This window comes from Amia ocellicauda, chromosome 1 (genome assembly GCF_036373705.1).
Source record: "Amia ocellicauda isolate fAmiCal2 chromosome 1, fAmiCal2.hap1, whole genome shotgun sequence".
Lineage (NCBI taxonomy): Eukaryota > Metazoa > Chordata > Actinopteri > Amiiformes > Amiidae > Amia > Amia ocellicauda.
The window spans coordinates 53,067,947-53,127,077 of record NC_089850.1 but is presented as its reverse complement, the minus strand read 5'-3'; the positions used below and the strand labels follow the sequence as shown (position 1 = coordinate 53,127,077).

Below are 59,131 nucleotides of genomic sequence, written 5' to 3'. Positions count from 1 at the left end.
TGCAAGAGTCACATTTCTGACAGCCCGACAGACAGCCTTGGAAATATGCTCAGCGTCGCCCATGTTTTATAGAAAACTCCCGATGGCAAAAAACCAAAGGGCAACACAATGAATCTGTCCCGAACTGAGAGAATGTCCGCGATGTGTCATATGAACGATATGAGGGCTGAGGATATTGTTCAGATAAATTGTCGATTGTGCAGAAAAACGGTAACGCTCAAACAGATCATCATCAGGGCATGATAAAACATCCAGGCGGGGTCTGATCACCCTCTCCCGATGGAGATTTCTCCAGAGTATTTGTGCTTCAATATCAACTGGCTCTTGAAGAAAAGGACACGACATGTCTGACACCTCCTTCAGTCTGCAGGCTTCAGCTAAAGAGGAGGAGAAACTCCGGGTTAGTTGAAGAAAACCTGCCAGCGAGCAGGTCAGCTTCACGGAGTATATTGCCATAGTAAGAGACTCAGAGTTGAGCTGGCCTGGCTGTGAAACCGACAACCCAGAGTTTCCTTCAACTCTGAGTCAACTAACTCTGAGTTTTCACTAAACCCACTTTCTGAAACAGGGCCCCCATGTACCTTCTGAGCATTACGTTTACCCATATTTTCACAATAACAACAGCATTCTGCTATTGTCCACAATGCTCAGTCCAAAGTTAAAGATGTGGCTCATCACAATAACAATACTCACGGCATGTATAGGCTAATTATTTGTCCAAGATACAATTGTAGCATATTGGATTTGTTGTGTTGAAAACCTCCAGTTTCACCTTGTCCAGTGCACACTTTTTTTCTCCAAAGCTGAAGAATATAATACCATTGTACGTTTAAGAAAATAATCGTAATAATAAAGGTTTTGTTTTTTTCAATGCATTTTTGTATCCCTTTTATAAACGGGATAACCAACTAGGAGCCGGTTGCATACTTAACTCCCAAGCAGGAATTGAAATCCACTCACTTCAAAACTACATTCTAGTTAAAGGATGTGGGGGAAACATAGTTTTGAAGTCGATTTTTGGTCCTGCTTGGGAGTTAAGTCTAGATTATGGCTTTAATGCAACTGGCTCCAGGTCTTGTTGTGTTATATTAATTAAGTTGCGACAAGAATATTGAATCTTGAATAGGTCAGCTGGTGTTTAAAATGTGTTTATTGCTTATCATATTCAGGTTGCAATCAAAAATGAACATGACCAGATTCCCACCCCCCCCAAATAAAACTGAAAAATGGCATATATGAAACGAGGAAGTTGGAGCGCTTGTTGAAGTCGGTAGCAGCAATGAGGAACAAGACAACACAGAAACAGAAGTGATCTTAATGAACAAGCAGACACTGATGTGGAGAAAGTATCAGGACATGATAGTAATAATGATAATGATTTTGTGTATATTGTTTCTTCAGATTCAGAATTCTGAATTCACTTTAATTGGAGTAATAATTTACATTAAATGTGACTTTTAAAATTGTATACGCCTATATCTTATAAAATGTTCCACTTCATGTTTTGTATAACATTCTTAACTTGCTTAAACATATTTATTATGCTTAAACCCCCTGTTAAAAATTATTGAAAGGCTCAGATTAGGCATATTAGTTTAAATAATTGGGAGCTCAATTGCAATAAGAAACAGAATGGGTAGGGGGTCTGCCGGGATCAGGGCTGAGAACCACTGGCTTAGCTAAATGGCATGTTTTTATTTTGTTTTATTATTAATTTTACGGTTAATGCAAAATTGTATTAAAATATGACTTGAATTCAGTTTCTTTCTACAAAAGCCTTGTGTTATTTCAATTATATACTGCAAGTGGTGTACTAATAGCATTGTTTAATTTAGGAACATAAGGTCAGACTTGTAACATTGATTTGATTAATATAATAATGTTATACAGAAGTCAGAATCCGACATCAGATTTTGGTCATATACTTGTTGTAGGTGAAAGTTGGAATTACGTCAGATTCTGACGTTGTAACAACAACATTATTCTAACGTCAATCCAACTTTCATATCATATTACTAAAATCTGACGTTCGATTATGTTTTATTAAATACCAGGACATATCTGAGAATATAGTGAAAGCTGTACATTAATTATATTACCCGGCTACAACTGTAATGCAATATTGTATTAATAATATATTTGAAGTTATAGATAATAATGGGCCTATAGCTGACTTTTGCCAAAATTGTGGTTCAGTAGAGAGGTGTTGGGCTGCGGTGCCAGGGCCTAACCTCGGGCTTCTGCATTAAGTTTGTTATTTTCTGTAAAATAATTAAGACCAACGTTGTATTCAGTGTTTAGTACAGTTATGTCTGAAGTCTCATTAGGGGGAAAAAACGTCAATGGGAAATGCAATTGTGCAGCGGCGCTAAGGGGGCTTGTAGGGGTATAGATACCTTGGCATGTGACGTATATACGATTATGCTAATTTTACAATTTGCATTATCTTATACATCACAAGACAAATTTGAAGTTCAACAACGTGATAGATATATTTTTAGATTAAGTCGGTGTACACCAACAAGGAGGAGGACGCAGTACACACCGCCACCCCAGTCGGGGACATTGAAATCGTTTGGTTAAGACTGGCAGATTGTATTTTTATCAGGTTTAATTATATTATAATGGAATTACCGGCTCGATTGTCTAGGGGGAAAAGGTATTTAGTTTTAGTGTGTTTATTGGCTTTAGTGTGTGTTTAGTTTTTTTGCGTGTGCAAATCTTTTTTTTTTATAAAAACATAATCCCCCGATTTAAAGTAATTAGCTATTAGCCATTTGTTTTGGTATTAGTAATTTTTGTTTAGATGTTGCATCAATGACCTGCAATCGGTAGGCAAAAGCTTAAAAACAAAATCATTCCCAATGTTTTTATTCTCCTTTTGAGGACAACACACAGATAAACATACACGTTTCAATGCGTATTTAAATACATACATATGTGTGCCCACAAGGTGCATAGAGTACCCCCCCTCCAATATTATGTCAAGCCCACCTCAGCCCTCCATTGGGAAAGGGCTCGTATCGGCACCGGACGTAGATATGTATTTTTGTGCCATACATATTTTCGTCGACAATTGTCTGGAGTTTAAAGTTAACGCAAATCTGAAGATAAAATCGTAGCAACTATGCCACTAAAACAAAAAGGCTGCAAATGATGGTTCCTAGTTGAGGAGAGGCCCATCCTCTTCGGTGACTTGTTTGGTAGCATAACAACGCAATTGGTGATGAAACTTTTCGTTAAGCAACATGTACGCAATCCCAGGTGGGGGAGATGCCCGTTGTACGCTTGAGCAAGGTACGCTAGTAAAAACCCAGCTGTGAAAATGGTTCATTGTGTGTAAACAATAATGTGATACATTGTAACAATAAGTCGCCATGGGTGGTGGCGTCTGCTAAGAAAATGTTCTTGTTACATCGATATACAGTACAATTATCACTGTCAATATGTGTTACAATACCACAAACTTTCACGTTTTCCCACTTTGAATGTTTCCTTTAATGGAATGCTATTAGGAAATGATCTCTAAATGTACCATGCTACTAGATAACAGGGTTATTTCGTACATTGTTATGTAATGGCTGCAGTTTGTGGAATGATTACCAATTGTCTTCCTTTTGTTTCGTTTCTGGGGGGGGGGTTCTTACTGCAATACACCCAATCTCGATTTCAAAAGTGTCCGTTGTACTGTTGCTGGATGGATTGCACAATAACTGATCCTATAAATGTATCTAAGAAAGAAACAATCAAAAACAGGTAATGTAGAGCTACTCTTGGGTCTATTAAACCGGCCTGTATGTTTAATAACTATGCTTAATTTGAGTGTATGGCTGGACTAAACTTACTTGGTCCATAACCTGTTCATCAGTAATCCTTATATCCCTTTCTTTCACAATTACATTAATATGTATATACATACACACACACACACACACACACATTATATATTATGTATAATAATACAATAATGCAATACATTTAATCTTCTTGCCTGATCTTGGACATTTTCTTGGGAGGGGGGGGGGTGTGGATATTAATAATTATATATATATATATAATTTGAGCAATGTGTGCAGTGGCTACATTTAAAATTAGAGGAGGAGTTTGCAACCATGATCTATACTTTGAGCTGTAAATACAGTAGTTTGCAAGGTATAGCTTTGGTCTTTATACGTTTCTAAATCCAAGAACTACAATTTGTGTAGAATTTAAGTCTGGTTCAGATTTGAACAGTAGGCCTCAATTAATATCTGAATTAATATACCTCACAAACTGATTAAATTGTAACTCTGATCCCATCAAAATGAACAGAACATCTTCAATGTTTCATCACCATAGATGGATATATGGTAAGAATTCATTCAAACCACTGTAGAATCAGTATTTGCTGTCGTATTGCTTTCACCTTCACTGAAGGAGATTTTAGACTAATGTTTTCCAAAGACAAAGCACTCTTGTCCTTGCTAAGTGTATTTTGGATATTTGTGATGTGCCAGAACTTTCATTAACTGTATATACATTTATAGTTACTTTCAGATTGATTCATATTGGTGATGAAGTGTCATTCAAATTTGATCTAGCAAAAAAGTGCAGGTGTAAACTATACAAATCAGTGAAATCAATTGCATGACTGTCTATATTGTATCTATCAATAGCATACCTGGTCTCTGGTTTCAATAGCATAACAATGGGTTGTTGAGGAGATGATCTGTCTACCAATCTTGTATCAATAGCGTAACAAAATGGTGAGAAGATGGTCTGTCTACAAGTCTTGTCAATTACTTAACAAAAGCTATTGATAAAGATGTGAAAGGAGACAGTCTGCCTGATATGTTTTAGCGAGGGATGAGGTATGGGTGTGGAGAGGCAGAGTTGATACCCTGAATTGGCTACTCTGGTAGGTGGATTGGTCACTCTGGAAGGTGGAGCTGGACAAAGGCTCAATGCATAAAAGACTGACTTGTTGCAATGTTGATGTTACATGCTTCTGTCTCCTCCTCACAAGTTCCAACCCCACCGGTTTCATTTGCATTCGATTGTGAAGTTTGCCATCGCCTCTTACCTGATCAACTACGCAGATCTTCAGCAGTGCAGGTGACTGTGATCCACAGACAACAACGATGGATGGAAGTGGAACCCACGCTCGCTCCAATGTCTCGTCCTACCTGACTTGCTCAATTTTGAACCTGTTATGCTGCTGTTTACCTCTTGGAATTGTCGCTGTGATCTTTTCAGTAAAGGTAAGCAAAGCCAAGTGACAATACAGACTTGAGTATATATACTAAAAGTGATGACATCTGAAGCTGAAAATTATGTAAAATTGAGGTTTTTCAAAAGCTATCATACAATGTTGCTTTGGACACTGAGTCATAGTAACAGTAGTAGAACATTAAGCAGAAGAATCTGTATTCCAATTAATTTAATAAGATGTTGTCATTTAAATATTTGTACTAATATTATAATGGTTGTGTTTGTTGCTGTTATGTGTTTTCTGTGGTCAAGAAGGATGCAGTTCATTAAATGGTTGTATTTTCTCATTCAGGCTGACACTGCCAACAACCAGGGAGATGTGTTGGAAGCACGGAAATCAGCCCAAATAGCCAAGATTCTCAACATAGTGGGACTTGTGTGTGGCCTCATTCTCATCATCCTTGTTATTGTTCTCAATTCTGTGGCACTTTACTTGAAGACTACCTAACATGATTTTGGGGGGGATGATTTAATCACCAACTTGGAACAGACTTGTCTTGCTGTACTTGTATACTGTGCTCTGTATTATTAGCTGTAATAAATCACATTTAACCTGAATTGTCCTAGTTCAAGTCGCTTTTACAAATTCCATTTATTACACCTTGTAATCAGCACTTTGTGAATCACCTTAAGATCTAGCATGAGGAGGTACTTCCTCTTGCCTTTTAATCTGCTCAGCTGCTCAGGAATGATTCTCAACCCCTCCTCCAAGCAGGACCTCTACTGATGCCAAACAGCAAAACTAATCCCCTAATGCTTATGCTTCACAGTGGCTATGACTTTCCTCTTCACACTAGCATTCATCATTTAGACTGGACTTTAAAATATATACGCTGGGGAAAGAAATGCTGTTGCGGTAAGTCTTCGATGAAGTGTGGCTGTGTGGAGCAGTAGGAGTGTTGTACTGGGGTCGCCTCAATCAACACAGGAGTGTGTGAGGAGGGCATCACTAAGACCTAGCTGCTCTCATCTCAGGATGACCTCATGAAATATTGTTAACATTTTCAAGCTTTGATTAAAATATAAACAAGTGCGCTGCAGTCTTAATTTAAAAAATGCTTTCATTTCTGCATTGTATATACATATAGGATTCTTCTATGGTTTTATCAACCCCTAATATATATGCATTACCGATCACAAAGAAATAGCTGCAGTAAAACAAATATGTTGATGTTTTACAATGAAACGATCAGATGATGGTAAAGCCTGAGAAAAGCTATGTTTCTGCAGCTCGGAGCAGTGAGAGATGGGTCGGTCTCTCTGTAACTGGCAGCGGTCCAGACTGGGGGCCAAGAAGTGCCCTGAAAAAATAAATGTCAACTGAAACATACTATTTATATAGACAGAAAAGTATGTGACTAATGTTTACTACCAGTTCTCACCTATGGCTCCTAAACCTGCTTATTACACTTCCAAAACGACACACAAACTCCAAACAACACAAAAAAGCAAGAAAAGAATGAACTAATCACATGTCTGAGAAAGTCAACAGCAGCACAGCACAGGGATAATTATTATTGTCAAAAGTGTAGAATTGAGAACAAGGGCAGTGATGTTCAGACTGTACAATGCACTAGTTAGAGCTCATCTGGATACTGTGGACAGTTCTGGGCTCCACACTTCAAGAAAGATATCGCTGCTCTAGAGGCAGTTCAGAGGAGAGCAACCAGACGTATTCCAGGTCTGAAGGGAATGTCCTACTGAGAGACTGAGGAACTGAACCTTTTCACCCTGGAACAGAGGAGACTATGTGGGGACTCGATTCAAGTCTTCAAAATCATGAAAGGCATTGACCAGATCAGCAGGGACACACGCACCCAGGGACACAAATGGAAATTGGGCTTCATGGCATTCAAGATGGAAAACAGGAGACACTTCTTCACACAGAGAGTCGTCACAATCTGGAACAAACTCCCCAGTGATGCGGTTGAAGCTGAATATTTGGGAACATTTAAAAATACTGGATAGGATACTTGGATCACTTAGATATTAATGGACACCAAACGAGCATGATGGGTCGAATGCAGTAGCACCAGGAGAATTCCCGGTGGGCTGGTCGTACTGTGGGCCGGTGGTGATTTTTCATTTTGTTTCAATATCTGTAGGCAGGCCCACTCAATGGATCGTAGTGGGTCGGCAACACCTATCCCACCCCTGGCCCCCACTTCACCAGCACCCCCACCCCCAGGACCACAAAGTGATGCAAAGTCCAGGGCCGTTCTTAAGTCGCAGTCCGTCTCTGGTCGAAAGTAAACTTTCTGAGGTTCTGTTCCTAAAGTCATGTATATTTATTTTCTTAATGGTATGGGATTTATCGTTTTGTTCCATAACCAACTGTAAATTACTCTTAGACTCAGACACAGATTCAAAATCCTTTCTCCATTTTAGAAATATTCCCAAAGCAAGGCCTCATCTTTCATGCATAGCATGGCATGACATGGCATCAAGAAATAAATACACATTTTAACATATGGTAGAAGTGATTGATGCTTATATTTTGTATATAAAAAATAAATATGATATATTTGAAATATATTTTAATCTGTGATCTGTATATTTAATTTAAAATTTAGAAAATGTATGGTGAGGTTAATTTCTATAATATATTTGCACATGTATAAATGCACACGTGATATTTGACACTGGTTGCTATTTGTATCCGAGCTACTCACATGTGACTCAAATCTCTTTCAGCTAAACTCAGTACAGTTAAGTCCCAGGTATGTATGAATGTGTGGGGCAGGGAAAGGAGAAACTACAGTAAAATTATAGAAGTGCTAACAATTATGGACACTACAGTAAACATGAAAGCAACATATACAACATATAATATGCAACAGCCCATGCTTAACCCATATTGAATATGGCAAATAATATTATATGTGAAATGTGTAATGCGAACCTGCTTACTTCATGTATATTTAATATGAAATCAATGGGAAACCCTGTGTTATTTAAAATATTCATTTTAATTTTCATTACTGAATTGTGTTTATTTGCATTTTAAAGATCTTGCGAGGAGACACTCAGAATGTTTAATGACAGTGAAAGCAAGGTCTTAAATTTCATCTTGCATCTGGTTAGACTTGTTTACAAGTCAGATGTTCTGTGTGAATCATTAAAGCCTGTAAGACAATAAACCATGATTGTGTAAACTTTGGAAAATCATGTTTTTTTGTTTTTTTTTCAACACAGATGTTCACTTTGTGATAGATGCATGCTGGGAGAATGAGAAAGAGACTGTTTAAATGTATGCTGTCTGATGCAAAACTGTACTACACATGGTTTAAAAGTTTCACAGACACACAAACAAACAAACAAACAAACAAACAAACAAACAGAAAAAATACACAAAACTTTGACTCACTTAAAACCACATGTATTTTCATGAAAATGGTGATAAAAAAAGAAAGAAGAAAAACAGGTCTTCACCATAATTATACATTCCAGTGTTATTTGTACCTTTTTTCTCTAGTAAATTGATCAGACTTTCACATCCTGTTGTAGTTTAGAACCCCATGGGGCCTGGTTATATTGGAGAAAATTACAACCAGATGCTTTGTCTCTTGTTAAGGAATATCCTTTTGCAATACTGCAATAGTACTAAGCAGCACTTTGTTTGCATCTAAAAACAAAATGAAAAGCTTTAGGAATTTTAGGCATTCTTACATGTAAATAAAACATGTGGGATCTGTCTCCCCCTTTCTCTCTTTCATTTGCTCTCTCTCTCTCTCTCTCTCTCTCTCTCTCTCTCTCTCTCTGTATGTGTGTGTGTATAAACATATAATTATTGTGTAGATCATCAAGTTAGTTGCTGACTTCCCAGCACAATAACAATCTACAGCACACATCCAAGTCTAAGACAACATCATTGTTCTTGATTAGCCATCACAACCTCCAGACCTGCAGCCCACATGCACAAGTCAAACAGCCTTGAGGTGCTGGAGAGGTTCAACTTGGAGGAACTTATTAAAGCTACAGGAAGCACCTCCTCCATGTTAAAGCCCAAACGGATTTATAAAATACAGAGTGCCGGGTTTGAATACCTTTGTACATTGTGTATTTAGAAATACATACAAACCGTTTGTTATGGAGACTATTACAATTGTTTACTTTTTGGTTTATTAGTATAGAAAAATACAGAGTTAATCAAGGTTATGAATATGCTTGGAGGCTACAGTATATACAGCTCTGGAAAAAATTAAGAGACCACTTTTGAATTCTGAACTTGGAGTGGTCTCTTAATTTTTTCCAGAGCTGTATATACATGCCTTCTGGCAAACTCTTGCCAAGATTTGATGTGAGCTTATTCTCTCCCATAAAGGCCACTTTTGTGAAGCACCCAGGCTATTGTTGCAGTGTGCAGTGTGTCCCAGCTCAGCTGTGGAAGACTGTAACTCCCCAGACTAGCACCCTTCTTGCCCGGATATGGTTTTTGAGGATGGCCTGATCTAGGCAGATTCACAGTTGTGCCATATTCTCTCTATTTCTTAATAAAGGACTTTACTGTGCTCGGGGGGATATTCAATGCCTTGGAAATGTTCTTATATCCTACCCCTGAATGGTGCTTTTGAAGAACCTTATTCCGGATTTGCTTTGAATGTTCATCTTCATGATGTCGTTTTAGTTAGGAATTGTAGTAACCAACTGTGAGACCTCCCAGAGACAGGTGTATTTAACCTGAAAACATGTGAAACACCTTAATTGAACTAATTACATGACATCTAAAAACAATTGGTTTCACCACAGCTCAATCAGTTGTGTCATAGCAAAGGGGGTGGTTATTTATGCATTCAATTATTTTCAGTTTTGTATTTGTAATTAATTATTTACACACCAAGGAGGCAGTCGTTAAATGTCCAAAAAATTACGTATTGTAGAAAGAAGCTGTGTGCTGGGGAGAGCCGCACTATGCAACGAACAAGAACAAAAGGGGAAAAAACTAAACAAATACAAAGGCTGGCTCTAACCAGAACCCCCCTCTGCTGGGTCTCACCCGGATTGAGGCTGATACAACCTATCACTACTTCTGCAATGCCATGCAATGAAAAATAAACCAGGCATTTATTATTATTATTATTATTATTATTATTATTATTATTATTATTATTATTATTATTATTATTATTATTATCAGTACTTGCTAATTTCTTTATCAATATCCTACTTACATATCTGACAAAAACTTCAAGACATTCTAGATTGGTGGTTCCTATCGAGCACTAAATATCTTTATGAAACATGTTTTTCTGAAGGTTAAGGTTCAATGGCATTGTTAATTCAGTGTGGTATAAAACTATACACTGCAATCTCTGACAGTACATTACCAACACGCATTACCAACAACTTGATTTGGATTCCTTTTGAAACAAGCATGGGAGTTGTTTGAAATGACATTTCCTTAGTGAAACCCCATGTCAGCCCCCTCCCCCCATGTCTTCTTGGAGGTCTGGTTGTTGTTAAAAGATTGTTGAAGCACCACATGGCTTTCCCTTCCCCCAACAACGTCTAGTGTTTCAAAGCCAATTCAATGCTTTGGTAGTAATCAGATTTGCAGAGAGTTAAGGAGTGCCCATACATTTACATTTTTTAAACGACAAGTTCATCTTATAAGGCAAGAATGACAAATTTGCAGTTTCACAATGGAACTTCAATGCAACCAATCTCAGTAAGGTGTGGCTGTAATCACATGTATGTGTACAACTTACACAAACATTGTAGAAAGCAAAGTTAAAAAATATCCTGCATTATACATCCGTTGGAAGCTATCATTTTCCTGTTTACTACAAATGGAGGGATTTTCACAATTAGTGTGTCTGTGTTAACCATGTAAGAGCGAGCTCATTTGTGTTTTAAATTGATTTACGGTTAGAAAATAAAGGCAGTCCCTTGGTCTAGTGGACTTGCTTATCTCATGAGAGTATTCCAAACCAATGCAAGTGATAATGAACACAAATGCAGGAAGGACAGAAGGCACAAAATGCATCCACTTGAGAATATACATGTCTTTAGTCGATTTAAAAGAAAAAAGAAGAAGAAGAAGAACACGAGAAATTAACCCAAGGTATATTTTTTGTTGCCTTTTTCCAAGCGAGGGTAAAAATTGATCAATTGGCTTAAGATTTAAATGACGTATTGCTTAGACAGAAAAATAAAAATACAATCTGACTAATGAGCAGCTCTTTGAAAGGTTCCACATGCTGTGCTGTCTAAACCGCACTATACATTACAATCAGAGCTGCTTCGGACACGTTCTCTGACATCATTTGTATTTAAGGGTATATATAATAAATATATCACATTTTAGATTCGGGCTGTTATGGATTCATACATTATTTTGGTTTTGGACTATCCACTCTCATTTTCAAAATGTATGTATAATTGCGAGTAAAATCAAGGGGCCGGCTTCAGGGAGGTCAGACAGACTGTTATCTTGGGCACAGAGCCATTTTGAAAGGCAATGTTGTGCAACTCTAACTTAACTTTAACTTTCATTAAAGCATTTGCCAGAGAGCACAAACATTTATTTTGTATTATTATTCAATGCATTTTTTAAAACCCCATAAATAAAACTGGTGATGAATATTGAAATAGGTTGTTGTTGTTTATTGCAGCTTTATTAAGGAAGAGTTCGGAAAGAGATTTATTTTTATTGTTTCAGTAAGAAACATTCACAAGACAATTTATATAAATTATATCTCTTTCTTTTTACAATTTGGAAAGCTAATAAAAACACCACAGTTCATCTCCTCTCCTGGTTAATCTACCCAAGCACTGCATTTTAAAATAGCATTTACAAAAATTCAAAATGTAAGAGTTTCAAAATCTTTGACTTCCTCTCTTACAAAGTATAATTTTCCATTTAAAGGAATACACATTCGAGACCCTGAATTTGACACTCTGCTTTTTATCACTTACACTATCTCAGGCAATGTCAGTGGGCAATATTATTATTATTATTATTATTATTATTATTATTATTATTATTTATTTATTTATTTATTTATTTATTTATTTATTTATTTATTATTTTTTAATGTTTTATTTTTTTTTTATTATTATTTTTTTAATATTATTTCTTGGCAGACATCCTTATCCAGGACATAAGTGCAAAACAAAGTGCAAAAATACAGTTAAGTAACTAAGATGAAATACATCAGATTAGCATTATCTTTAACCGTAAATGTATCAACAATCAGTTTCAATTGGTGTCAGTTCAATGGAAAGCAGTTTAAAGCATCTCTGCAGCCGATTTGTTTTTTTCTTTTGCCATTTAAAATCGGAAAATTTGAATCAAGCTCATTTAGAAGGAGAAAGGGGACTTCTTGTTCATTCATTTTGTAACACAAGGGCCCCTTTGTTTTATGGGAGCCCCACATTAACCTCTATGTTCAAATAAGACTTGTTGTGCAGACTCGTATTTGATTCTGTAGGTCAATATACAAATCACTTTAGGAATTGCGTGACACCCAGAAATATTGTGGGCTTGAACGGATACTCCCAGTTACAGGAAAAGAAAGACAACTAAATTAATAACATACAAAGAACTGAACATAAGTTGTATACCCAACCCAGTCTCACAAGGGAAATGTTAACAGGCTAACATTTAGCCATTTCTGTGCTCTGGAGTACTAGAGTTTTGTGTACTAGGGTTTACTGTATCATGTGCATTGTTAAGTTGGAGCTAGAAAATAATGTTCTTCTTGTTTCTAATGTATGTTATATGTATGTATGTATATGTATATGTATATATGTATGTATGTATGTTGGTAAATGTTTAAGGGCACAAGAGGCTGCAGAAAAGAACGTGGACAACTCTGACTCACCAGAACCCATGCAACCTCCAGACAACACCCACCCACCAGACAACACCCACTCACTTATTGTTAATAATAATTAATGCACTACACATCCCCTCCTTCCTTCTACACCCCCTACACCCTCCCCCATCCATTACCCATCTGCCCCGTCCCCATCCACGTCCGCGAGACCCCCACTCCATTTCGCCCCCACGTCAGTCCCCTAGCTGTGCACTTACCTTCCATAACCTAAACATGCCAAATCACACAGAGAACCAATAATAATTATATAGCCAGAAATTATTAAATGTTAGCCTGTTGACGTTTCTCTCATGAGACAGGGTTGGTATACCAGTTTCTAACTACACTTGTGGCAGTAAATAACATGGTTACCTGTATATCCTAATGCAACACGATATCACAGTGAAGTATTAAATCTCTGTAGTTTTTTAAGATATTTTTCAAATTAGAAAACAAAGCCCTTTCCTTGATACTTCCCTTCCAGAGAGTAAGATATCATGATGAAAGTTAGATCCTATTTGGTTTTCTGACAGCTCAAATCACTGAAGTCTAGGATAAAGGAAAATCTAGAGGGACTTTTTTTTCGAGCATGGATTGCTTTTCCAATATGGAAAATATAATGGAAACTCTAATACTTTCACTGACGGAAGACTGTACCACTATCAACTATCAACAAGTCGGAAATAAAGACACTAGGATTGATGCAAAGTTCTGTCCTGAATAAAATGAGAGGATCTCAAAACAAGCCCTAGGGTGAGGTCCTCTCACATCAGTCAAGAAAACATAATGTTGCAGTAATGTCAAGTCACTCCAGAATCAGTGTAAAGATTGTTTTTGTGATATTACAAACAACACTGAATTATTTTAAACAGCCACAAAGGGAGAGGTATAGAAACCTTCAGAATATACTAAACTTACACAACTGCAGAGCACAGCATCACCTTTCCCAAAAATGGCAATGTTTATTTCAGTTATTGCTATATCCTGGAGCCCATAAACTACCTTCATGGTGGCTGCATGGTTTGAATTTCTCCCTGGTGCTTTGGTTGTAACATGCCCGACAGCCCTTTCCCAGCCCCATCTTGTCTCCTGCCCATACCCCAACCCACACCCGCCCCTTTTCCAGCTTCAATCATCGCTGTTTCATACTTGCTTTGTTTATAAAAGGTCAGCCATTTATTCTTACATACAAAATATTTGGCAGGAAGAATGTACATTTACTGGAAACCAATGCATGCAAGATGTGTTACATATCACTTCTGTTTTCCTGAAACACAATGCATTCAGGATTTGTTATTTTCCACTGGGAATATTACATGATATAAAAAAGAAAATTATGATAATGTTATGTTATGTTAAACTAATTTGATAAACTAACTTATTATTATTATTATTATTATTATTATTATTATTATTATTATTATTATTATTATTGTTACAAATTACACTGACAGTGAGGTTTTACACTAAATAACAGCAAATAAATGTGCCAGCCTTTCTTGCAGATAAAATAATAAACTTGATCCGTATGTAGGTTTTATTTTCTTAATATACATTTACATTTTTTAAACGACAAGTTAATCTTATAAGGCAAGAATGACAAATTTGCAGTTTCGTCAACACGTTTGAATGTTTAATAAAAACATATCTAAACACAAAGCATGTATGAAGGTCACAAAACTTGTTTAATTTCCATCAGTTTCACATTTGTGTTCCTGCCAAGTAATCCACTTTTCTTATTCATTTCCAATTTTAACACTTATAAAATATTTGTTTGGCAGAAGATGCAACTTACTTCAAATATTTGAAAACGCTCATTATTATGACAAGGGGGAAAGCTTGAATAGTTTCTAATGGTCTCCGGCATAATACCATATTACAAAAAGTCAATTCTTAAAACTTTAATTTGTAAACCATTGTGAAATGTTTTGCGATAGTAGCCGCCATGGATAAATGCTCAATACACGTATTACTATCTGATAAAGTATAGATTTGTACAGTACTGCTTTTAAATGTTTTTAACAACAGGTACGCTGTAATGTATCGTGATTGCACGTATTGCCTAGTTGCACCACCCTGTGGTTGATCATTGCAACACTATTACCAAAGAGCCTCTATGTAATGATCTCTGCTGTCACCTTAGTCCAGTAAGCTAACCCAAATAACGGACCTGTTTATTCAAACACATACCCTCTAAAAATGCATGAATTAAGAACGTAGTGCATAAAGGTTAAAATAAAAAAGATACAAGCACATATACAAATATACTTAATATTTATTTCAAAACTTGAATGCTCAAGTAGATGACTTTTAAGGCTAAGATACATTATTACAGATATTACAGCTGCAAGACCTTAGTCTACCCACTTTGCACAGCCTGATTTTGCGGGGTGTGGGTGGTGCAATGCACCCACCAAAGGGTTTAAATAATTATACAATCGTGACTTTTTTATTTGTATTTCATGTGAATTGTCTGTTTATTTCTTTCTTCTTGTTTTCGCTCTGAATGTGTGTAGTGGGTTGTACATATAAAACATCTGAATTCATGACTGCGTGCACCGCAGGAGGGGGCTGCAACAGTCTATGTAGCTCCAGTATAAACCATACGTTACAGATTAAACCTGTAATTTAATATATACATTCAATGTATATAGTTGGAGGGGTCACTCATTTTTTCCAAGGGAGGGGCGATTCTTGCACGCTCAACGGTAATGACCCATGATCCTCCGCGGAGGGAGGTGGAAACCGTTCAACACATCTGAAATAATAATAAATAATGACCAAGAGCTAAAATATGTAATGAAATACATGAACAAAACTATATATATATATATATATATATATATATATATATATATATATATATATATATATATATATATATATATATATATATATATATATATACACACACACACACACGTATTTATTTATCAATCAATAAATCAACCCAGTTGGAGAGTCCTGGCTGGGTGGTACAGGGTGGAGGGCTGTCGGAGACGCGTCAGTTACACAACAGAAGATATATATTATTATTATTATTATTATTATTACTTGATTTCTTAGCAGACACCCTTATCCAGCGTGAATTACAATTGTTATATCACATTCTTTTTTACATTTACTCATTAACACAGCTGGGCATATACAGTTTGTTAAGAGGATTCCCTCACCGACCTAGGGTTGCCACCTTCAATGTGGAAAAATAAGGGACACCTTGCAAGTGGCCCCATGCCCGGGGGACACGAACCAAGCGGGGGTCTGGGGGTCCTCCCCCGGGAGATGCTGAGTGTCACACACATTTGCTGCCTTCTGGTGAATTTTTATGCACCAATTTGTGCTTTTTATGCATCAATTTCAAAGTCCTCTGTTACTCTCAACATGAATGTAAAGGAAATAAAGAGTCAATAAGAGTAAAGCACAGCTGCGTCAGTGATATTAAGGATTACAACATCAGATCATAGACATGGGCAAAATGTTTGGTCTGTCAAAATAAACTATTTGGAAGAAGCAAGAACCCATTGATGAAGTCGGAAATAGCAAACGGCCTGGCAGACCACAGAGACCACTATGGTGGATGGCTGAACAATACATTTATTTGTGACAGTAAATGTCGGCACTGAAATAAAGATCAAGCTATTCCAGAGTGAGGGGTGGGAGGAGCGGAGTCATTGCTAACGTGTCTTATTCTAGTGCTGTGAGCGGTGATTGAATGGTCTCTGTCCACCCAGCCGGCCTGTCTATGGACTCGTGTTGCTGCGCTGCCTGGAGCGCTGCTGTCTGCAGGAGCTGAGCGACTCCACTGCGCCCTCTGCCGCTCGGACGTGGTGTCCTGTGAAAACGCAGTGCGTGCTGTAGAGCAGGGGTGCACGACACTACGGGACAAATCGCGTCCTGGATTGATTCAGTAAGGGACTGTGAATGTTATTTTTCTATGTGGCAACCATACACCTCCCTCCCTCCCTGGCATTTTATAATATATTGAAGTTAAACTCAGCCGTTTATATTGAGCCACTCTTTCCGACATTACGGTAAGTTTACCCAACAGCTGAAAACATCTGGCATGTACGTGTCATCTTTGCGCCAGCACTGGAGACTCACAATGGCGTTCACCGAGGGAGAGCACTATCACAGCCACTTCAACCCCAGAGTCTATATCGACTCTTTCTATGTCTGTCCATCAGGCCACCCAGATGAAAACTGCCTGTCTTTCGTCTTACGCAACCTTAGTGAAACCTTTTCGTCAGGTAACAGTCGCTTTCTTTTTCAAAACTGTATGTATGCATATGTCAACTTACAACTTGCATTCAACATCAGTAGACACCAGCCTCCTGAAAAGTAATCCAGACCCCCTGATTTCATGAATGCATGCTCTTGCACATTAGGTAGGTACAAGGGACAGACACTCATTGAAGTAGGAAGTGGCCCCACAGTCCACAGCGTTGTGAGCGCCTGCGACCATTTCCAAGACATTGTCCTGTCCGACTTCACTGAGACCAATCGCCTGGAAGTCCAGAAATGGCTGAGAGGAGATGAGGGGTGTTTTGACTGGAGCCCAGTTATACAGTTCGTCAGTGAACTGGAAGGGAAAAGGTACTGTATGCATCTACTGTCTCAGTAAAGGCTTCTTTGTGGGCTACCTAGTGGGCAGCAAGCAACATGCTGAATCCTTATTAAAAGAGCTCTGCTTAAATGTTAGCTTCAACACCAACCTAAAGAAAGTTAATCTGTAACCTAATCCATTTGAGATACAGCAGAAATGCCACCCTTAGTTGGAAGGGTAAATCCTTTAATTTAATCCAGGTCATAAACCTGAATTGAGCCCACCTTGAGGTTTATCTCAAGTTTTAGATGCATTAAAATAATAATAATAATAATAATAATAATAATAATAATAATAATAATAATAATAATAATAATGTCTTGTTCGTGTACAGTCAGTGTGAAGAGGGTTCAAATTACTGGGTTTGTCTTTGCATTATAAGCCTATTAGAGGAAAGATTAGCATTTTAAATAACTTTTGCCTTTGGCTTATGTTCAAAGATGTTTTAAGTGTTAGTATTAGAAAGCTTCCAAATGAATGCCTTCACCAGTTACAGTATGTGGTTATACATACATTGGAGGGTAGATAAGAATGGAATATATATGAATAGGCAAGGGTTACTAGGTAACAATGAACATAAGAAAGTGTCCAATCGAGAGGAGGCCATTCGACCCATCGTGCTCATTTGGTGTCCATTAATAACTAAGTGATCCAAGGATCCTATTTTAAATGTTCCCAAATTATCGCTTCAACCACATCGCTGGGGAGTTTGTTCCAGATTGTGACGACTCTCTGTGTGAGAGTGTTAAATCTATGGCTTGTACCAAAAAAAGAAAATCATACCACAAAACTGAAAATTTTAAATCTGAAATTGTTTTTTGAGGTGGGCAGGACATAGGAAACAAACTTCACAGCTGGATGTTTGGGGCAATAAGGAAACTGCATTTTAGACTAAATACAGTCCTCTGCCTTCTCAGTTCAAAACTAACTCACGATCATTTTTTTTTCTATTACTGATTCAAATGTGGTGGCCAAGCAGAACACCCAAGGAAATGGAAGAGAGGCTGAGACGAACAGTGAAGCAGGTGCTGCCGTGTGACGTCAGGCACGAGAATCCCTTCCACCCCCTCGTCCTGGAGCCCGCGGACTGTGTGCTGACCTCCCTGTGCCTCGAAGCGGCCTGTAAGGACCATCCTACCTACCAGCAAGCTCTGAAAAATGTCACGGCGCTTCTGAGACCTGGTGGGGTGTTGATAATGATTGGGGTTTTAAATGAAACCTTTTATGTTGTAGGGGAACACAGGCTGTCCTGCCTGCCTTTGAGCCAGACCTTTGTTGAAAATGCACTAAAGGATCTGGGCTTCAGCATCCAAAAAAACGATATCCTCCCCATGCCAGACAGAGACAAAAATAAAGTTTCAGATTGTGAGGCATTTTTTTTTCTCATTGCTGAAAAAATGAAAAATGTGTAATATTTCACCCCCCTCCCCCTTTTGTTCTCTAAAAAAGATGAATAAAATCTGAATTGTTGAACAAAACGAAACGTGTGTGTTTGGGGGGGTTGTCCACAGATAAATGAGATTGAAAAGTAATAAGAGTAATAACCTGTGCTATGTTTGTTTACTGAAAAAAATTATCTGAAATAAAGTAACTATTGTATCTTTTAAAGCAAAGTCCAACAGACGTTGTCAACAGCCACGGTGTGCAGTGTAAAGGTTTCAGTCACCTGACCATATTCAGTGTTTGCACTGCTCATAGCACTTCCCCACACTTTCTTAACTGATTATACTTTTACCAATAAATGACAAAGAGCCAAATAATTCAGAAAAAGACATGTAGGGTAAATGAAAATAAATGTATTAGGAGTAGCTGCAACAAAGACCATTCATAGGGTAGTCCCATAGACTCATAGACATAGTTCTTCTGGTTTGAATTACGGCGCTAGGGCCTTGTGCTAGTTTTAGAGACACTATTTGACTTCCAGTATGCCAATCTTGTTTAACATTTAGAGTCTATTGGATTGATTGTTATAATGCATCTCTACCATGCTGTGCTGCTATATTTCATTGATGGTAGCTGTAAGGGTGTCTGCAAAGAAAAAAACAAACTATGTTGTAGTCCATTTTCACGTGTTAAAGCTTTCATTTTGAATGGCTTCACCTTTCACAAACATGTGCTCTGGGCTTGCTCTAAATTAAATCTACTTGGTACTTTTGGAAAGCTTTTTGTTTTACATATCGGCATGGTCTGTACCTGTGCTATTATTATTATTTCAGATATATCTATAGAGTTGCAAGTGTATGACACAATTTCAGATTAAGGGGTCCATTTATCGTCAATGCACCTGCTCAGAGGAGTCATTTTTATGAAGCAGAACCTCTCTTTCTGACATTAGGATGCTAATGATGTCAATTGGTAAAATCGTGGATGTGTTTAAAATGATTACATCTACAATAAAGTAATGATTCAATACCATAGCCACACATTATGATATCAATCTACTTTCTTTTCAGTGTGATCAACCACATTTGGAAAAACACTTTATATATCTTATATCTTCAAATCTGAGACCTAGAATGGTTATTTATGGACTTATTTTTATTCACTTTTTTTCTTTTCTTGATAAAACAGTAGCCTCATATTTTTGTACATCCAATACAATTACATACACAAAACTAATTATCTGCACGGGGCATTGTTGTATTTCTTTCAAAAACATTTATTGGGGAATTTAACTTATTGTCTTTTTATTCCCCAACCCTGAGAGAGAGAGAGAGAGAGAGAGAGAGAGAGAGAGAGAGAGAGAGAGATACTAATAGTCATATAACTAATTTACAAGTGCAGTGGTTTTGGAGAGGACAGGGCACAGTGCAACTGTATTGGTACATCCCCTGGGTGTTGTACAGTGCATTTACAGCCAAACATACAATTAAGAGCAACACAGGTGTGCAGTGAAGACATTCTGTAGTTACATCAGACTGCAATTTTACAAAAACAGTAAGAGTTACATGTGCTTTGTCTAGGCTTATATGAATTGGACTAAATGCATGTATTTAATACTGACTATATTTGAGAAACACAGGTTTTCTCGTCACATATCTCCGGCAGTTGAGTGTTTCTGACGCTCATCCCCTCAGTGCTTTGCAGGCCAAACTATTTATTTACTCGTTTCCATGGCTACATGGGGTTCTGGCTACAGCCAAGTGTGCGATTGGCTGAGAGATACTTCCTGCTGGTGTGCGATTGGCTGAGAGATACTTCCTGCTGGTGTGCGATTGGCTGAGAGATACTTCCTGCTGGTGTGCGATTGGCTGACGGGTAATTCTTGCTTTTTCATGCAAGTGTGCACAGAACGTAAATCCGGTCATTTTCAAGCTTTTTAAAATTACTGTCTTTAGCTGTGTAGTTTTATATTTGAGAACACTTGATCACACTCTGGAAACAGTATGGAAAATGAAAAACAAGATCTTGAAAGGTTTCTGAAGAATGTTGATGAGATAAGTACGTGTATATCGCCTTCTCCCTCTCCTACATGCTTCGTTAAATGATTTCATAGTCGTTAAAGCATTTTAGGATCTTGCTGAATATTTTGAAGATGTGTGTTTGTATTTGGAGTTGGATTTACTCTTAATTTAGGACCTATGTTTTATTCTAAATTACTTAGTAGCTTCAGATGTATGCAGCGAAATAACTACAAAATACTTCACCCTCCTGTCATGTTCAACTGTTAGGAACAGCAATAATGTTCCCGGGTCAAATTGACCCGGTGCATGTTTAACCATCCGAAAGTAGATAAAAACAATATTTTTCTCCGTATACATTATCTTTAGCTCAATTAATTTAAATGTAATCAATATTTAGTGTAATCAAGTTTTCATCCCTTACAGATCATGGTTTACTTATGATAAGTCACTCGTTTTTCATTAAAAAAACATTTTCAAACAGTTTTTTTCTGTATATTGGCAAAAACTAGACATTCAACACATTTGTTTTATTTATTCTTATTTTATTTTGACTTGGACATGGCTTTGAAGGCATGTATTGCCTAAAGGGGCAGCAACCTGTGAATGCCACCAGCCTTTCATCCACGGTGACATTAGGACCTGGTTGTACAGTAGTGGCAGCCGCTCTACCCACTTGTCCACACTGTCCTAATAGCTGCCAGCTTATCTCTCTCCTTTCTGCCAGCTCTTGTCTCCCGATTATCAAACCCGATGACCCTTGAGAAAATATGAAAGGTCTCCAAAGACATGGTGGCTCGGAATATGGCCCTGCCTGTCTCTGCATCCCACAGGCTGGCTGTCGATTCGTCTTTGGACTTATAAACCCCAGCCAAGATAAATGGGTTTTGTCCAGTTCTCAACACTCCTGCCCCAAAATACGCCTCCCTTCTAAATTAGTAATTTCTAGAACAATTTTTTTAAATGAATCAGGAATGAGCAGCTCAAAATCACACTTTATATCTGTGACAGGAGTCACTGGCATTCTAGTGGGCCCTGGCACTGCCTTTATTATGTTTGCAGCTGATATTGTTCCCGATGCATGTTCGGGGATGAGGACCATTCTATTTGGCCATTTTTTGATATGAATGTCTCTCTTGGAGTTGATGGCTGTGGGACAATACCCTCATCATCTGACAATTTATCATCATGATCAGAATTGATCTCAAGATCGTCATCAATTTCAGACACTTCCTCCTCTACTTCACTATCTTGATCAAGGATGTGTTCCAGAGCATCCTGGACCGTCATTATTCTGCTCATATTGCTCATCTTTTCAACCTCTGAGAGAGTACAGATGCATACTGTTCATAGGACTTAATCCAAGGACCCTTTTATATTTGTTGCCCATCCTCCCTGAGTGTGGGCAGAGTTTTCCCGTGCAAAATAAAAGGTTCCTGGCTTAGGTAGAATGATATTTGATACTTCTCTGTTTTTTCTCACAGAAAGTGCAGGAAGGGTTGTAGTTGGGGACCAGGAACAAATTCTCTGCGTGTGTGTGTGTGGGGTTGGGGTTGGGAGGCATTAGGCAATCACATTGTGTCTCATATTTGGAAAGAAAACAAATCAATTTTGGTCTGAATTTGATATTTTTACCCTTTGTAGGCTCCATTCTCACTGCTGGGTCAAATTGACCCCAACAGTCTGTGTGTAATATAAAAATCCACGGGGGGTTGCAAACACATTTAAATTAGTCGTTTTCCATTTACATGTTCATTTCACTAATTAAGCCCAGCAGAAAAGGTTTCATGCTCCAAAAATTATTAAAAATATTTTTAATGTATTTTTAAACTTTGAAATGGGTCAATTTGACCTGCAACATAACAGGAGGGTTAATATTAACGATTTATATTATGTGCAATAATGTATTAATTAATAAAACAATGTTTGCAGTTTGTGTGAGTGGATATAAACATTGTCCAACTGAGCAACTGTGGACAAAAGTCTTCTTAGAAATATAATATAATTGAACATAGTGTAATGCAAGAAAAATGTATGTATGTGTATATATATATATACACAGACGGGTGACAAATTAAAGGAAAAACTTGACAAATGCAGATGTCTCCAAAGAGGTGTACTGCATGATACAAAGTGTTCTCGACAAGTGCATGTGTGGAGACATCAAGAGAACGATACAGGCCTGACTGTTTGACCCCTATAGTGAGGGGTTATGCTGTGGGGGGTATTTTCCTGGCATGGTTTGGGTCCACTTGTCCCCTTAGAGGGAAGGGTCACTACAAATCATTACAAAGTTATTCTGAGTGATCACCTTTATCATATGGTGAAACATTTCTATCCTTTTGGGAGTGGCCTCTTCCAGGATGACAATGCCCCCGTCCACAGGGCACGAGGGTCACTGAATGGTTTGATGAGTATGAAAATGATGTGAATCTTATGCTATGGCCTTCACAGTCACCAGATCTCAACCCAATTGAACGTGTTAGACAGCGCTCTCCACCACCATCATCAAAACACCAAATTAGGGAATATCTCAGTAGAATAACTTGTATGTGTGTATTTCATGGAATCACATAATTTAAATAATAATGTTAAAATATATAAAGAGTTTTATGAAGAGAATAGGAATTACAGTACATCAGAAAGTGGCAAATCTTTTTTGGCATACACAACTTTTCAGAAGTAAATAGAAATTAATGTATTATAAGATAATTCTTGTACTGCTGCTGACACACACACACACACACACACACACACACACACACACACAAACATTTAAAAGCTAAAAAAACAAAACAAATGCTCTGTCTCTAATGGTTTGTTTTTCTTCTAAAAGGTGAGCTGGTTAAAGAGCTGAACTCTTCTGACCCTGAGTGTCAAAAGAAGGCTTCTGAAAAAGCAGACCAACTCATCTGTTGTTTGAAGGAGAATGAGGAAAGCGATGAATCGTGCAACACCAGACTCAACCGGACAGTGATTAACACCAATCCACCACAGGCTGTGACAGGCCCTCAAGTGAGAATCCAGAAATGATGTCCCAGCAGCCTTAATGCAGCCTTTATTACTGACAATTATCTGAAATATATAGTCTAATATAGGCCATCTGACCTTTCTGTACAACATGCAATATCTACAATAACCTCACTAGATCATTATGGATATTTGACTGTGGCAACAGGCTGTTATACAGAGCTGTACATATCTACATAAGATCCCATCTTAGATTAAATTATATGATTTAATTATGGAGTATCCTTTTCTCTCTTCTCCACAGTACAGGCTCTACTAATGCTGGGTCACCTAAGCCAGTGCTCTCAATTTTCGAGTAAGCTAAGCTACGGCTTTCTGGGCTTAGTTATTCAGCAGTTATTCAGTTATAATATTTGTATGTGCAAAAAACATGTAAGTATCATAATAAAGAGCATCTTGGGAAATTAGAAACTATTATTGAAGACAGAACAAATTTTCACAAGACTTTAAAACAAGCAATCATATGTCATTTCTTTAAAATGTGGATTTATAGTTTTCACCAAACTCTTACATTTGCCTTTTTCTTCTTTTCTTTTTCAGGGAAGACAGAATGACTCCGAGATTAGCACAGGTATCATTGAAACATTATTTTACATATCTAATCAACATTGCCTCACACATAAACCTGATCTGTAACTTAGACCTTATGATAAACACTACAACTATCAGACAAATTATGCAAATTTTGTGTACAGCCGCGTGTATTTATTTACATACGCGACTCTTGTAACATTCTTATTTCAAATTAATTGTCAGTGAATTGAACTAAAATAGCTTTTATTCTTTTTAGACCACTACTTGCCAGCATGCCGAATTGCAGTGACCGTGACATAAGTCATATCTATGAATTTGAATGTGAGATAGTTTACCCTCGTTTACTCTTTGCATCCTTGCTGGCCGCTGACAGTATACTCTACAGAAAGCCTCATTGGTTATAAATCATAGCTTGTTATCAGCCCTGAAAGCAAATTGGTTTAAAATTGGTCAGGCAGGAAACACACATGACAGCACTACTAATGTTGCATGTCTCAGATGACCACTCGCAGAAATTGGTTGTGCTGTACAGCCAGGGGATTTTGCAGGGGCAGAATAGATTGCCTTTCAAAGGCTTTTCGCACCTACTTTACTTGGACAAGTTAATTTGCATCAAAGTCCACTTTCATGCTTAATTCGTTTCATATGGACAAGTGTAATCTGTACAAAAAAATTAGTTTCGCACCAGAATGCAGACCAAGCTCCCCCTCAAGGTGGCGCAGTGTGAAAACAATTGAGATCGATTTCACAGGGTCTTGCAGGGATTTCACCAGGAAACACTCCTCAATAATTCCAATGCAGCGAGAGGTAATAATCATACATTGTGATGCTTAATAAAATGTAAATAAAACTATACTGTGCCAATGTGGCAAATATATTAAATGTAACAATTCCAAATAATTATTAATTAAATATGCACATTGCATGAAACTGTAAAGATCCACATTTTTCTCTAGTATGGGGATGTAAGCCTGAAATATACCCACTCCTCCATGCTTATGCATTGTGGTTGTCACAAAATATATCCCCAGTAAACTACACAGGTATTAAACACACATTTTTTATATAATTCTCTGTAATCAATGTGTTTATTTGAACTAAAATGGTTACATCAAATTAAGCATGTACAAATATACCCTGAAGGGTGGAATACAGGCACTGCCATTTTCAAAGACTGTGATATATGGCTAAAAAATTCATGCTATATCCTGAGTAGTTTGTATACAAACTTCAAACAAATTCTGGTGTGAAGGGACCAGTCAAAGTGGACTTGAATACAATTGGAGTTCAGCTGTAGTGCATTTGCAATTTGTATAGTTTGCCACCAATTGAAGCAAAATTGCATTATTTTAGTTTGTTTTCAGGTTATCTTGGAATGAATTCTGCCTACTCAAACTACACATGAAACGGCCTTTAAACGATTTCCCTGTATTTTTAGAAAATTTCATGAAGATTTTAGAAAAGGATGCGGAAGACAGAAGGAAGAGGAGAAAGGAAAATGAGAAATTAGCAAATGGTGTGTACATCGATAAATACATTTTCCCTCCATAACTGTACAGCGTATGAGACGACATCAATGACATTCTAAACCTGCCATTGTTTGGAACCTGTAATTGCATTGTGCAGCTTTCGGTTTCTGAAAAGATCACAATCAATATATTGCATATTTGTAACCTTTAGCAGCTTCACAGTGAATACCTTTGTTGCTAGCATAAAGTATGTTTTTGATAAATTCATATTTTAGGTGGTTTAACTATAGCATTAGGTTTAAATGTTGTATATAATATGTAACAAACTAGCTCTCAGCTGTATATTCTGGGAATGCAAGTGTTGATACATTTAAAGCTATCTACACAGATTTATTTATTTTTGATTATCCAGTAATGGCGGATTACAGTATATTTCTTTCTCCAGCCCTCAAAGAAATGGGGAATGAGGCATTTGCAAAAGGTGACTATGAGACGGCCGTTCTACGGTACAGTGAAGGGCTCGAGAAAGTGCGTGACATGCAGGTCCTCTACACCAACAGGGCACAGGTGTGTTTAATTTACACTGACAAATCTCTGTTGCTCCACTCATTTTTCTCAGCCATTCTTTCACAACCACAAATGAGAGGCAGGTCAAAGGGACTTAACATCTGCAACTTCACGTTGTGCATTTTGGCAGCAGCACAGCAAAGATTAAACTGAAATGCTGTTCAATATTAAATTACTTAAAATCCATACCTTGGTAAATACATTGCCAGCTGTAATTCTGTCTCCCTTGTGTTTGGAGTTTTATAAAGGCAATTCAAGCCTGCACAGGAAAATATTTATATTAACCTATGACAGCTAAGTCTCAGAAACCCCTGCTTCCGTGTTGTCATCAGTCAGAGCAGATTTCACTCCCTTTATACAACAGTTCACTTACAATATGCTATTATAGTGTTATTAAGTATTTCATTTAGTTGATAAATATTGTTCTTTTATATATACCTACATATCAATTACATTACAAGGGGTGTGTAACCTTTCATTTGCAACTCCATAGATTTTGATTTCTTTTTCAGGGATACATATAGAGTAACTGATCCTTCGCTAGATACTTTGGTCACTTGATCTGTAGATAGAGAGATCGTAACAGAGACAGAGATGATTTGGGAGAACTACACAAGTGGCTGGTGTTACTCGGCTGATGTGTTGGGTCCTGCTTTGTCAAGAGACACATTATTGATGATTAATACTTATGCAAGTATTCCTTTTCTTGTAGGCCTATATTAAGCTGATGAAATATCAAGAGGCTATCGGTGACTGTGACTGGGCACTAAGGGTATGTCTCCAGTATACCAATTAACATTTATACATTAAACTGCGCATAAGGGTGAAGATACTGATTGGTAACAGAACATGTCTGAAATACATTTAATATTTCTGGGGGAAAAACAAAAAGCCTGGTAATATTATATTAATCTTAGAAGTTACGAATTATGTGTTGTTTTCTTTTGTCACCGATGCACACTATGTACCATGAAAAATGTGGAAGTGAAAATGAAAAGGAAAAAAGTCCTTTCAATACTGTGTCAGGTCAATTGCAGTAGAAAATAGTGTACAATCCAGTTGAAGGCAAAGTGGTCATGTGCTTTAGGCTTAAGGTACTTCACACACAGCCTAATTTTCACTTCACAGGCACTGTGTGTTTTCTTGCTTCGGTGTGCTACTCGTTATTTTGATAAATAAAACGCTGATTTCACAGAAATGTTCAGCTCCCTGATCTACCTTATCCTGTATTTTTCTGGCTGAAGTGCAATGAGAAATGCATAAAGGCGTACATTCACATGGGACGGGCTCACCTGGCACTGCACAATTACAAGGAGGTAAGAATGTTAAAACACCATTAAGTTGTAAAAACAGAATTTTTCAGAAACCTTTAAAACCACTCTTCCAAAGCAAAGCTAATCAAAGACCCTAAATCTGAAATCTTTTCTGTGTCATAGAAAGCAGTATATATTTCTGAACTTTTAAAAGAATGACAACACAGAGCCTGTGGATAATTGACCACACAGAAAAACCTCACAGTTTAGATTTAATTTCTTAATCGTGTAATCAGCTGGAGTACTTAACATTTGCATTTCCATTTAAATGCAGCAGTGATATTGTTATATAATTAACTCATATAATCCTTTAATTACATAATTTAATCAGTGGAACTGGTGGTTTCTTTAAAACATGATGATAATATTTTGTGTTCTTCTTACTTTAAGGAAATAGTGGTAAATATGATTGACCCTTTGAAAACTATTGCAGAGTAGCAGGATTTTTCTTACAAATACTGTTAATGATCTTGCTTGCACACTTCACATATTCTGTTAATCTTCCCAGTTGCAGTTCTGCCAAATCTATGCCTCTGAGTTCATTCACTGCAGCAGAAGTATTTATTTCCACCCAGAGAAGATATTAAATGTAAAACTAATTTAATTTTTAAATTTAAAAAAGAGAGAGAGGAAAAAAAGTTTCCAGATTGCATTCCCCCTAGCACTTTATCCCTATGGTGGAAATAAAGGCAATCATTTTATAATTTTACTATAACGTGTGCTGTTGCTGAAAAGATGGAGTATGTATTGAATTTGGCATCCTTGAGTACTGCACATTAACTCACAATAAGGAGATTAAACTTTTTTGTTTGTTTGTTATCACAGATGTGCTGCTACAATTGCTTCTGTATCATTGTGTCAGTTTTGTAATTGCAGGACTCTTACAGTTAAAATCGCCATTAACATCCGAGAAACATCCGAGACCAATAAAACCCAGATGATAATCACAAAAAGCCGAATACCTCACATTCAAAACATTTCTTAAGAAAGTTTACAAACAAGAGGAGGCCATACGACCCATTGTGCTTGTTTGGTGTCCATTAATAACGAAGTGATCAAGGATCCGATCCAGTCTATTTTTGAATGTTCCCAAATTTCCAGCTTCAACCACATTGCTGGGGAGTTTGTTCCAGATTGTGACGACCTGTTTTCTTGTATGATTGTGCCACCCTGTTCATGATTAAAATCAAACCTGTGCAAACATGTAGCTCAGGCATACAATTTTGAACAAACATTTGTTCAAGCTGCAGGTGACCAAACAACTCTTTCAACCTTTGCATCCAAACCACCTTACCCCAAGTAAACCTCTCTCTGTCCAAGAATGCTGTGCCATTTTCTGTCTGTTAATACAATCACCTGGTTATGTTTATGTATCTCATTTTCAGGCTCGAAATTGTTATCATAGGATACTGGACATCGAGCCAAAAAGGGAAAACATAGTGCACGGTAAGAGCTATTTAAATCAGGTCTTTAAAACAGGGTTACACAATTCAAGCACACAGGTTTTTTTTTTTTTTTTTTTTATTCCACATGGGGACCTAATTACTTAATTGAAGTTAATTAGTATTGTCAGTAATTGAAGTACATATTTTGTTTTTCTTTCTGGTCTTATTATATTCTTTCTGGGCCCTATTATTCTTATTATTTCTTTAAAACGTTTTGATATATGTTTAGTTTTACTCCGTTTGAAAGAAATAATAAGAGTAATAGGGACCAGAAAGAAAATAATAAGACCAGATAGAAAAACAAAATATGTACTTCAATTACTGACAATACTAATTAACTTCAACCTTATCTGTAGTCAAGGTAGCACCATGTTGGGGGTAGGCAGTATTAACATGTGGGAAGTAATTAACTGAATTGTAAGACAGATGTACGGTTGGTCTTCCATTGGATTTCTAAGGGGGTGATCTGAAAAGGTGCTGTTTTATTTTTAGAGTCGACAGCCACAGACGGTAAAACCTCAGATCTCACCACATAAACCAAAATCCAACCAGCAACTGATTCATAGTCAGAGAATGGTAGCTTGCCTGCCGTTTCTCCACCAAATGTGAATAATGGTATTTTTTTTATTTTCCACAATCAATTGTATTTTATTGGCATCGTCTGTGGAGTAATGGTTAGGGCTATAGAGTCATAACTGAAAGGTTGTGGGTGCAAATCCTGGGTGGGGCTGTTGTACCCTTGAGCAAGGTACTTCACTTAGATTGCTCCAGTAAATGGGTACAAATGTAAGTTGCCCTGGATAAGTGCGTCTGCTAAATGACAAATAACGTAATGTCTTTTCTCTTTTAGTAAAGGTAAATGTAATCCTGTTAATTGCTTATTTCCAAAACAGACGTTAACATTTTATATATCAAATAAATAAATAATAGTCAAAGTATTGTTTTGAAGAGAGGTAATGCTGTATGTGGGATTTCATGTAACCATTACTAGATGTATCCCTTTGGGAGCAGATTTTCCCAGCACAATATATTTGTTTTTCATAACTTAGGCTTCTTTTTAAATTAAAGATCATTTATACTTTGAACAGGCTCCCACTGTAAAGCTGGTGCATTCTTCTCGATATGCAGACATTGATGGATATTCAAGTAGGATTACATTTCAGGGTATGTGGCTCAAAGGATTTAAGAAGTACAGGTTTAATTCTGCAGTTGTTTACTTGCAGCTGCTTGTTATTCAGAAGACAGAAATAAATTCAAAACAAAACAATGTGCAGATTTGACAGTAAGGCAGAGTATTATGGACTATTATGGACAGGTTTTTGACAACGTGTTTTTCTTCAGATAATATCCATAATCAATCAGTACTGTCCTTGATTTATCAAGCCATGGTGATATCTGGGGAGAAATAAAATTCAAAACTTCAAAACCTAAACTTTTTAAAAATTTGTGGAAATGAATGAGTTATACAGGGCTGTGACATATTTAAATGTGTAAGTGAGTGTGTGTGTGTGTGTGTGTGTGTGTGCGTGCATGCACAGCAGTCATTTGTGTCTTGGCAGGGCTATGCAGGAGCTCCCTGTGTGAAGTACAATATGTACAAGTGTAACTGCACACGGGTAATCAAAGGACTCCTGCTAATTTCCCCTACTTTCATTTCAAGGCACATCAGGGGAGTATCAAGCATCAAAAGCTCCATTTCTAATATTTCTGTGAGGAGGTTATTACAGTGGGGACATAGAAACCCAGAAGAGCTGAGCTCTTTGGCTCAGAACTAAAGACTGAGGAGTATTGAGAGGAGCCGGCAGCATCTGTCCACACTGTATGTTCAGGCATGTGAGCATATATGTGCTGTATGTGTAAAGGGAAATCTAATTAATTTTCCATACGGTGATGATTGCTATTTTTAATAATAAATTCCCTCTGCTTTCATAAATAACAATACAATTGGAAAACTAGTATTTTCTGTTCACTGTAGAAAATAAAAAAAAATCAGGTGGGGATTTTTAATAAATTAGAATTTTATGAAAGATGGAATAGGTAACGAACAGACTGAAAAGGTGACATGACCGCTTCATTATTATTTTGCCTGACACGTGATGTCACTCTTGACATTTGTGGGTATCTTGGTGCTGTATCCTGTATTCAGCTTGTACTGAAGGAAATTGAAAGCAACAGGTATTGCTGGAGGAGCTGCTTTGTGACACTGGATTCCTTTCAGTCAGGTTAATTTGAAGCAGAGCAGAAATTAGGCAAGGTGGTGTGAGGGTCATCTGCTCGTCTCATCCAACATGTCTTAAGATCATTCTTTATTCTCATCACCTTCACTGCTTTATGTTGTTCTTTTTGGCATTTCAATTTCTCTTCTCATCTAAGAGTATTTGAACCAAGTTGATTTAGAAGAAAAGAAAGCCCTTCAGGAACAGAAAGCACGGGCGGAGTTTGAACAAGGCAAGGAGAATGCCACCTCGGTGCTGGAACTGCTGCATAAACTGGGCAAGCCAGAGCAGATCAGCCTGTACTACACAGGGGGCATTTGCCTGCTGTCAGAAGCAATTAAAGACGGTAAGTTCAGGCGGCAATATTTGTCTGTGCACCCACTAGATAATAGAAATGAAAGCACTACATATTCACTCAGATCAAGGCACGATGACAGAAAGGCATCTCATTGTGTTAGTTACCACTTTCTGTGCCACAATGTCACAGAGAACCAGATGATGTTGCCTGCATTTCCGAGAAGATCGACGATCGTAAAATTTTCACACCTGCACAGATTTTTCATGGCACCATGTTGTAAGTGTTCAGTAATGCCCTGATGAACACCAGTGTTGACATGCTATCATGTAAGACCACACTATCCCGTCATATTGTCCCACAGTATTTCAATCAATTTCCATTTAATTTAATGTTTCGCCATCTTCTCTGCTGAAAAACAACAACAATAATAATTTAGCATGAACCAGTGTGACCTTTCTGTTGTTGTTGTTTATTCCATTTCCCCCCCCCCCACGCCCTTTGTTCAGGGGTCTGAGTGTAGGTTTGAGCACTGCCCACTGCCTGCCTCTGTGTCTCATGCTAGAACAATAGACCGAGGCTTCCCTGAGCACGTCCCCGATCTCCTCGGAGCCCGGCAGTGTCAGAGCCCATTAAGCAGCAGGCTGCACAGATCTCAGAGAGGGTTCAAGCTCAGGCCACACTGGGGTAAATTCAGCCAGCGTTAGAGCCCTGCAGTAGTGAAAGCAGTCAAGAAAGAGTAAGCAGCAAGGAGAAATGAAAGGGCCATCATCGGTGTTGCATAGTAGCTCCAACACCTGATGTATAAATCCATGGAGACACTGTACAGCAGACCTCAAGAAGGGTCTCCCAAAGTGCAGCAGACAAATGTTTAGTTATTAAATAGATTGGGAACACTGCACAAATCTTGGCTTCAAATATTATTCATACCTGCCTGAGACAAAGACTGGTTTTACTTAAACTTATAGAGTGTATTGAAATATCTGGGTAGAAATCTGTGGCAGATGAGCTTCATGTAATGCAGATGTAAATACGTATAATAGTGAGTAGAAGAAAGTGTAAATGTCTTATTTGTTTCCCTTTTGCTTTTCATATGTAGTCAAGGTGTCTGTATGTCTTATTCTCCAGTTTGATGTGATAAAGACACAGCAAATATGTTTCCAGACTTTAGACAAGCGTGGAAGGAACTTTACCTATATTCACGTTATCTCATTTACTTAGAAGAAACGCACAAACGCACACTTTTTTCCTTTTTCTTTTTCTTGTTGTCATGCTCTTTCGACCTTGACTTTATGTATCCAGTTTCTGAAACTCATCGAGTGTCCTCAGTGATGACATACCTTCCAAACAATTTACAAAACTGCCTCGCTGTTTCTGACATTATCTTCTATTTATTACAGGCACTGAGCAGACATTATTCCGAATACACAATGGCTTCAGTATCATCAACAGCAATCCCATTGTAAGAAGGTAAGGAGACTCGAAAGAAGATCACCGCCATCCTAGATAAGTCTGATCCTGACCGTTACTGGAAAGAATGGACAACACACAACTAGTCAATAACATGCTGTTTTTCAAAGTTTATTTGTAAGGAAACGCTTTGTTTGGTACTTTGTAGTGAAACTGATTGGCTTTCATTTATCTTGGTGTACTTTAGTCACATACATTATGCTCTCAAGGGAGTGTGCTTTTTGTATTCTTTGTTCTTGAACACTGTCACTTGTTACTCCTGTTCTTTGGCCATACAGTCACTCATGAATTATCGTAACACAACATCAGAGACTCAGAGTGCATACATAAATATACATAAAATAAACTAATCTCAATGAAAAAGCATATGAAGTATGATGTTTTTCAATTAATTTCACCCACTGGCATCATACTTATATTCTTAATGCAATATGCTTGATTTACAAAACACATTTTCAGGTTTACAAAGATACTTTTTAGATACTTTTGCACAAATACAGCTACACTTTACAATGATTTCATCCTTTTATTATTATTTATTTATGTTTTCATGAAGCAATATATTTTCAATGAAATATCACAAAACTTATAACGGTATTTCTCTACCCCCCCCGCTCTGCCCCCAGGAGTCTTTCACTGAAACAACCAGACCGATTTAATGATGACTTGTGCATTTCTGTACTCAATCTCTGGAAGGTGATTTGTGAGGGGAATGGTAAGCAAGCATCTTGAAAGTATTGTGATAGGTGCGCTGTTTACAATTAAGTCACTGTTGGAATTAGTTATTATAAAAGGATAATGCCATATCTGTAACTAAACATGCTTGAACACAGTTTTTAGATGTAATGTATCCCATACAACATGTCTGACAGTTTTTTTTCTCTGCAGATGTATGTTATGTGTCACACATTGATATTTATTATTATTTTGCAGAGGAAAACCAAAAAATATTGATACACTCTTCTGGCATCAGTGAGAATTTTGTCAACTTATTAGCATCAGAAACACCTGGGATACAGATGACATGCATACGTGTACTTTGCATTTACTCACAGACCCAATATGGCAGGAGTCTGGTCCTTCAAATCCTGGATCTGGACAAGTAAGGCCAATATTTTTGTTTTTATGCTTGAATTCTCATTCTGTAATATTACTAGAATAGTGTCACCAGATTATTGTATTGTATTATATGTACTGGATAGTGGTAGATAAATAATTTAGTGATACACAAAGGTTAAGGTGCTAATTGTTTTGGTGGTACAGGTCCAGAAAATAACATTAGCAGTAATTTGTTCACCTATTGCTATAGTAAAGTTCACTACTTTGGAAAATCAGCATGTATTTTTTCATATTTTGGTATTTGCATTTATTTATTAGAAACCTGCATAAAGTGTATGCAAGAGCATCAAATTAATGTGAGATTAAATGATATACCCGGGAGAAATTGACAGTAAACTTTTTTAATGTCGATGTATAATTCACTTTCTTGCCAGTGTACTCTTTTAACAGTCAATTATTTCACTTTTTAGTGAAGTGAAATTCATGTGGAAAATGTTTACTGCCATTTACTTTTAATCAAGAACATTAGATAAAAAATAAATGACAGTGCCGGTTATGTTCAGACTGCAGGAGCAGGCCAAATTAGTAAAGTGCTCCCAGAGGGATGTTTAGGATTTTTTATGAAGGTTCATTTATAATTTAATATAGCTGCAGAAGAGGATGGGAAGCAATGTTCACAGTTTAGTTCATGCGTTAAAATATTGCAGATGTTTCTCAAGAACTGAAAATCAAGACATTACTTTTGCTTATAGTGCGCAAGTATATATCCTGTGCCTCCCTTTAGTAAATTTTTAATAGTGTTTGATCATATAGCATCAGGTGAATTAATTCTACATTTCTGTATGGGGGGGAGACTTTTTAAATATATATTGGTTTTATCTTGTCAATTGTAGATTAGTGGAAAACCTGCTGAAGTTCATAAATAATAAAGACATCACTGCCAAAACTGCTGTAGGTATTTTGGATCGCTTCGCTGGTGAACAAAAGTAAGTTGTTGTATTTTTATCGTGTTTTCTGAGAATTTCAGCAGCTCTGTACTGTTTTTGCTTTTAAATTAATTCATTTACTTTAAAAAGGAGGGGAAATGTCCTTATTCTCTGTCTGTCTAAAATGATTGATGCACGCTTTAGTAGTTTAGCCACTGCCTGGATTCAGACATCTTTCCCAGTGGGCCGTGCAAGCTGGGCAGCTCTGAGCAGCCCTTCGTTTGTTTACGTTAAGTGTGAAGGGATTTAAACCTAAACCCTACTTCTGTCAGCAGGCTTGACTTGTAAGGGATCCTCAGCAGGCTATAAACCAGCCCGGGGGCAAAATAAAACGAATCTCTTCCATATGATTAGTGAAGACAGACTATATATTTTGTACTCAACTAAGATTTTTCATCAGGGTATTTTTCTTTTATGTTACATTAGATGTGACATCCATCAAATCCAGCTAATGGATAGTGCATTTAGTCTACAATGATCTCGGCTCAAACAGATGTGTACGCTGGGGAGATATGGCCACTGTTGGACTCTGCATACATGATTGTGCGTTATGCATTTTGATGCTTGCAATCGGTTTCCTTTTTGAGCTTAGTTTAAAAATGTATAATTCATATTTCACTTTTACCATCAAACAAATTATACAAATGTATTTAACACTGCCTCTTCTCTTTTATATTTTAGGTTTAGAGTTCATTTCCAAGGCAACTTCACCACAACGTTTCTGCCTCCTTTCACAAGTCTTCTGGTATTTTTTCATTATTATTTTGTCTTTTGGTTGTTAGCACCAATTTTAAACTTTACGTAGTATCTTCCGTTTCCTCACTTAGTTTCTAAGCCTCCCTTATCTTCGCTTTCTTACTGCAATGTTAATTTGTCTTTTTCTGGTTGATAGTCAGCTGGGTGTACTGCTCTCATTTAATCACGTATTAAGTTTTCCTTAATTAAAACAAGTCTGATAAGAAAAACATAAAAGTGATATGATGCTTGAGGCCACCTTTCTTATTTTTAACTGCCTGCAGAACAATATGCCCTCTGTGGACCTGACTGTGCTTCCTCCATGCATTTCAATGATGGCCAGCATGACAGGAGATGACATCATTCGAAAAAAGACAGCCAGTTGCCAGGAATGCTGGGAAGCCTTTCTCACCGCTATGGTCATAAATATGCTGTTTTTTTTAATTGCATGAAAAAAGACTGCATGAATGTATAGCTGTAAATGTTATGAGAAAGAGCTCGTGAATGGCTTAAATTACATTCTTTTGCAAAGGCGTCAACTCACAAATACTTGCAGAAGCAAAAAAACTAATTTTGGTATATGTATTCATCAGTAAGATCAAACTGTGTAATTATAAGCACTACTGTGCAATACATTGAATAAATAACATACAGTAAAGGGTGTCACCTGTAAAAGTACTCGGGAAGAACACAAATTGCATTGTGACGCTTCGTCGTGTTTCCGGTTTTGTTGACTTCAGGATGCCTGCGCTGTCTCTGATCAATCCTCTGAGGCCCAGGATGTTTTGTGTGCTTTGTTGGGATTCATGATAAACATCTCCAAGGACCACACGCTAGCAATTGAGGTAACATTTGTTTTAATATATTGAGCTGCCTGTGAATCAATGCATTCTACACTCAGTCACTGTATACTTTACATAACACACAATTCTTCTGTCAGCAAGTGCAGATTATATTCCCACACCATTCAGATCAATGCTCACTGTGTAAGAGCAATATTTTTTAATTTTTTGTGTGATTGGTACCATTTGGTTATTTGTTTATGCCTCATCAGGAAGAGGTAAACTAATCCAATAGCATTGCATAAGTTATTGTGACCAATAATTGGTTTGAAACATTCTGAAAATACAACTGGAAAAAATATATTCTATATATTGTAGGTTTTCCTAAAATGCTTGGTTGTACTGTTAATATATATATATATATATATATATTCCTAGATCTTAACTGAGAAAATGTACCAACGTTTGCTTCATTTCTGAATTTCAGGAAAAAGCCATTATCATCACAGCCAGATGTTTAAAACAGCTAAACAGTTCTGACGGAGGGATTATTACTGTGAGTAGAATTGCAGAAATGTGTTGTGTTTATAATTCAGTAATAATATTTAAAATGTCTTGGTTTATTATTAATTTATTTTGGTCTACTGAATTAATTTTGTCTAGTGATTGTAAGTGTAGTTCTGTTATTTTAACATTTGCGCGCCCTACACACACAATGGCCTATATGAAACACCCTACACACACAAAGACCTATATAAAACTAAAATCAAATTCAATTTAGTAACTAACTTTTTTCTAACCCTTTTTTTAAAGTGAAAAACAAATCCCTAATGGTACACAAATCTATATATTTACAGTTGTTAACTTAAATGAGCACATTGAACATTTTATGTGGCAGTTGCCTTTTCTTCCTCATTAGGACAAGCAGGTGTTCAAGTTGTCAACCAATTAAAAACAAAATTAAAAACACTTAAAATACTTGAGGATCACATATAAGATTTCCATTGAAGACTAAATGCAGATCAGTTGCAGTAAATTTGCTGAGGGTGATTTCAGTTCACAAGCTCAATTCTTACCATTCTTCCACTGATGGGATCCCAATGTGATCTTGTTAATAAACCGTGGAAAGCTAACTGTTGGATCACTGTTCTGAAAACAGTTTGGCTGAATTAATTCCTAAGGTTACTGTTATTCACTGAAATGGAAAATGCTACCCATACCATCCATCAGCATACAAGTTATATTTATTATTTTCCAACATGTCCATGCAACCAATCACTATTTGTAAACTGAACAATGAAAGCTCTGGTTTCACTGTTACGAAGCTGCCATCTATACTTGATGTATGTGCTCTCTCAGAGTTCAGTTGTTATATATATATATATATATATATATATATATATATATATATATATATATATATATATAATTTGTTTTGTTGTTGTTCCCCCCCCTTCCTTTAGAGAACCACGGGTCTTCTGAGCAACATCCTCCCACACTCTCATGCAGCTACAGAGGAGGCTGTTCAGAAAGGAATTGTGAAGAAAATGATCACATTTCTGAAGGTAAGACAAACACCAGAAGTTCAGGAAGTGTGATTCAATGAATCTGTTCTCAAGATGTGACAGCATTTAATTTTGGACAATGTAAATAAATATATTTTCCCGATTCTGTTGCATTTTAGCATTTGCTGTTTTCATGGAGTTAAATAATTGATTAAGAAAAATACATTGCTGATTACGTCTCAAACTGCTTTCACTTCATTGCATGTGTTCAACGTCTTTTGCCCGGACGCTGTCTTATATGTGTGTTATTACAGGCAGGAGGGCAGACAACCACTCATTTCTCAATCAAGACCCTGGCGATCTGCACCACAGCCAGCATACAAGCTCGGGAGGAACTTGTGAAGCTGGATAAGAGTAAGTGGAAAATTGAATCCTCGTTCTCCGGGTAATATTGAAAACAGCGCCTTACTGACCTCGAATGTTCGGCCCTTTCGGTCACTGCACTGACAGAGTTCTTCGAAAGCAACCTTTTTGTTTGTTGTGAGAGTGTTTGTTGTTGCGATTCCTTTTAAATTGGTGCTTTAGCAGCGTTCCTGGTTTACGGCACTTGCTAAAACTGATTCTATTTAAACCATTTCAGCGTAAATACATTTTCCCCACATATTTTAATACACCCTTCCCCCTTGTCGGAACTGGCATGGCCCCTTCTGACAGCATTGTTCGAAGTTGGACTCCCGCATGATGGTTGTTGATCGCAAGTCCTTCAAATGTCCTTCAATGTGACTGTTCTCACATTCTCTGAGTTTTGTGTGACACGACTCGCGTCTTACAACGTTCAAAACAGATCTCGGCTCACGTGTAACTACTTAAGGACCAAAACCTCTGATGAGAGGAGATAATGCCAGCAGTTCATATACTTGAAGTAATCTATTTCTTGCTTTTTAACAATACAAAATGTTATGTACAATGTTATGGAAAAATAGTTTGAGGATTTACCCTTTAGGAGTTACCCAGCTCTTTTAATATGCCATTGTATCCGTGTCCCTCCACAGAGCTCTGCACATTAGTTAAACTGCTGCGTACGGGTGACGAGGTGGTGGTTGGGAATGCGGCTCTCAGTCTAGGTCAGTGCCTGGAGGTACCAGGGACCGCCTCCTCTCTTCTGGGCTCTGACATCGTCATGCTCTTGCTTAAGCATGCTGGAGGGGATGCCAGCAAGACCACAGTTCAACGAAATACCGCCATCGCCCTCGGCAGACTCTGCACAGTGGAACCCGGGTATGTCTTCACTCATTAAATCTCAACACGGTTATCTCTGGCTTTCTAAAACATCCTCTCCAGCATCCAGAGAAACATTTGTGCATAGGTCTATTCAAGTTCGGTTTTGTTCTAATTCATCATTACTTGGGCTCTATTGAGGAGCTGAGGCGTGTCGTCGAGAGAGGATGTTGACCGAGATATCCGCCCAATCAGGTGTTAGCTGCGTCATTCAGTATTTGATAAGAGTGGTTTGTGAAGTGAGACTGAATTGTGTTCATATTAACATAATGCACTTGATCTATACTCTTGAAATATACTCAAAGCTCTATGGCAGTGAGATTTGTAACCGAAACAAATATATCTGATCCATTTTTTATTTCCTTATTTTTAAACAGGCATCTGATCGAGCTACGAAAACTGCACGGTTTAGAAATACTCGATTCCTGCATGAAGTACATTAAATGAAGGCCAGTTTGTTGGTCTTCTGAAAGGATTTTGTCCTGGATGTTTGTTCAATACAAATGTGTTTATTACATCTGTGAATTCGACAGTTAAAGCTGCTGTTCAGAAGTTGTTCAAAATGTTATTCAGTATTTTGCTTATTTTTCCCCTCTCTTGTAGGTCAGCTTTAATGTTGATTTTTACTGTAACTAATTATCCATCGCCCAAGGAAACAAAATGTGCCTCAGTCTGTGACGTCTTCCTTTCAACTTATGCAATAAACAGCTCTGTTTGCATAAATTACTACTTCTGTCAATGCTTTGTGTACTTTGTAAGCAAGAAGGCATACTTTTCACCTAAGGCAGTCTGTGGAATATATATTAAAAAAAACTTACAAGTAAATAATAAAAAAAAAATCTGTTCACTTTGATTAGAATTTAAACATTTATATTGTTCAGTTCATTTGTGTTTTGTTACCTTGAGGAATCCTGTATATTTAAGGAGCTTCTGTAAAAGTAATACCTCTGCAACATTTAACAAACTGTCAGCTTTATAAAAGGGTAGGCCTATTTGTTTTGTGTTGAAATACAGGCATCCGGTATCATTTATGGCCTAATGTTTGAAAAACAAACATTTTGATGGGGGTAAATATTTGGATTCAGTCACTGCATCGAAGTGTGATATAAACTATACAAGTTTTAGATGCATTTAAATACTCCATCAAAGATACATTAAGCAGCTCTGTGTTTTTTGTAATAAAGGCAAAAGATCTCTTGCTTGGCCTGGGACTGGACATGTATCCTGTGTGATGCGAATGCACTCATACATGTTCTGCATCTGAGTTTGATTTACATTATTGTGTTGTATTCACATATCATAAGCTATTAAAATCCTCAAAGGTCCCCGGTAGTTCAGTAATAAAGACCTACAGTGTTTCTGTAAGCACAATTGCAATTTATTGACCACATATTTATTTTATAGGCAACATAAAATCACACCATAGACACTTGATAGATCAGAGACTCATAACAGCAATAAACTGTGGTATGCAGTATTTGTCCATCTTTATCTCTCTATATGTCTATATTTTTATTTACTTATGTGATGTATTTTTTTTTTGTCCCCAAGTTTAGATTAAACGTACACTATTTTCCAGAGATGCAAAGACACTTAGTGTGGTGTGTGATTGGCTCTCGGGGATTCCCTGACAAGCAATTTTGAAACTGGTGAAAACTCCCAAACTGTACACTGGAGCAATGCAATTTAACTGAGCTGTCAGCAAGTGTCTGACTTCTTATTAACAGGGGAGGCACACTGTCAGACTTTACAGTAGAGCACTGCTAATGGAGAACGGTGTGCTTTTCTGTTCCACAACATAAAACTGAGGATTGCTTAAAGCGAGGCAGTGAGGAAAAAAACGAAAAGCTTGATTTCAGTATCCCCCAAAATCGAAACATTGGAAACAAGAACAACTGTTGCAAGCATCAGAATATGCTGAATACAACTTTCAACCCTGGATTTACTTCACCTTGGCATCTAGGGTTTCTGGCTCAAGCTTGCTTTATTCTTAGAGAAATCCAATCCATGTATAAAATAGGAACTGTACAAGACAAACCCCTCACTGCTAATGTGACGCTTCCTACAAAACACACCTTACACTGCTTCCAAACGGTCATATCGCTCCAAGCAGCACAGGATCGATGCATCATTTAAACATTTGACCTATTATTCACTTCTTCTTCTTCTAAAGGATTCTGCAATATGAACAATCAGATGTATTTCATTGTAACAGTAGTTGGAATGACAGGTAAGGTTCATTTCTAGTTTTAAAATATTGCACAATATAATCATGTAACCCAAAGCAGTGTGTTATTGGAAATGAATTGTATCTATATATTCAAAATAACATTTTATTTTAAATATACAATGTCAAATTCAGATTGCATTCTGTAGACTGTTAAATATATTGTTTTAAAGCAGTATATTATTTATTTATTTATATTCATAACCATAAGCCACAAGCAAAACACTATGATATAAATAACTATAACTGAGTATAGTTAGTATTCAGTAAATATAGATTCAGCATGTTGATGCCTCCAAAGAATACACAATAATTTGCTACATTGGTAGAGTGTAATCTCTGAATTGCATGTTGGGTTTAGAAAGATAATGTTTTATACTGAAGTGCAAGGAGAGTTCTACACATCCTGGAAGGCAACATACTGCAAGGTTTCCACATTATAACCATGCTTATGGGTAAACCATGCTTATCCTTCATTATGAATCGGTAAAAGATCATAACAGAAACCGCCACACAATGCTGCACAATGAAAGCCTTGAAAACACTGGAAAAAAATTCAACCTCTCTGAGTGCAACAGAAAAATGATATGCATAATCTTCATGATGTTGCTTTTAAATAAATAGTGTACTATATGTACGGTTTCACGTTTTCTGTTTGATTGTTTGTTTCTTTAGTTTTACTAGCTGCAGCTGGAAATGAAGACATTCAAGACCATCTGACCTTGTCTCCAGGAGGCATTTACTCCACAGTAATAAAAACAGATGTGCAACAAAACAAGAAAGGCCAAGATACCACGCAAAAAACAGGGTTACTGCTTGAGAATAAGACTTCTGATCTACAGATTGTAGCATTAACTCCATCCTCTGGGATAGATTTGTTTAGAGCACAAGATAAAAGCCAAAACCATGATAAGACAAACTCCATGAACACAACTACTGAACAAGTAATTACTTCAAAAGTGGGAAGCCTTCTTTCAAAACATGGATTCCATTTACTCACTCAGGCTGAAGGTAATATATCAGGGCCGGCGATATCAAAACAACCAAATCTCATACTGATCTCCAATTATAAAGAGCAAATTCCTTCGTCAAAACTAGATATATTTGAGGCAAGGATGAATGGGACACGTACACAGGCCCAAAACATATCAAATGGAAAGGCAAAAGAATCCTCTCCGCTTCCAACAGTATCGGGAAGTAGCACTTTTGGAGTCACATGGTTTACTACAACCACTTTATCTACACATGCCGAGCCACAGATTACTGAGATGGCAGCCTCCAATCTCACTCTACTGAGCAATCCAGCACAAACGACAACAGTTCAGAAAAAACAAAGCACAAACAAGAATGGATTTTTCGCCCTGGAACCATCTGAAATTGCCCCCCTACTGAATGAATCAGAAATAGACCAAGAGGACAACTCTGAAGCCAAGGAATCTGCTGAGGGTATTGAATTTCTTACAGACTTGCATAATCAATCAAACACAAACACTGCTGAAGATGGAAAATATAATATGCTCACAATAAGCCCAGTAACCCCTGCTATGAAATTGTCCTCAACATATACAACCAATTCCTTTAAAAGCACTCAGTCTGAGACTACACAAGGAACAACAAAAGAAAGACATTTACTTTCAAGTATGACAGCAAAGAACCAAGAACTCAGCTCTGCCTTCAAGGCTTTTACAATAACGTCCATGGCCAGTGAAACCAAAACAAGAAAACAAAATGATGTCCCAACTGTAAGAAATGTTAAAACCACAGAGATGCGTGGCTCTGGCACAAGTGGTAAAGAATTAACAACAAAAAGCAGGTACATTTCTCTGGTCACCTCAACATCTAGTATATCGCATGGCACAAATCCAGTATTATCTGAAGAGAAAGATAGCATGTCAGCCAGTAAAAGCCAGGTACCATCAAAGGAGACTGAATCTCTACCGACACCAACAACCTCTCCTGCAAATGTTGTACTGCACCCTTCACTGAGCCCTTTGCAAATGAACAGAGTTACCAAAAAAGCACATGATGAACTATTTGAATTTCTGACTCCCAATCATCTGGTAATTCCCAGCAGAACAAATACTTTAATAACATCTCCACTTACACAAGGCAGATTCTCACAAGTATCCCAGTCCCCGGGTTACAGCAAGACCAGTCATGTTGAAACAAATAACACAAGCCCTTCAAGGAGTCAAGAAACTATAAAAGTGTTCTATTTGCGGACAACTAAAGCTGGACAGAATGTGTCTTCCACAAACCATCACATCTTTACAATGGTGACGCAAAACAAAGACAAGGTTTCTTCGGGGGGAAAAAGAGAGGGGGTACATCAGAGTTTTCTGCAATCTACCATGGGATTCACTACAAAGCTTATGACCACTACTCACATCACTCACTCCTCCGAGCCTGTTAAACATGTTCAGGAATTGCAAAATATCTTCCTTGGAGTCGGTATTACACAACTCCTTGCAGAAAGAAACAACAACAATGTAACACCTGAACTCATAACTTCCAGCACCAAATCTCCTGAATCAAGTAAATTAAACAACACTGCTTTGGATGAGCACTCTGGAGTTGCCATGGATTTACAGCCAGTGACCAATGCTGGAAAAGAAGAGGATAATCCAGCTTCTCCGTGTTCTAGCTGTTTTACAAATTCTACAACCACCTCCAAATTGCCTTCCACTACTTTGGCCCCATTTGCAGAACAGGCATCAACTTCCATTCAGAGAATTGTTGATATTTTTCCCCAACTCTCAACAGAGAACTTAAAAAATTCACACACTGTAAAATCATTGTTTTCATCAACAATGTCAGACAGGTCTACACCCAAGATGTTATTAATAACACCCACAACTACAAGGTCCAGCCTTACTTCCACAAAGCCTAAATTAAATTTCCTTCAGGGAATATCTGGCAGCCAGTATTCACTTTCAACTATCAAAAGTGGTTTGTCAGAATTTGATAACCCCAACCCGTTTGATTTCAGTGCTGAAGAAAACATTACTAAAAAACATGCTGTATCTTTTCAAGCAGTTTCATTACCAACAGGAAAACTCTCTTTGAATATGCTTGCTGAGTTAAAAAACAACAAATCACTGTTGCCTGCTGACACAGGCTTTTCACAAACTCCCATCCACTTATTGCAAAACAAAACTAACCTAACACCCCATGAAAGCATATCCTCAGGAAATCTTGCAGGAAACTATTTTACAGTAACACAGATACCAACTAAACTAAGAACTTTCCTTGCCACCACAAGTTCTAGATTTAAACACCAAGGCAGAGATGCTATTTCATCACCAGCCACAATCAACACGTTCCCATATATAAATACATCTAGCAGTTCTCAAGGAAAAGCAGTGACTGTCTTTATTTCCAAGCCCTTTGACAGAAAAGGAAACGAGACTATAATTTTAAACCTTGATGACTTCCCTCTTCAGAGTAAAGACAGGCCTACTCAAATTAGTATTTCTTCTCCTGCAGTTATTGCTCTAGTTTCCTCGTCTATGATCAAAAAGCCTCTCGTCGAAAATCTAGAAATTAAGGAGGCTTCTGCAAACAAAACAAAAGGAACCACTTCCTCCAGTCAAATGTCTACTTCTCCAGAAACAAGTCAATATTTAAAAGTAACTAAACCATTTTCCATTAGCACAACCACAGTCGTTGTCAGGACTACAGAGTCACAAAATATCTCAACAGTAAACCAAACCAAAGGCACACTCTTCCCTAACTCTGCTACACCTATTGATCAAGAAGCTGCAATCATAGAGACAGACATGCTTTATGTGGATGCAGAACCCAATTACTCAGTGGAAACAGAGTTAGAAAGACTAGCCTTCACCCACTTAGATAATCTTAATAGCAATATTCATTCTAGTTCTCTTAAACAAAACAGTCACAATAGCCAAGACCAAATTAAAACACATGCTTTTTCCTTAGTACCTGAAAGCACAGAAACTTCAACAAGAACTTTCAGTGGAAAGATCACATTAAATAGTACTCAAGAAATCCTTCCCACTACGCCAGGGACTCTTAATTTTGAAGAGATTCACACTTTATTACCATTTGATTCCAGTGAGAAACATGAGAGGTCTAGGACTTCTGCGTTGTCCGCACACCCTACAACGGACCGTTCATCAGCCTTCTTCCCCACTCTACCTCACATTTTAAATGTGGAAGATCAACTGGGAAATCCAAAGTCCCCTATGGTACTTGTAACACCCAAAGACAACGTTGATTTAATTGAACTACATCATGTAACATCTCCTCAACCTCTGAGCACCGTTAAAATCTCCACTCCACCTCCACTGGCACCCAGTATTGTTCAACCAGCAGATGAGACCAAAAAAATCATGGCATCTGAGCTGTCTGTAGAAATATTGATTGACAAAACTTCAGCAGAAATGTTAACCCCTAGAGTGGTAGCAGTGTCACCACTTGTTTTTTACACTTTGGAAGTGCAACCTGATTTAGATATAACACCATCCCCTTTGATAGTCAATCAGACAAACATGATCATTGATCAATCCACTGCTGAAATAGATATCATGGACCAGCATATTTCTGACACTGGTACCTCCAGTACTGCATTGCACTCATCATTTGAGAACATTAACAAGTCATTTTCTGAAACTCTGCAGTCCACTCCAGAACCTACAGGTTCCAGTATTTTCATGCAGTTTGGTACAGATGCATCTTCTACAGAACACCTCACCACTACCGAATCTGCGTATGGAAAACCACCGGAGTTCAGCTCTGTTTCTTCAGATCACATGGGTTTCAGAGAAGCCCAAACTGTACTGGAAACCAAATTTGAGCAAAGGAATATCCCAGAGTCTCTCTCTCTGGACACAGCTGCAGTACCTGCGGTGAAACACATGATTTCAGCAGCAGACACAGGGCTGCACTTTCCCAAACAGACAATGAATGGAACCCAACCTAAGCTTGTTTTCAGAAGAGAAAGGCTGCGGCTTATATCCCCAGATGTTTTCCTTAGCGGGTAAATATAATTCCCATTTTACTTATTTCAAACTACCCTACCTTCAAAATGTAAAAGCAGTCATCCAAATAAATCACAGTGGAATCACAGTGTTAAATGTAAGTAATGGTTTCATTGTTTAAAGCTTTTAAAGATTGAAGCAGATAATTAACTTGGCTCCGAAAGTAATTTTGCAGGCTGCAAATCATCGCACCTGCAGCCTCAGGAGTTACTAAGGCTGCCAGTTTGCTCATACAGCCAAGATATAATGCTCTAGTAGAATTGTTTCCAACTATTTCATCTGGCGTGTAATGAGAGGTTAATGGCTTATTTGAATGACGCACTATACAGTATGTAGCCAACATAGTACCTTCATAGTGTATGATTAGACACCATTATGTTGAGATTTCAAACCAAAACATGATTGCACTTATGGCCTGTAGCCAATGCTATTATGGATGACACCAAGGTTATACAATGTTAAGTAAAAACTCCTGTTAAACTGTTATGTATGATACTTTTGCGAGAACCATATATTAACAGTATAAGAATTTAGTTTAAGAACGCCTACCTCTGTTCTAAATACTGCATGAAGTCCACATTGCATGATGTTGCATCATTGAATATCCTTTAAAGGAAATCAAATACAGCTTTCCTTTCTAATTTACTTTTCAAACCTTTGAAGGCAGTTTTTTTTTCTTCATAAACCTTTTAAAATAAATATTGTGAAGCAAATACTTCTTAAATGAAAAACAAAACCAATGAAACTTGTTTTGATACCAGTTTGAACAAATGTAACCCATTTCCTTTAAATAAGATAAGACTGAACAATTCAGTACACCGAAAATATGATAAAATGCTCTCTCCCAAGAGGGATGTTGATGAAACTGTACTGCGTTGAACTTCAAAAAACTTTCTATTGATCAAACCGTGAAGTAGAAATGGCCAAGATACCAGGCCTGTCCAATTGTGCAGAATAAGCCGATGTGTGGCAAAATTAAGCAGTTAGAGACAAGACTGCATTTAGGTTTTGCAAAAGAGAGGTTTGTCTGCTTTGGAAATTAAATAATATTGTCTTAACTCTCCTCAGCATGGCTGTCATTTCTGATGATATATGCAACACCGGTAATTACACAGCCCAGATGAACCTCAGCTTGGAGAGGGAGCTCACGCCGGGGGATGCCATCCCAGCGCAAGGAAACCTTCACGTTGTTATTAGCCTTAAAACTAATAACAGCCAAATTAATTTGGAGATAAAGTCTTGCTGTTTGTCGCCTTCTGCACAGCCAGATGAAATCAACACTACCTGCTGTTTGTTCTCAAGGTATATAAACAAAACACAAAATCCTTCACACTATAACCAGCAAATACAGGCCATGCAACTGCTATATATGGTACTATTAATATGTGAGAGCGAGAAACCAGAGCCTTAGGTCGGAAAGCTGATACTTGGCTGACATGGAGTTAACTTGCATTCATTGTTCACTTCAATTTAAATGTTAAAGCATTGAAACGTTTTTACATTTCAATATTTCATTTGACTATGACTATAATGACTATTAAATTCTGCACTTAAGCAATTGCAAGAAAATGCAAGAAAATGTATATTCCTGAAACTATTCTTAAATTATTAAACCATTTTCCTAATTTAAATAATATGACCCCCACCACAAAAAAATAAAAATAAAATAATAATATACATTCATTCAGGGGGATTTTTCAAATGTATTTACAATGAGTTACTGCTTTAGTTATGAGCACCAGATTTTGACTGATATTCTTATCAGAGTGGAACAGAATTACAGAGATGAATGGCAAACCACAATTCCTTTCAACACTGAAACTTAAGAGAGCTATAACAATTTCCTATTCAGTTTAAGTGCCAAGTGTAAATCTCTATAAAGTTGTCTAATAGTAGCCTGCATCTTAATAGCAACATTGTGCTTCAAGTGAAAACTGTCACCAGTAAACATTGGCATCATTGTTGATGAGGTCTCACATGATGCCCAACATAATAAGCAGCTCTGGAGGGAAAGTGGCACACTGAGAAACAGATTGCCGCTTGCTGAGACTCAAACACATGCTTAAGTGGCATTATAGCATTGCTGACAACGTGGATCCACATTTTTCAGTTGTATAGAAGTACACACTCCAGGGTTTGGGCATGCCTTTTCTGTTTATTTACATTCTTAAAACATAGTTACAGTCCAGGGTGAAAACTCTCTTCCCCCATCATAACACCACCTTAAAAGTATGTTTGGACCATACATATTTTCATAATTAAATTAACTGTATTGACAAATTACCAATGGATAGCATAAAAACCATTAAAACTAAACAATGTGACATAGGAAGATTATATCAAAGCCATTTCTAATTCCTCCTCCATAATCACTAGCAGAGCAAATTTACTGTGTATAATAAGACACTAAATGAAAGATGGAAATCAGTCAGTGATGTATTCTTTATTTTTGGATGTTATCGATGTAACATCAATGGAAAATACACAACTATATTTAAATACTTTTCCCACCATTCTGCAGATCACTAAGCTTAATTGTTAATGACTTAATGAATTAATCTTAATTGTTAAAGTAAAACAAAATATCTGTTTTGAAAGGGAAGTTATGTAAGCACAATTATCTTACTAGACCAATCAATCAGACTGACGAAGTCACTAAGCTGGTTGGAACACGTTCCCAGAAGCAGAAATGCATCCTACTTTACTACATTGAAGTTGAGGTGGACAAAGAAACAAAACACTTGCATGACTATGCAAAATTTACAAACATATGGCACGACTGACTGGAAATTGTCAGCACATTTGACATCATTAAATTCTCTGCAATTGTTCTGGGAAGATTAGTTTAGGTTATTTAAAAAAAATATTCATTTCGTACCATAAAATTTATTTTAATGTCTTCTACAGATGCCAGTCTTAGTGATCTGAAATACAATGAGCTCTGGGTAAGAATCCTGAAATATCCGAAAGACCAAAGTGAACTGGAGGCCAATTTCTAACTCTGAAAGTCTTGAATTTTTTTTTATGTGGTTTTAAAATTACAAGAACACAGTTTTCTTTCATTTCTTTTTAATTGGTTTTAGAATGTAAGTACTCATACAATGGTTAATCTGAATCTGAAAAAGCAGTGGTACAGAGAGAGCTTCGTTCTTCAAAGATGCGTATATGCTCTGGTACGGCTTACTCGACTGCAACTGTTAAATGTTTAACTGCCCAAGTACAGTATCAAAATGAAAGCAGTTAAAACAAAAATTCACTTCATTATGCTTCTTTTTTGTTTGCGATGTCCAGGTTACCTGTAGCCTCCAAGGATATTAGGTTGCTGCCCAGAGAACTGTCTAAAAGAGCAAGTTTTACCATCAGTCTTTTCCAGATGATTAATTACTCAACTGCTTACTTACACTGCGATCTCAGTATCTGCCTGAAGAATCATACACCGTGTGAGAAGGTGAGTTCAAGTGAACAGTAGATTAATGTACAATACTCGCATCGTCACATTTCGAGGAAGAGGGCAAAACTCTTGGTAGGAGTGCTCTCGTAAACTTAATTTTAAACTTTCTTTTAAACTTTCTTTCACTCCCATTTCATTGTTATTACATGGTAATCAGTCGCTTTCAAAGCCAGAGGCGTGCATCTCTTAAACTGGCAGAAGATTGTCTGTAACCGCTTGCTTCAGTGGTACCACTAAGTAAACTTACTAGGCTTACTGTAAATTATGATCATGTTCTGTCAACCAGTGTCGTAAGGAATCTATAGACTATTGAGTCAAAGTATGAAACTATGAGTTTATACCCCACTAAATCATATACCCTTCTCTACCTGTGGATACACAGCTGGTTATTCTGACTATTTTTAATATTTGCTGACTTATTAAAGCACTAGAACAGTAATTTGTGACTCCAGTAACTTTCACACTATTTACCTGCTCAGTATATCTATAAACTTGCAAAGCCTGCTCTAATGTTTGAACCTGGATAAGTCATTAGCGGGAGGATTGCTGACCAACTCATTTTGTTGCCATTGAAAGATTATATCAAAGCCATTTCTAATTCCTCCTCCATAATCACTGGCAGAGCAAATTTACTCTGTATAATCATTTTTGTGGTCTAAAACCCATTACACGTCTGGAGCAGTTTATATTATTTGACTCTTTGTCGACTTAAAGTTAAACTGCTATGCTACACAGAGAGTAAGCTTAACAGAAAACCTTTTTATGACCAATAATACCAAGTTAATCTGAACACTGGGACAGCAGACTAGGAAGAGTCTATTTCAATTGCATTTGCCATTTTCAAAATGGTTTCTTTGGCACTTTTTCCACAGCAGTAAAATATTTCGCAAAATGGATGTGATGACGAGGACAACATCACTTTTTCTTTTTGATTATGAAGTTCTATGAGGAGTTGGATATTTCACTTTCTCATACCGAGACCAAATCAAAACATTGTACAGTACAATTTGTAACTTTTCTCTATCCTTTCTAAAAGACCCAAATCCTAGGACTTAAGCCCTGTCTTTATCTGTCTGACTGCAGCAGTGTCTCCAGCACAGAAAGCTCTGGACATCGAAGGAAGCAGCGGACATCTATAGATCCTCTGGAAACAGAATTTCATTTGGGCCGATGTTGAAAAGCAACTTTTCCTCTGATGAACAACTGCTGGGTAACTACCTTTAGTTATTCTACTGTAGCCCATTTTAAACAACAACCAAAACAACAAAACATCCTAAATGCATTTAAATTTTTTATCTAAAAATAGAAATGTGATGACTATGTCTTGTAAGTATCTGAGAAATTCTTTAAAATGTTGATATGGGCTGAAAAGAAAAAAAGAAAATCACTTATTCATGTGTTTGTGCGTCTCCCTGTCTCTTGCAGATTCAACAGCAATCAAAAGAATCATTATACTTCTGGCATCTGTCCTTAGCTGTTCTATTTTAACCTACATACTCATCCTGGTGTGGTTAGCCCACAGACAAAGAAGCAGAAATCGCTTTAGCTCCAGGCCTAATGGATGTTGCAGCCTCTTATACACCGATATCTGGGTCTCACCATGACAGTGAAAAAGTTAAATCCGTAATGCTGGTCTCTTAACACAGAGGTTAACCCACTTCAGCTTCTGTACATGTTACTTCTTGTCAGCACCGAGAGGCACTTCGGAATTAATTATCACGCATGAAATAATGACCTGCTGTGAAAGTGATTTCAGAATATTTCATACAATTTCAGCTGTGGCTTCCTTCTTTGTTTTGAATTCATAGGGAGCTGCGGTGTCTGCTTTGTGTCTTGATTTTGCTCAGTCAGTTACAATCACTAGCTTAATTTGACTAATTAAATGCAATTTCCAAGCTTTAAGCAGACATTCATGGAAAAACACGCAGAGCAGCTAAAATCAGGCTAAAACCGGTCTGAATTCCTTTGACAGGCAGTTATCTCCTAAAGAACAAAAGAAAGGTTACAAATGAACAGAGGCTCAACTGACTGAGTTTCATGTATATCTCTTTCATGCCCTATTTCTCTGCAATGTATTCAACTGTAATCACTTTTTAGGGACTTTTTCATGAATGATTATAGATACATAGATTTATGTATATAGTACAGAAATCTGTCTTCATCATCATCATCATCATCAGCCCCAGGTCCACTACTGATACGGATCCCCACGTTTCCTCAAGATGTTTCCACTTGCTTCATATATACACACACACACACATGTACACACACACACAGATTGTAAACCTATACATCAAAGCAAAGTTTAAAAAATAGCATACTAGTTCTGCAGGAGCTTGATAAAAATATAATATAAACTACAAAATAATACTTATGTGATGCCAGAGTGAGACAGTTCCCCAATTAAATGTGACTTTTAACCCAAGTCAGACAGCTTTACTTGATGTTTGCCATTTTTCATGTTGCCTTCTCCGGGCATGGTTGTCTGAAGCTCATACTTCTTCTGGAAAGCTTGCAGAGAGAAAGAACAAAGTAGGAATACATTGAAGCAGAGAAACAAAACTGAACACTCATTAAACACCATACATACAGTGGCTGTAAATATTGTCATTTTCATTGGATAATTGTGAAGCAATCAGCTACAGTAACACTAGAAGCAAAACATATTTTTTGTATCCACTCTGTCTATTGCATTGTTTTAAATTATTAAAATCATTAAAATGTCCTCGAAAAGCAACAACAATTAATAATAATAATAATAATAATAATAATAATAATAATAATAATAATAATAGCTTACCTATTAATTTATTGAAATGTGAAAAAAATAGCACTGTTAATTTAAAAGGCATCAATATAAATGACATGTAAGTAAGGGTTATGTCAAAGTCTCTACTTCTTCCTTCAAATTAAAGCTATTGCATCACTGTATTTTATGGTGGCTAATCCCAACAAAACACTTCATAAAGAACCAGCTGTGTGCAAGGGGAGGTGAAGCAGACAGTTTTGACTGAAAGGCTTGTCAAGAGTGGGTGACAGACTTCTTCTTCATAGACTTAATGGGGGAATGTAGATATGAAAATGTATAGTGTGTCATATATGAATTGCTTGGACAAATTACAGCAACGGTGATTAATAAAGAAATGAATAACCAGATGTTGTGCATGCTTCTTCATTTGGGTGAACATGTTTGAACTTCAAAAAGCCCTTGTGGGGCCTCAATTTGCTTTGAAAAATCACACCATTAACAAAAAAGTGTGTGCTCTCCAAACCCTCCAGTTAACCAGTAATGCTAACATATGCTGGATTTCAACTGCAAGAGAGTGGCATCCCATCTGGGAGGAGTCTTGTACTTTCAGTTCTCTTAACATTACAGGAACAGTAATGAGCTTCAGTCCTGTGAACACCTGTGCCTTCACTGCATTTTAACCCAAACGAACAATCAAACAAACAAACGAAAAGCTTTGGATCCTAATCGGTCTAAGCATGTATAGCTATTAAATATATTATTGATGTAATGATGGCACTGTAGGGAACCTCAAAAGTGAACATTAATAGAGTAAAACCTGCATATCATTTTCCATATGATATATTCACATTGAACTGACCTGGATCAAAAAACTAAGATTTCATAAGAAGGGAGGTCTGCAACAGCATGTTTTCACAACCGATCCAGCTTTTAAACATTTGCAAAAACACACTATTGCAGAGTAGAAGAGAAGAGGAACAATGGTTAAAGGATGCAGGGATGCCTCTGCCATTAATTGGCTAGAGAATGGTTACTTTTTTTGCTCTTGGTTTCTTTTTGACCCTGAAAAGGCCTTTAGGTTGTTGTGTGTTTGGATCTGTTGTAGGTACCACAAATGGTATTGATTTAATGCCTTTAATGATTTAATGGTTGAGGGACAAAGGAGACACGGATCTTATGAGAGTGTAACAGAAAAGAGCAACATATTTCAACTCTGTGCACCCACAGGATGAAGTCTCTTACAAGGCCCATCTTTAAAATATGCACAAGGTGGAGTGAAATTGAAAAGAAAGGAAACAAACATCAGAAAACAGTCATACACACACAATTATTATTACGTTTGTTTCCAGTCCTGGTCCTGGTTTTAGATCACCATATCCATTGCCAAACAATCTATACAAGAGGTATTAACAGGCACTAGAAACTGACCTGTGTCCCTCAGTCATTCTTATGTGAACAGGCACTATAATTGGGGTTACCAGCAACATGCAAGAGTGTGTAGGATAAGAGTGTAAGCGATTAGAAAGGCAAGTGCTGCTGAGAGTCTAATATCGTAAATGATAAATGCAGCTAAAACTTCTTGTAGCCTACTTTGTGCTCCAGAACTTGAAGTATTGTGTGTTGATATGTTTTTTTGATTAGTGCAATGTAAACAGAGTGGAAAGTTAAATTATTATAATGATTATTAAAATGTAGAACACTAATAATCTGCTGCACCTTCCAGCAAATATGTATGTATTGGAGTGTCTTCAATGCTTTATATTACAATTACAAATATTTTAATCACTGAAACCTAGCAATGCTTTCAAACATTTTAAGCATTTTTACATCTATGGTTTCACTTTTCACTTTTTCTCATCAGAAGGAATTCCACCTCAGGGAGGAACACCAACTTCCTGTATTTGGTTAATAACAAAAACATCTAAAATATGATTACAACGCGGCATGCTGCTTTGCACAATACAGCTTAAACACGTTAACTATTCATTCATTGAAAATGTGCTGTTGTTTCTCATTGAGGATAAACATTCTGCGACCGGATAAAGGAATAAATCATTCAGTCTCTGGTGGCTATGCTGGTGGAAAACAGCTTCAAAACTGAAATAAACAGATTTTCTGTATCTACTGGCTTACTTGTCTAATGAGTCCACAGGGACTGTTGGGACATCTTACACATGACAGGGAGGTACCGGGTTCTTCAGCTTTCTTCACCATGTCCTTCAGGGCATAGGAAACAAGATGCAATGATGCAGTATGCACCAAAGGTCTGTTTCACAAACATGACTACATTTACCCAAGTCAATTGAGAATAACAATTTTCCATAACAAAACAAACAGGATCAGAAATAAACAAATAAAACAAATAATAGCTATAAAAATTATACAATGCCCGGCAATGTTTTACAAGATATCAACAACCCTAATTATGTAAGATAGTCAAACATGGTCAAAATTTATCAAAATATGGTCCTCTGGAATATGCATGTAGCACAGAAGAACTTAGTCCTTCATTTCAGTTAATACCATTTATATGAGTAGAATTATTATTCACACTTTGTAGTGGTAAAGATTTTAAATTGTATAAAAGCAACAACAAATTGTGTGGCTTGATCAGCATTATGAGAAAAATAAACTGGTTGACCTAACAGGAGTTTATTTTGAATAATACAAGCTGCTGCAATATAAATGCAACAATCCTTCAACTGATATTTTTATACCCTCCTAGTAAAATTAATTTGCTTACAAATGGTGTTGGCTAGGTTCAGGTTCTGACTAGCGCCTCACAACTCAATCCTACCAAAATTACACAAGTTTAATTGCACTCAAAGGACAAATTTGTAATATAGTCTTTTGCAAACAAAACGGTACTACACTGCTTTCTCTCTCTGAGTCCTGTAATACTGGGACTGAATATTTTCTGAAGAGTGTCACCCTAAGCATTTATTCCAAATAACAATGTGTTCCTTCTGGTGTTTGGGAACAACACGGCAAAACTTAATGTATATGAGATTTAGTGTCATAATGTATATGAAATAGATTTTCATAGATTGAACATGTTTTAAAAATCACTTCTTGTCTTGCCCTTTTTTTAAAATCATATTGGTTGTTGAAGTCTGTGGAGGACTGTTTACTGCAAATACTGTAAATGTTGGAAGTCAAGTTTTTCTAGGGCACAGTCTTAGCATGAAAAGCAGGATTAGTGACATGTTAATAATCTAAACTCCTCCTCTTTAACATTCTGAACAAAGGTATCCCCGCCCTCTTAAAAAATGCTGAAAGAAACAGATGTATACATACACAGTTGCAGGATACATGAAGAAGTTCAGCAACCACCTAGGCTCTTGGCTCTCATGGATTCCCTTGAGATTCAGCCATCAGATAAGTTAAAGTACTTTAAGAAGGACGATTTCGAGACAGACTGGATCAAGGTTGCAAACGGGGAGTTCTGCCAGGTTTTCAAAGTGAAAGTCAAGTTATGGAGGGCCACTCTTGCGATGAAATGTTTCTCAGATACATTCTCGGACACCAGTTTCTACAGGTATTGGATTTTTGTTTCTGTTGAATCTTAAAACCCACTAAGCTTTGGATTTTTGTGGTAAATTGGTGTCTGGCATGGGTCGACAGACAGCAACTGCTTTCTTTGTATTGTGCAAAGAGATCATGTACGTAGGGAATGTAAAATTAACTTAATATACACAATGACCGATTGAAGAGATGGCGTTAGATTTAAGATTTGGAACAGTTCTCTTTGAATCTGGACCATTTTCTGTAATAGATTAGATGCCAAATAAATAATTTCATTATTAGTCTGGAATATTCTTGACATTGATTGATGTTAAGCCAGACAAGTTCACAACAGAAAAAGTTAGCAGAAAAGAAAATTACAATATATAATATGTTATCCCCCACCTTATAAAGGCAGCAAGCTGTATAAACGACTGCAAATTGTATTTTTTGCTTTGTTTGATATTGTAGGAACATGATGAAGGAGGTTTCCAAAATGGAGAAAATTAAGTTCACCTACATTGTTTCCATCTATGGGTTCTGCAATGATCCACCTGCTATAGTCATGGAATACATGAGCAATGGCTCTTTGGACAATCTGCTCACTAGCCATGTGTTAATGTGGCCCAAGAAGTTTCAAATGATTCATGAAGTGAGTATGGGGATGAACTTTCTCCACAGCATGCAGCCACCCTTGCTCCACCTCAACCTCAAGCCAGCAAACATCCTTTTGGATGATCATCTGCACATCAAGGTAAGAGTGGGACTGTGGTTGGTGAGCATTCAGTTGCTCTGCTTGAGCATGGCCCATTTGGGACGTCTTAAAATGTTACAAGGCTTCTTCACTCTTAGACAATACCATATTGAAAGTGATTCAAATGAGATTTCCCAGGAATAGTAAAGTATGGAAAACAGAAGAAGTGAGTGCTATACCCATTCCACATGTGTTATGGTCTACTTGTGTGAGTGTATTATAGTTACATAGGTGCCTGCACAATAAGTTTCAGTAAATTATGCTTGTAGTTGAAAGATCTCTCACCCATCATTGAAACATAGTTATTCTGTAATTCATTTAGTGAAATACACATAATTCACTAAACTGCCGTCTATGTATTTTATAGAACAGCCTAGAGACAAAATTGTAATGATTATGGCTGACTGAACTAAATAGGGTGTGTGTAACATTTTGGATGGTAACTCTTTCAGAAATGAGTGGCAGTCAACAGTCTACACAGCCCCCTGCCTTGACATCATTCTGGAAACACATAATGGATCAATAAGTACAGCCTGAGGAACACTATATTTAATATAATATTGGTTACTAAACTAATTGAACTGCACGCCTCCTCATCTGAGGGCTGAAAAAGTAATTCAGCCCAATGTGAAAAATGGTTTTGCAGATTAACTTTGTTTGCATATTAAAACTCACACTCTGTAAATCCTGGAAATACAGCATGGTTTTACGAGAAGGACATCAGATAGGGAATTGGCAATAACTTAAACTGCTGACTTTTAACAGGAAAGAGGATATTTATTAGGGCTAAAATATATATATATATATATATATATATATATATATATATATATATATATCGAGAGAGTGAGAGAGAGAGAGAGAGAGCCAACAGTATGTGCTTATTATTTCTTTTCTGTGTGTTTGTGACAGATCTCAGATTTTGACTTTGTCAAATGGGAGGAGTCTTCAAACATGATGGAGTTTATAGAACAATCCACAGGTAGAGGAAACATCAACTACATCCCTCCTGAAATGTTCACAGAAAAAAGCAAACTACCAGGGACCAAATACGATGTTTACAGGTAAATGCCACTGTAGTACCCTGAGGTGACAGATTACTGCCTGAAAACTGAATTTGTGTTACCTATTCATCACTGTTACAATGATGTTGGTTCAGTCTTGCCATGTAACATGAGGATTTATCAGAAGTCCATTTGACCAATAATGTCTTCCTGGATTAAACATGTATCGTGCTGTGTTGTGGTTAGATAATGGTATTAAAACTGTTTTCCATGCAATTTGCTTATACTGTAATTGCAACAACTTCTTAATTAACATGCTGGTACGTGTTAATAACCTAAATATTTAAAGAGCTTTCATATTGACTGCGGAATTACAGACTTCAAAAATGGAATTTTGAGATTGTTTCACAATCCGTTTCTTTGCCTAAGCTTTACATCAAGGGACAGTGGGTTGTTATTGGCCTGTTCATCTTCCTGAATCACTTTTCTTTTTTCCTTTTGGCAGTTTTGCTATTGTAATGTGGGAGATACTAACTCAGAAAAAACCATATCCAGGTAATTATCTAGCCGAAGGTTATCAAATGCATTACACATAAAAAAATGAGATAACCATACAGATATTGACATTGCAACAACAGCCAGAACAACTATACTTTTTTTAGCATTTCACGAAGAGTTTGT

The 59,131-nt window shown here is 37.1% G+C and overlaps 3 protein-coding genes and 1 long non-coding RNA gene across 6 annotated transcripts in view; all 4 read left to right on the top strand.

Annotated features, from left to right (window-relative positions):
* Positions 1–3,023: 3,023 nt before the first annotated feature.
* Positions 3,024–5,808, top strand: LOC136751367 (uncharacterized). 2 transcript variants are annotated; one of them, XR_010817094.1, is made up of 3 exons: positions 3,024–3,297; positions 5,006–5,240; positions 5,543–5,808. It is a non-coding gene; the product is annotated as an uncharacterized LOC136751367 (long non-coding RNA). The 2 variants fall into 2 exon arrangements; XR_010817039.1 differs by lacking the exon at positions 3,024–3,297 and adding an exon at positions 3,689–4,349.
* Positions 5,809–16,994: 11,186 nt separating this feature from the next.
* LOC136752887 (nicotinamide N-methyltransferase) lies at positions 16,995–19,099 on the top strand. Its single transcript, XM_066708577.1, has 3 exons — positions 16,995–17,317; positions 17,456–17,663; positions 18,653–19,099. The coding sequence occupies exons 1-3, from the start codon at positions 17,134–17,136 to the stop codon at positions 19,083–19,085; spliced, it is 825 nt and encodes a 274-aa protein (XP_066564674.1). The 5' UTR covers positions 16,995–17,133; the 3' UTR covers positions 19,086–19,099.
* A 1,848-nt stretch (positions 19,100–20,947) lies between these two features.
* ttc12 (tetratricopeptide repeat domain 12) lies at positions 20,948–40,491 on the top strand. 2 transcript variants are annotated; one of them, XM_066708556.1, is made up of 21 exons: positions 20,948–21,114; positions 23,911–24,089; positions 24,645–24,675; positions 26,077–26,154; positions 26,553–26,674; positions 27,387–27,446; positions 27,919–27,990; positions 29,373–29,433; positions 31,806–31,994; positions 33,344–33,413; positions 34,040–34,128; positions 34,347–34,515; positions 35,366–35,458; positions 36,140–36,203; positions 36,478–36,612; positions 36,934–37,038; positions 37,463–37,531; positions 38,439–38,540; positions 38,795–38,894; positions 39,533–39,758; positions 40,136–40,491. In XM_066708556.1, the coding sequence occupies exons 1-21, from the start codon at positions 21,060–21,062 to the stop codon at positions 40,203–40,205; spliced, it is 2,139 nt and encodes a 712-aa protein (XP_066564653.1). In that variant the 5' UTR covers positions 20,948–21,059; the 3' UTR covers positions 40,206–40,491. The 2 variants fall into 2 exon arrangements, with proteins under 2 accessions (XP_066564653.1, XP_066564662.1); XM_066708565.1 differs by lacking the exons at positions 20,948–21,114; positions 23,911–24,089; positions 24,645–24,675 and adding an exon at positions 24,966–25,445.
* Positions 40,492–56,490: 15,999 nt separating this feature from the next.
* The window catches only part of ankk1 (ankyrin repeat and kinase domain containing 1), a 7,985-nt gene continuing 5,344 nt past the window's right edge, over positions 56,491–59,131 (top strand). Inside the window, exons 1-4 of the mRNA XM_066708544.1 lie at positions 56,491–56,726; positions 57,164–57,446; positions 58,359–58,510; positions 58,956–59,005. Coding sequence (XP_066564641.1) covers positions 56,539–56,726; positions 57,164–57,446; positions 58,359–58,510; positions 58,956–59,005 — 673 coding nt within the window. The 5' untranslated portion in view covers positions 56,491–56,538. The remainder of the gene's footprint in view (positions 56,727–57,163; positions 57,447–58,358; positions 58,511–58,955; positions 59,006–59,131) is intronic.

Bases quoted from the DNA above. Each gene is read 5' to 3' on its own strand.
- LOC136752887 (XM_066708577.1), top strand. From the start codon at position 17,134: ATGTACGTGTCATCTTTGCGCCAGCACTGGAGACTCACAATGGCGTTC. The intron at 17,318-17,455 runs GTAACAGTCGCT...CTTGCACATTAG, and splicing joins TAGTGAAACCTTTTCGTCAG to GTAGGTACAAGGGACAGACA. The intron at 17,664-18,652 runs GTACTGTATGCA...GTGGCCAAGCAG, and splicing joins AGTGAACTGGAAGGGAAAAG to AACACCCAAGGAAATGGAAG.
- ttc12 (XM_066708556.1), top strand. From the start codon at position 21,060: ATGGAAAATGAAAAACAAGATCTTGAAAGGTTTCTGAAGAATGTTGAT. The intron at 24,090-24,644 runs GTGAGAATCCAG...TTTCTTTTTCAG, and splicing joins AGGCTGTGACAGGCCCTCAA to GGAAGACAGAATGACTCCGA. The intron at 34,129-34,346 runs GTAAGCAAGCAT...ATTATTTTGCAG, and splicing joins GGTGATTTGTGAGGGGAATG to AGGAAAACCAAAAAATATTG.